Raw genomic sequence first — 70,078 nt, 5'->3', positions numbered from 1 at the left:
CAGAAGTCAGAATGCAGCATGGTATTCTGTCCTGGAGCTAGTTACAGGACAGTTATGAGCCAGCCAACATGGGTGCAGAAAACTGAATTCACGTGTCCTACAAAAGCAGTACACACTCTTAAATGCTGAATGGCATCTCGCCAGCCCCGACTACTGGATTCCTGCATGTGCTTCTGTATGTTTCTGCATTCCCTCCACTGTAGTGTGGTTGTTGTGCAAGACCTACATTCCACAAATATGTCACTGGAAAGAAGTCAATGGCCTTTCCAGATAAACGTGGATATTCTTCTTCGACAACGCACCAATACCGGACAAGCGGAGTAGAAGGGTTTGGGTTGTTTTGAGACAGGATCTCACTATGTAGCTCTGGCTGTCTAGAACTCACTATGTAGACCAGGCTGGCCTTCAACTCACAGACACTTGCTTGCCTCTGTCTCTCAAAGTGCTGGGATTTTTTTTTTTTTTTTTCCAAATGTGTGTGCCACTACGCCCAGACAAGTGGGTGTTTTTTCTTTCTTAAACTTCAAACATTTGAAAAGCATAATAGATGTATTTTAGAAGCAACTGCATTTAGAAAATTCTACATTGAGAGAAGATGTTTGGATACAACACACACACACACACACACACACACACACACACACACACACACACGGTGACATAGTATGGACATACTTGTTTGATTGCTCATGCACACTGGACAGAACTGCACTCTTTTATGATACCATCGCCACATGGTTAAACATGAGATTTAAGGCTTCAATTGACCGCACTTGGATGCATTCAATAGGAAACAAATCAAAGAATGAAAAACAGGGAAAAAGCAATTAAACTAGAAACTCTTCCTTAGTGGGAGGCTTTTAAAGGTCAGTTATAATGCAAACTCAAAAGCTAATCAACTTTTTGTGTTGTTATAATTCATTAGTTTATCTTGGACTCAGAATAGATTTCAGTCAGCATGATTCTGTAACACAACACTTCAGTCTGGAAGAGTATTAGCTAAGATGTCCTACAGAATTTCCATACATTGACACAGGGCATTCTAAAACCAACCAACCAACAATCCAACCAAACATGTTCCCCAGTTACCTGAGATGTTAGGTTTCTTTTTCACTGGTGAGTAAACAGAAAACATCCACTGCCCCGATGATTCCCAAATCTCTACATCTTTAACAATTCCTTCCCTGGAAAAAAGGAGAAAGAAAATGAAAATAAATATAAATGGAAGAATAACGGATATTTTCATTTGCTTGTTAAAATTTGTTATTTATGAAGTTGAATGATTAAAAATTAAAATTCTAGTAAATAAATATATACATTTACATATTTTTCATTCTATTTTCTACACCAGAAGCTCACAGAAATACAAATTACAACCTGAGTGTGGTGGACACAGCTGTAATTCCAGCACCTAGGTGGCTGAGTGTAGCAGGAATCTTAAATGGCCTTTTTAATAAAATCAAACCTGAGGCCAGGTATTAGGGTAAATGCTGGGAGATCAGAGAAGCAGAACAAGCCACGGTTTCCTCACCTCGCCAGTTCCTCAGCTGATCCTGTTTCCTCTGACTGAAAGCTTCTGAGTCCTTATCTGAATGAATCTCAGCTGAACTGTGCTGCTCCAAAGCCTAAAAGCTTAACAAGCCAAATGCTTCTAGTTTCTGCCTTCACGCCTTATATATCTTTCTGGTTTCTCCCATCACTCCCTGGGATTAAAGGCTCACTTTCTGGGATTAAAGGTGTGAGTCACCATGCCTGGCTGTTTCCAATGTGGCCTTGAACTCTCAGAGATCTGCCTGGCTCTGCCTCCCGAATGCTGGGATTAAAAGCCTGTGCTACCACTGCCTAACCTCTATGTTTAATATTGTGGCTGTTCTGTCTCTGACCCCAGATAAGTTTATTAGGGTGCACAATATTTCAGGGAACACAATACCACCACAGCTGAGGAGGATTTTGAGGCCAGGTAGGTAAGACAGTTTCTTTCCATCTACCATGTGACCATTAGCAAACCAATTAGGTATCACAAAGAATATGTTATTACACTTAGAATCACAATAAACAAAACTTTGCCTTCTTTACACATATATATGCGCACGTGAGCACACACACACAGACAGACAGACAGACACAGACACAGACACACACACACACACACACACACACTCTTGATGCTTGCCCAATACACTTAAAAATTTAAATTCAATCTTCATCACTTCAAAAACCAACAGCTAGGCACACACCTTTAATCCTAGCAGTCTGGAGGCACAGATAATGAGATCTCTGTGAGTTCCAAGCCATCGAAGGGAGACCCTGTCTTAAAATAAAACAACCCCTGCTCATCAAGAAAAGACCCTATAGAAATCCACTGGTTATGTTACTTCAAATAGGGTAACTGAAATTGAAGTTTTACAAAGAAAAATAAGCATTCTTACCAGTAATCTTCAGGACCACAGTTGTTCTGACCTTGTAAGCAGGACCAGCCTTTGAATATGCTAATCCAGGTTTGCTTACTCTGGTTTTCAGTATTATTCTTTTTCAAAGAAAACACTAAGTGCTTCTGGAAAAACCAAGCAATTGGATGGTGACTTTCTAGAAAACTTTAACTTACAGAAGTTTCTTTTCATCTTTCTGCTCATCAGAGACAGGTGACGCAAAAGGGTTTTGAGATGATTCCAAGCCTCTGCTGGTGGAAGCGCCAGAGTCAAAGGAGCCGAATACTGGTTTGTCTTGATCTCTGCTGCCACCCCATGGCATAGACTTGGAGAAGCTGGATGGCTGGATGACATTGGAGTACCTCTGGCTGGTGGCATTCCACCCGCGCCTGTTGCTTCCTAAAATAATCAAGATTGGTAACTTTTTCAAATCTTGGAAATCTCCATTACATTTTATCTTATTATTTCTAGAAATTATATAAACGCTAATAAAGTGCTATTTTCTACTATTTTTAAATGAGAATCCCTTTATGATTTACAGCTTTTTACATGTTATAACAAATCACATGTTCTAATTGCATTGAAAAAACGAGGTCAAGGCCAGGTGTGTTGGTGTGTATCTTTAATAACAGCACTGTGGAGGCAGAGACGGGCAGATCTCTGTGAGTTCTAGACCAGCCAGGACTACACAGTGAGGCCTTATCTCAAACAAACAAAACAAAAACCCCAAACCAAACCAACCAACCACCACCAACAACAACAAAAATGACATCAATGGGCTGGAGAGATGGCTCAGCAGTTAAGAACACTGGCTGCTTTTCCGGAGGACCTGGACTCATTTCCCAGCACCCACATGGCAGCTCACAGCTGGAACTCAAGTTCCAGGGGATCCAACATTCTCACAGAGATATACATGTAGGCAAAACACCAATGCACATAAAATAAAAATTTTAGAAGATGAGATCAAGAGGATTAGAAGTCCATAGGAAAATAAAGATACATTGCTGAGTTCAGCTTTTATAAGTCTATTAACCTGCCTATGAACAGAAGATACAAGTCCCAAGCTTCTTTAGTGAAGAGCCTTTGCCTAGGATGCTCAAGGTCCCTGGTTTGAACTAGTGCTGGGTGTATGTTCGGGAAAAGCTGTGTTTCCATTAATTTGCTTCTTCACAGACAATGGATGAAAGAGAACAATGAATACACTGGTCAGTAAAGAGGACTAAACTTTACCGTCTGTCCTTAACAGATATTTAAAGACCATTTGTCTGTTTTCCCTCTGTGGATGCAATATCTACATACTTACCTTTCATATGGAGGTTACAGAGCTCACTAGTAGGTGGATAAAGTACAGGGCAGATTTCTAACACTTCATACATATAAAAAAAAAAAGAATCGACTTCTTTCCGGTTTTCATATTATTTTTAATTTTATCACTAGTTGAGGCTAGGATGAAGATAATTATCTTATGATTGATTTGGAAAATATGTCATTTAACATATACTAAAAATGTAACAATAGGTGTACCTGTATTCTAAACTATTTCATAAATCCAAAGAGAAATAGAAAATGGAAGAGACAGCTGAAGTAGGAATTAATGGCATTTTGTTTTGAAGTTCCAAATCTTTTGTGTGTGTGTATGGGGGGGGGGGGATCACACAGCATAGAAATGAATTTCCTTTATGCTGCATTAGATGGCCCTAATTTTGGCCTTGAAACTCCAAAGCATTCTTTTTCTTTCTTTTCATCCTAAAGTTTTATTTGTATTTTTTCATCCAATTATCTATCTACCGAACGTTTACTTTCAAATTACTACACTTAAAGTAGGTTTCCAGACACGACACAATTAACATTACTCTCAGCAGTTCCTGGGAACACACCAGGATTTATCAGAACGTGAGTCCTAACTTTTGGAGTATTTCACTAATCAACTGTAGATGGACGGCACAATCTGTCTCCTCCACGAAGAGAATTGAACATGAAACCACCATGCAACACAGAGGATTAAAGCCTTAAAGACGAGAGGAAAGAGAAGCAGCCAGAGATGAACGTCAAAAACTAAGTTCCAAACTAAGAAAATAAAAAATATTAGTTTGACTTTTAAAACCTTGTTGTTGTACGGCAGGTTTAATGCCTGGCCCCTGAATACTCTTTCCTCAAAACCTGTAAGGTTCTTAGCCCAGCGTCCCACCCTACTAACTAAAGCCCAAATTTTAAGTAGGGCAGTAAGTCTGGACTGACCCACGCGAATTCTCCCAACCACTGCCATTCACCAACAAAGTGGTTTTGATCAAATATACTTCTAATTTAAAAACGCAGTGTTTGATACGAACACCCACGCCCAAAGCCCTGTCCTTGTCTGATCGTCCGAAACGACTACCCTAACTGGGGTGGGGTGAGCGTCCACATCTGGGGACCCTGGCTCGCGGCGCCGGCGCGTACCTGCGGGCGGCGGCTGCTGCTGTGGCGGCGGCTGCCGGGCCACGCCCGCGCCCCGGGTGCCAGGGTGCTCGTTCCAGCAGCGGTCTCCGAAGCGGCACCGGCCTTGAAGAAAAAACTGGCAAATGGTCATCGTAGCGCGGTCCCAGCTACGCGGTCTTGAAGTCAGCAGGGACAGCCAGCTTTCAACCGAAGCCCCGTCGCCGATGTGACGTCATCCCTCCGCGCCCAGAGGTTCTGTGACCCGTCCCCAGTGCGGTGAGAGGCGTGGGCTTTAGCCAATAGGATTTGAGAAGAGCAGACCTGCCCACTCACGTGTAAAGATGTCCTGAGAAAGCGGGGTGTTGAAGAGGTACTGGGGCATTGGACCTGAGGACCGGACCCGAATCTAGAGGGTACGTGATATAGCAGACAAACACCAAGGCTCTAGTTGGGTGTAGTTTGCGAGGCTCAGTCGTTCGTTACATTTATTTAGCAAAAAAAAAAAAAAAAAAAAAAAAAAAAAAAGTAAAAGAACGACTCAGAAAGCCGCTGTAACCAGAAAACGGACTCGCTGTAGGCGAAAAGTGTAACAGCTCCTTAGTTGATACTGTCTTCCTGCACACTGAGAAATCCTGTTCGTAAAATTTCACGTAAATATTGCCTTTTGAAATTTTATCAATAACGAAAATTGTCCGGAAAACTGACACAGAAGCAGCCTACTTTTTTTTTTTTCAGATGCACAGCTTCAAATAAGGGTTTCCTGAAAACATTCCATTTCTCCTCTTCTACTACTTCTCTTCCTCCTCCGCTTCCTCCTATTCTTCCTTTTCTTTTTCTTTCTTTCTTTCTTTCTTTCTTTCTTTCTCTCTCCCTCTCTCTCTCTCTCTCTCTTTTTTTTTTTTTTTGAGATATAATCATACTATATAGCCCTGGCTGGCTTTGAACCCACAGAGACCTACCTATCTGCTTCCCAAGTGCTAGGATCAAATACACCTGGATATTCCATATATTAACTTTGCAGTTCTCAAACAAGACCCTGTATCAGTATAACATAAGTATACTATATAAAAGCAAAATGAAAGTGCTCTTGGAAATCAAAATTGGATAATGGGAACAAACTAGGAGTTGAAGACAGTTCAGGGTCTCCTAAGACTTAAAGCACATCTTTAGTCTCATTTTACATCTTGGTTATGCCAGAGGATGGGAAGGTGTCAAGCAAAATTCTAGTTACTAAGTTGTGGGAGCCTGTTTTTGGGTTCCTTGTGGCTTTACCCAGCAGGTCTGCATAGAGGATGATTAGGGCCACCAGCCTGAGTGCAGGTGTCTGAAATGGTCTGCACTTGGCTGTGCTGGGGGAGGAGGTCTTTTGCTCTGCCCCTTGGCATCTCTATAAATACCCTGGGGCAGAGACAGTCGGAGCCCGTTGGGAAAGGTTCCAGGCCCTCTCAAGACTATCCTTTATTTTCTATCTGTTTATCTCTGCACTATAAATCCTTCTAATATTTCCTGCTGCTCACACTCAAGAAAACTCTGGGGAGCTGTGGCGTTCGTGAGTAAATGCCCCACACTAAGTATAACACCTGTGATGGTTAATATTGTCAAGCTGTATACATTTAGAATCATAGATACATATCTCTGCATTTTTAAAAAATTTATTTTAATATGTATACAGTGCTCTGTCTGCATGTGTCCCTACAGGCCAGATCTCATTCCAGGTGGTTGTGAGCCACCATGTGGTTGCTGGGAATTGAACTCAGGACCTCTGGAAGAGCAGTTGGTGTTCTTAACCACTGAGCCATCTCTCCAGCCCAATATCCCTGCATTTTGAGGTGTTAGATTTAGAATACCCATAGAGAAAATTTTTTTCTCTCTGAATGTCTTATTCCCCAGTTTTGAGTAATACAAGGCACAATTTAGGGTTTTGCTTTAAACATGCTGCTTTTAAATAACAGATTTGACAGTACATTACAAACAGGAAGGTGTTGTACAACAGCAATAGTAGGCTTTTGAACAAATGTTTTTTGTTTCCTTTAGAAGTAGCACACTGGGGGTTGAGGATTCAGCTCAGTGGTAGAGCGTTTGCCTAGCAAGCACAAGGCCCTGGCTTTGATCCTCAGCTCAAAAAAAAAAAAAAAAAAAAAGAATCCCCATAGATACACACCTCTGGACGTGTCTGTGAGGAGGCTTCCAGGAAGGTTTAACTGGAGAGAAGACCCCCTGAGTGTGGGCTGCACCATTTATGGAGAGGGGTCACACATCATATAAAAGGGCAAATTCGAGCTGAACATCATTGCTGCTTCCAGACCGCAATGCAATGTGACCAGCTGCCTCGTGTTCTTGAAGTCCCTTCCAGGCTACCATGGACTGTACCTTTCAACTGTGAGCCAGAAGCAACCCACTTCCTGAGGTTGCTTTTGCCAGGCTTTGTCTCAGTAATAGGAAGAGTATGAGCACATTCTACACAGCTCTCTATGCAGTTGTAACCCAGGCTGGTGGTCTCAAAGTTAGTCATCCTCCTGCTTCAGCCGACCAAGGTGTGAGCTACCACACTTGCTTCAAACTACTTTTTACCACCTCCCCCACCCTCGCCGACACACACACACACACACACACACACACACACACACACCAAATTAGTTTGTTATGTTATAAAAAGGAGGAAAACTAGGAAGATCAAAGTGAAATTTTAAAAACCTTAGGAGGAAACAAGATATTCAAAAGGATCAATCAAATGTTAAATTCTGCAACCAGTGAAATGCCCTTTCATATTACCAGTTTACTGAGGCTTAGTGAGAACTGGTTTGGTGTCATATTGGATGGAGTAAATTGGATTTTAAGTCTTTGGTATAGGTTAAGATTCTCAATCTTGGTTTTTTTTTTTTCCCCTAAATATCTCCTTTCCCTTGGTAAACTCAGTAAGCTTTTTCCCTTAATGCACACAAAGCAAAAACGAATATAGGATTAGTTGAATAACTGTTCATTAAGTGGCATATCTTATTTTGATATGGGCATATTAAAATAGTTAATGACTCAAAATTTTCATGACATGATAATGTCAAGTTTTAAAAACTAGACCACAAAGCCACAATTCCTGTTTATAGTATGTAATAATTTTTGGCTACTAAACATTCATTCTCAAATTGTGATTTTCAAAACTTAATCATGTATTATCAAAATAGGCGACTTCCAAGGACAGAACACCAAACCCAAGGTCTACTGAAATGAAGGCAGAGCACATTACAGGAAAGGAATTTTGTACACAACGTAATAAATTTTGAATCCAGTTTACTTGTACCCATTATCCTGGCTTTGAGAATTGTATAGAACAGTTCTGGTGGGGAGGCAATTCTTATTGGGATCATGATATAGACTACTAGGGGTAAAGCTATGGTGATATTTTGTATAAGCTCTAACAAATAAAGCTTGCCTAAAGATCAGAGGGCAGAACTAGCCACTAGTTAGCCATAGAGGCCAGGCGGGTGGCACACACTTTTAATCCCAGAACTCAGGAGGCAGAGGCAGAAGGATCTCTGTGAGTTCAAGGCCACCATGGGCTACACAAGATTGATCCTGACTAAAAGAGAAAGAGCCTGGCAGTGGTGACACACACCATTGATCCCAGCACTTGGGATCTCACGCCTTTAATCCCAGCACTAGGGAGGTGGAGACAGGAAGTAATGGGGCTGGGCGGAGAGAGGAATATAAGGCTGGAGGGACAGGAGCAGGGGGCTCCCTCAGTCTGAGGATTTGGCAGAGGTAAGAACTCTTGTGGCTGGCTGCTCTGCTTCTCTCATCTTTCAACTTTTACCCCCTAATATCTGACTCCAGGTTTTTATTAATAAGACCTATTAGGATTCATGTTATATCAAACTTGATACAATGTGTTCTAGTTAACACAGCCCAAAAAGAACAGCTAGTATATTTAAAATATTTTAAGCAGTGCTCCATATTCTATATGGGCTGTCGCTTGATTAGTATAACCACATTATAGTATGAAAATGAGTATTTTGTCACCAGAAAATTTAGCCACATTAAAAATGTTTTATTTGGGGGCTGGAGAGATGGCTCGGGGGTTAAGAGCACTGGCTGTTCTTACAGAGGTCCTGAGTTCAATTCCCAGTACCCATATGGTGGCTCCCAACTATCTGTAATGAGATCTGGTGCCCTCTTCTGGCCTGCAGCCATACATGCAGGCAGAACACTATATATAGTAAATAAAACTTTAAAAAAAGTTTTATTTCATGTTTGCCTGCACATATGTACTCATGTGCTTCACTGTATGTGCCTGGTACTTGAGGAGGCTAGAAAGAGGGCATCAGATCCCCTGGAACTAGAGTTGTAGATGGTTGTGGGCCTCTGAGTGGCTGCAGAGGACCACACCTGGGTCCTTCTGTAAGAGCATCAAGTGCCATCTCTCCAGTTCCAACTAGCCACATTTTTATATAGAGTGCAAAGTTAAAAATCCTACATATAAATGTTCCAACAGTCAAATCTGGAGGTGTAGGTGTAGGTTGCCCAAGGCTGGAGTTTCTAAGGGTGTACTGGGTGCTCCTCACAAAACTCATGTCTACCTAGAACTCCAGAATGTTTTCACTTTAGAAACAGAATCTTTGCAGATGCAATGGTTTAAGATAAAGTGCCAGAACCTTCTGATGTGCTGGTGCCTCTCCTTAGTCTCAGCAGTTGGGAAGCAGAGGCAGGTGGATATCTTGTTTCCAGGCCAGCTGGGGATGGCTCCAAGGTTAAGGGCATTAGCTGCTATTCTAGAGGACCTGCATTCAATTCTCAGTACCCACATGGTAGCTCACAACTGTCTATAATTCCAGGTCAGGGGACCTGACCCCCTTTTCTGACCTCTGTGGGCACTAGGCACACACATGGTGTACATATATACAGACAGACAAAACATTCATACACATAAGTAAAAAAAAGGAACAGAGCCCAACTGATTGCTGTATTTATAAAAGAACTATGTGAAGATACTTACACAAGAGGAAAAAATGGCCATGAGAAGTCCAAGGTAGAAGATTGTGCAATGCAGTTATAGGCTAACAAGTAAATGCCAGGGACTATTGGCAACCAGCAGCAGAGAGGAGAGGGTATGGTGGTTTTGCCCAATCCTCCAAAAGTCAGATTTGGAACACCTGGCCTCCTAAACAGTGAGAATACATTTGTTTTCAGCCATTAAGTATGTGGTAGTTTGTAGCAGTCTAGAAAGCTAGCATGTGGGAAACAAAGGGAGTGGTTACTAGTATGTACAGGGTTTCTTTTGGAGGGATGATGAAAACATTCTAAAACTCTGAGGATTACACAGATTGAATATAGTAAAAGCCACTAAAATGGTACAGTTTAAATGGATGAATTGTATGCCTATGGATTACATCTCAATAGAGCTGTCTGTACATAAAAACTCAACAGATAAATCTCATATTTTTCCAAGTTCATTTTTAATTTAAACATTTTAGTCTATTATAACCTCCATATAGAGAAAAATTAAAAATAGAAACACTTTCACAAATTTTAAAAACATTAATGAACACACTTAGAATGAATAAACAGAGCAAATCTATTTTAAGTTAAAAATATTTAATATCAGATAAAAACATTGATGATTGACAGTTTTACATGGCACATTTCATACACAGTCAAAGGGCAAAACACTGGGAAAAAATAAGTGGTTTGGTAATTTGTTGTCCACATAAAAGCAATAAACAGTGACATATATTTAATGCCAATTATAAAACTTTTAGAGAAAACTCAGTTATCTCTGGCATGTTTTGCTAGGAGAAAGAAAAAACAGTATCTTTTAAAATCCACACAATCCTGGGCTACAGTTTTCAATACTTGTCTAGTGATCTAGAATTTCTTAAACAGCTTTTCTTCTGTTGCAGGTTAACCATTCTTATTTTGATTGGCTCTCACAGTAAGGACAGAGGGTACAGAGCACTTTTTACATTGCTGAGTAAAACCATATAAGTTAATTATGCGTGCTAAGCTTAATATTTTACATGAAAATATGAAATATTTCATTTATTCCACTGAATATATTTCATGAATAATTGGGTATGGTGTTCAATCCCCAAATCTGTGAAGTTTTGTGAGAAAATATGTATGCCTTGAGCTGCTCTTGCTTACTTTAAAATGGAAGTTTGGCACTAAATGAGATAAATGAAGACAAGCAAAATACATAATACTAAATACAGTTACCTTCTCGGTAATTATAATCCACACTACCACTTAGTTCTTGACCAAACAAACAAACAGACCTAACTACACAGCACTTACACAATATGAAAATAGAGTCTAAAGCTAAGCGTGGGCTACTTCTCTGATGAGCATGCCCCACTCTGCCAGAATCAGTTATATATTTGAAATTCATATTTTCAAGAATGCTTATAACTTTTCAAGTTTTCTGGCTGATAGGTTCTTGGTTATATGGCCAGCTAAAATATGGTCTTTGAATTAAGTAAGGAAATCCAGATAAAATAAACTTATTTTATTGGAATCTTACTATCAAAATATCAGACCAGAACTTCATAACCAAACTACTGGAACAAACCATGGGTGGCCAGATTTCTCGGTCTCAGATGAGTGGGGAGTCTACTCATCATTCATGTTTCAAGGGTCTCTTCATTTGCTCCACAAGTATCAACAACACAAATTAGACAACTTGTGACTGGGAAAGCCCGGACTTTGGAATTGGCAATCCATTTGTCTGTCTCAGTATTATACTCCAGGATGTGTCCTAATCTACCTACACCTTGAAAACCAGCCAGCACATAGATGATAGAGCCAACTGCTGCACATTTCACTGTTACACCCCTCCATGGCATCGGTGACACCATCTTCCACTCATTTGTCTTAATATCATAATATTCCACATTGTCCAGACCACCTTCAAAAGAAAATAGCAGAACTCTTATCAATGATTCTTGGATCTCTTCATAGTTTTTTAAATTTTACATTTCATTTTCAAAATAAAATTGTAGAACACATAGGATATAAGAGCTTTATAATCATTATCCACATATCTACTACCTAAATACTTATTCTTAAAAGAAATTGATAATTTTTCAGAATCATTTTTTTCCTACAAAGTTAAAGGTTAAAAACAAAACAAAATAAAACAAAACAAAAAAACCCCAGCTGGGCGGTGGTGGCACACGCCTGTAATCCCAGCACTCGGAAGGCAGAGTCAGGTGGATCTCTGTGAGTTCGAGGCCAGCCTGGTCTACAGAGCTAGTCCAGGACAGGCACCAAAGCTACAGAGAGACCCTGTCTCAAACAAACAAACAAACAAAAATGTTCTATCCTGGAAAAGAAAACAAAAAAGTACCAGCAATTCACTTTCTCATTTACTTTGATTATAACTTATTTCAAATGTTCTTCTATCTTTTAGCAATTTATGGAGAGTACCAAAGAAATTATTTCTTTGTTTTACTTAACACGTAGATAAGCTAATAAAATGAAGAACCATCTTTAGATTTAGTTCACATCTCTTATTATTTAAAATCATTATTAGCATTACTTAAGAAAATAAAAAGGCCAAACAAAGAGTAAAGATACTCTCATGCAGGGTTTAGAATGTTGAAAAGCTAGTAAATATATTTTTAAACATTCACATTCTTCAACTGCTCAGTACTCCTTACGCAGATGTGAAAGCATCCCTGTGGGCATATAGAAAGGCACAAGCCTGTCTGAGGTAGTCACAATGACAGCTTGACATGTCATAACATATGCTAGTGCTAAGACATAGTGTTCTGTACTGCAAATGATTCAATTTTACGAAATGCTCCCATAATTTAAGAAATTATTAGTAAACCCAGAGGAGTCGAAGTTTAAGTTAACATCACATACCTAAACCATTCTGGCCACCGACAGCAAATATCTTGTCCTTTACAAACACCAGTCCATGATTCTTCCTGGGCTCAATCATTGAACACAGCTCAGTCCATCTGGCGGAAAAAGTTTTTAGTGTGCTTATTTACAAGAAATAAAGCGATTCTAATGGGACAGGCCTGTTATCCTAAACAAATGCTCATCAGCCGGGCGGTGGTGGCACACACCTTTAATCCCAGCACTCGGGAGGCAGAGCCAAGTGGATCTCTGTGAGTTCGAGGCCAGCCTGGGCTACCAAGTGAGTCCCAGGAAAGGCGCAAAGCTACAGAGAAACCCTGTCTCGACAAACCAAAAAACAAAAAAGCAAAAAAACAAAAAACCAGAAAACCAACTGCTCATCAACTACCATGTTTCATACATATATGCACCTAAGATGTCTAGAGGGCTAGAAAACACTTGTGTGGTTTGGATCATGGTTTTATGGGTGAAGTAAACCGGGGACTTTAAGCAGAAGGAAACAATTTATGTGTCTTTTGAAAAAAATCTATTTCCCAAGTTCCAATAATTTTTGAAATGGCAACAAGAATGAAGAGGAAGAGTATAAAGCTTCAATTATCCCACCTCCTTTTTTTCTTTGTGAGATAGGGCCTCTCTCTGTAGCCAGACAACGAGAACTTGCATGTAGGTAACGCTGGCTGAGTTTGTGATGACCTCCTACCTCTGCCTCTCAGGTGCCAGGATTATAGGCCTGAGCCACCATACTCAGCTACATGTGGTTCTAAATTAGTATTTATGCTTAACTAAAACTAAACCTCATAATAAACCTCATACAATGAATAAATTAGTATTTTGAGGGGTTTGAGATAGTTTTGCTGTCTAGCCCTGGGTGACCTGAAACTTGCTCATGTAGCCCAGGCTGGACTTGAACTCTTAGTAATCTCCCTGCTCCAGCTGCCCCCAATTCATATTACAGACTTGTGTGTTTATTATTTCCATGTCATTGTTGTTGTTATTTTACTATTTTATTTTAGAGACAAAGGCTCACTGTGCAGCTCAGGCTTGCCTCAAACTGAGATCTACCTACTTTATGCTCCCAGATTGCTGGATTATAGGTGTGTGTCACCACCATGCCTTCACATATAAATGTACAGTGAGAACTTTAGATAGTCTGGTACACATGCGCGCGCGCGCACACACACACACACACACAGGGAGAGAGAGAGAGCGCGAGAGAGCGAGTGAGCGCACACTTATAAGTGTCATTTGTTGGTCTGAGAAACTTACTACCATACAGCCACTACTCAGTGAAACTGAGAATACCAATGTAGACACTGTGTTGAAGTCTACTAACATGGTAGCATTAGTATACACATAACTAACACAGACCACTGAGGTGGTTACTTCTGACAGTTGTTTCTTCTGTGTATACTTGCATAGCTAACACTTGTGACTCTGAGGGTGCTAATGGTACATAGGCTTGTGGGTTTTGTTTTTTGTTTTTTTCCGAGACAGGGTTTCCTCTGTGTAGCTTTGCACCTTTCCTGGAACTCACTCTGTAGACCAGGCTGGCCTCGAACTCACAGAGATCCACCTGCCTCTGCCTCCTGAGTGCTGGGATTACAGGCGTGCACCACCACCGCCCGGCAGCTTGTGGTTTTTTAACGGCTAACACTATAAGACTTCAAACAACAGGAAAACTTGACATAAATACATTTTAAGATGGTTATTTTAACTTTAAAAAAAAACTGGATTAATCTTATGACATATTCAATATTAACAATTTTTCTGTTGTCTTGCATTTATGTTTTTGTTTTGCTTAAAAATGGTTTCTCGGGTTGGGGATTTAGCTCAGTGGTAGAGCACTTGCCTAGCAAGCACAAGGCCCTGGGTTTGAGACTCAGCTCAAAAAAAAAAAATGGTTTCTCAGCCATCAACCACTATGGAGGCCATAATGGCCCTGTTTTTCAAGAAACACATAAACACACACACACACACACACACACACACACACACACACACACACACACACACACAGTGTGTCTTGCCTGCATGTATGTCTGTACACCACATTTATGCCTAGTGTCCACGGTCAGAAAAGGGTATTGGATCCCTTGGACCTTGAGATACAGATGGCTGTGAGCTACCATGGGGTTGGGGGAGGCTGGGGACTGAACCCGGATCCTCTGGAAGAGCAGTGGGTGTTCCTAAACACTGAGCCATCTTTGTTCACTAAACAAACTCCGATAACATTTTATTTATGAAAATTAAAGAATACTGAACAGAATGTTGAGAATACGAATTTAAAACACAAGTCCAATATAACAAAAGAGATGCTAAATCGTCAAAGTTTTTACATATTCTCAAAACTGAATATTCAGCTAGTTTAAAAAAAATACTGAGATTACAGATTTCTTTTTCTTTGTATTTATTTTTAAAACTTGTGTCTGGGTAGAGCCTGTGTGCATGTAAATGCAGAGGCCAGAGCTATCTTCCTTTATAATTCTTTGCCTTATCTGTCTTAAAAGAGGGTCTCTCACTGTTCAGTCAATCAGCTCTTGGGATCAACCTGTGTGGTAGTTTGAAAGGAAATGGTTCCCCAAAGGGAGTGGCACTATTAGGAGTGTGGCCTTGTAGAGTAGATGTGGTCTTGTTGGAGGAAGTGTGTCACTGTGGAGGTGGACTTTGAGGTCTCATGTGTGCCTAAGATACTGTCCAGTGTCTCAGACCATTTCCTGTTACCTGCAAGATGTAGTACTCTCAGCTACTTCTCCAGCACCATGTCTGCCTGCATGCCTTCATGCTCTCCGTCATGATGATAACAGACTGAACCTCTGAACTGTAAGCCAGCCACTCTAATGAAATGTTTTCCTTTATCGGAGTAGCTGTGGTCATGGTGTCTCTTCAAAGCAATAGAAACCCTAACTAAGACAACCAGTCTCTGTAACCTCTACACTATTGGGTTACAGGTACAGGAAGACACACCTGGCTTTTTACCTGGATGCTGGGCCATTACCCCAGTCCCACAATTTTTTTTTTTTTTTTTTAGCTGAGGATCGAACCCAGGGCCTTGTGCTTGTTAGGCAAGAGCTCTGCCACTGAGCTAAATCCCCAACCCCCATAAATTCTTTCATAATTGTTTCCCTCCTGCTGTAAATAAGAGTATAGTGGCTTAGCACTGATCTTGCTTGAATAAGGACCTGGATAAAGATTTAGAGGTCTAGAATATATTCAGTGATGGTTGTGTTTTGTAGTGGTTTGAATGAAAATGGTCCCCACAGGCCCAGAGACTACTGGGCACTATTAGGAGGTGTGGCCTTGTTGGAGGAAGTATGTCACTGGCTTTGAGGTCTCAGATGCTCAAACCAAGCCCAGTGTCATTCTCTCTTTCTGTTGCCTGTTGATGCAAATGTAGAATCTCAGCTACCTTTCCAGCACCATGTCCACCTGCATGCTGCCATGCTTCCTGTCATGATAATGGTCTAAACCTCTAAACTGTAACCAGCTCCAATTAAATGTCTCTTTATAAGAGTTGCTATGCTCATGGTATCTCTTCACAGCAATAGAAACCCTAAGACACATTTTATACATTTTTTTTCTTTTTTGCAGCTGAGGGTCAGGGCTTTGTGCTTCCTAGGCAAGTGCTCTACCGCTGAGCTGAACCCCCACTACATGTTGTTTTTTGGAATTGAAAGCAATAGCACAAAAAGACCAGTTCCCAGTTAGAGTGCTATCACATATTTTGAGCACTGGATTTATGGGAGATAAGGTAGTAGACTCTAAAGGAGGAGGGCATCCCCTCGACTGTGGTTTAGGACAAAGTGGAGCAGATAGACAGCTCAAGTGGCAGATGAAAGGACAAGGACACGGGACCCCAGCATGGCCTTGAACAAGTACAGGCTTGAAAGCATCAGACTGCAATTCATTTGAGCCCAAGAGATTTCTTTAATAAAAAATAAATTTCAAGACAAGTGGCTTTGCTGCTAGCTCTTGGTGATGAGTTGAACAAAAAATGAGAATAAAAAACTGCAACTGGCCAGGTGGTGGTGGCGGCGGCGCACGCCTTTAATCCCAGCACTCGGGAGGCACAGGAAGGCAGATCTCTGCGAGTTCAAGGCCAGCCTGGTCTCCAAAGCGAGTTCCAGGAAAGGCGCAAAGCTACACAGAGAAACCCTGTCTTGGGAAAAAATAAAATAAAAAGCACAAAAAGATCAATTACATTTTATAATGAAAATTTTCCCTCCTCCCTCCCCCCCCAGACAAGGAATCTTCTTGTACTCCAGTCTGGCCTCAAACTCATGGCCATTCTCCTGCCTCAGTCTTCTTAGTGTTAGGAGTACAGACATGCACTACTAAACCCAGCTCAGCATTTTGCCTTTCAAAGAAGTTATTTGCTTCTTATATGATTTAATATTAATTTTATTAAGAAATACTAATTCAGATACACTTTGGGAGATATGAATCCCAAGACACACCTAGGAAAATGCTTAATGCCAGGAATCAATTTGTAATATTGCTACTTAAGGACAAAATTATTTAATTCTAAGCTTTCTGTCCTTCTCTCCTACATGTATGAGTCTAATGGACTAATCAGGTGTATCTCATTCATAGTTACTCAACAAGCAGGTCCAGAAAGAGAGGGGCTCCCATGTACAACAATGTCAAGTTATTTCCCAAGGTCTCAGGCTATTCAAGTGTATGTATATTCTTTTTTTTTTTTTTTTCAAGACAGGGTTTCTCTGTGTAGCCTTGCGCCTTTCCTGGAACTTGCTTTGGAGACCAGGTTGGTGTCGAACTCACAGAGATCCACCTTCCTCTGCCTCCCGAGTGCTGGGATTAAAGGCATGTGCCACCATGCCCAGCTTCAAGTGTATATATATATATTCTTAAAATGAGAATTAAATTTCTGTTGGGTTCCTTCTACCTTTTGGCATCTTCATCCAGAGAGCTTACGGAATATAGTAACACTGACAGACACATTTAAAATCGATACATACGTTTCTGTAGCGGGATCATATACTTCACAGGAACTGAGCACTCTCCCAGAAACATTGTTTCCTAAGCTTCCACCACAGACATAGATGAGGCCATTGGCCTCCACCATGCCATGGCTGCAGCGTTGAGTCAGCATGCTGGGCTTTGTGTGCCAACTTTCAGTTCTTGTATCATAGCACTCAAATAAATATAGAGCTGAGTTTCCTGGAAAAGAAAAGGACTCAGATGAAGAGGCTTAGGACTGTGACTGTGAGGCCAGCCCGGGGGATATCGTGGGACCCTGCTTTCAATACTGTCCCTGGAAAAGAAAGGGTCCTACCACCATCTAGTCATACTTGGCTTGGTGTGGGGGGCTTGCAGTGAAATAACTAACTATAGAGCTAAATGAAGAAAGGGAAGAATTAGGTGTGTAGAGATCATTTTTCTACTTGCTACAATAATTTAAGAAAACCTCGTGATAGTGTATAGACCTTGGAAAACATTAAAACAAAAGGATCTGTTGGACAGATTTATTAATTAAATTTTAGGAAAAGAAATTAATTTCAAAAGAACAAAAGAACCATTATATAGTCTTCAAAGCCGGTTGTACATGATAAGAATTACTAAGTTTCAAATGTAAAGTTTTTTTAATTAATTTATTTTTGTTTTTGTTCATTGATGTTTTGCCTTAATGTATATCTGTGTGAAGGTGTTGGATCCCCTGAAACTAGAGTTAGAGACAGCTGTGAGCAGCCATGTGGGTGCTGGGAATTGAACTCAGGTCCTCTGGAAGAGTAGCCAGTGCTCTTAACTGCTGAGGCATCTCTCCAGCCTTCAAATGTAAAGGTTTAAAACATAGCTACACTTCTCAAAATATGAACATCTGGCAAGCTAAGGTAAATCTAAACCTTAAAATATAAAAATTACTACATGACAATATTCTAGGACTTACTTAGTATTCTGTAATTGCTACTGCCCTATTAACAAAACTATATGAAGATGAGTACTGAAGTCATCCTGGTCCCTACTTGAGTACAGCATCAAGGTATCAAGGTGTATTTCTGTCTCGTACACTAATTATGCATTTTAAGAGCAAAACACATATTCACTGTTTTACAACCTTTGCATACTATAGCAGCTCAGTAAGAATTTTATAAATAACCCATTAAAGAATAAGTGCCTTTTGTCCTTTTTTTTTTGTTTTTTGAGCTGAGGATTGAACCCAGGGCCTTGTACTTGCTAGGCAAGTGCTCTACCACTGAGCTAAATCCCCAAACCCGCCTTTTGTCCTTTCTAATAAAAATAAAAAGGACCTTGGAACTTTATTTCTTTTCTTTTCTTTTCTTTTTTTTTTTTTTTCCAGAGCTGAGGACTGAACCCAGGGCCTTGCGCTTGCTAGGCAAGTGCTCTACCACTGAGCTAAATCCCCAACCCCTATTTCTTTTCTTTTTGAGACAGGGTCCCACTATGTAACCTTGGATGTCCTGGACCTTGATATGCAGGCCAGGCTGTCTCAAGTTCACAGAAATATGCCTGCCTCTGCCTCAGTGCTATGACTAAAGGTGTGAAGGAGGTAAAAACTTAGAACAAAAAGACAAAAACCAAAAAATTTTACAACAGATAAGATGGTAACCCAAAGTAAAATATTTTCTGAGCTAAAACAAAGGTCATCAAAGAAAAATAAAGAGCCTCTTAAAATGTACACCTTAGGGGCTGGAGAGATGGCTCAGTGGTTAAGAGCTCTAACTGTTCTTCCGGAGATCCTGAGTTCAGTTCCCAGCACCCACATGGTGCTCACAACCATCCGTAACAAGATCTGGTGCCCTCTTCTGGCCTGCAAGGACACATGCAGGCAGAACACTGCATACATAAATAATTTTTAAAAATGTACACCTTAGGTTTACTTGTCTTCCTAGTTTTCTTTAGAAGTCCACTATGTAAGTAATTACTTGAAAAGAGAAAAGCATAAGAAATCTATTATATTCTAGTGTATTAATCTATAAAATCTATTAATCTTAGGCTATACATAGAATATTCACTTAGAAAAATACTGACCCTAAAAATGATCAATTAGACAGGTACTTATACTTATATCCATACCTTACTCTGATCCATAAACACAAACATTTACAGCATGTCTTGGGGATGTAACTTAGTTGGTAGAGTATTGTCCTACTAAGCACAAAGTTCTAGGTTTGAGATTCTGCACTACATACCAGTGGTCATGGTGGCACAAGCTTGTCATCACAGTACTTGGGAGGTGGAGTTGGAAGATCAGAAGTTCAAGATCATACACAGCTATATAGTAAGTGGGAAGGTAGCCTGGGTACATGAGACCCAATCTCCAAACCAACCAACCAACCAACCAACCAACCAACCTTAGGGTTTGTTTTTTTTTTTTTTTAAAGCAAATGAAAACAATTATTCTTGAGCTGAGGGTATAGTGGTTCATATATGTGATCCCAGCTGAGGCTGAGGCAGGCAGATGATGAGTTCAAGACCACCTGTGGCTATGAAGACTCTAACTCAAAAAGTAGAAAGAAGAAAAAAGAGCATTTGTTCTTATGATACAAAGGAAACAAAGATAATACAGATTACAAGTAACATATTCTTACTGGATCAGTGATTAAGTCAAACTCTCAAACCTTCAAAAGAAATAACATTACCTATCCCCAAATAACTAATCTACAAGTAAAATTAAAATACTGTCAACTAGCATTTCATCATAATTAAAAGAGGGCAATTTATCTAGAAAGATGGCATTATAATTTTTTTTAGTTTTAATTATGTGTATGTGTGTCTGTGAATATGAATGCAGGTGCCTCCAGAGACCAAAGGTATTGGATGCCCTTCAGAGCTGGAGTTGCAGGTGGTTGTAAGCCCAACTGATGTGGCTACTGGGCATTGAACTCAGGTCCTCTGGAGCAGCAGTATGTGCCTTTAATTACTGCACCATCTCTCAAGCCCCAGAAGGCTGGTGCTCCTATCAATAATTTGAAGGATTAAGGTAAGCATACAAGGAAATAGGCTCTAAAATGTTAATAAACATGTATTTAAATTACCAAAGTATCTGGACAAATCTTCCTAATTTTTGAAGAATACAAATGACAAGATACTTGGATTAAAATACTTGTTAAATAAAAATATCAACAGGGTCTTACCTACTTCTGAACCTCCAGATGTATAAATTTTGCCCTCTGCAGCACAGGCAGCAAGGCTGTCTCGAGGTGTTGGAGGGCCCAGTTTGGAATACCAGCTATCCTTCACAACATTGTAGCAATCCATTCTCTTTATGGGGAAAAGCTGAGAACCACCCAAAATGTATACAACATTGTCCCAAAACACACATGCTGCATCTCTTCGTTTTTCAAAGGGGCAGCGAATGTCTGTCCAGCTGTAATCCTGAAACAAGACAGGACAGGAAGCTTTCAGAAACAGAAACTGGAAATGACAAAGCACAGATAAAGATAACACAAAGTGCATGGGTGTGTTTACCTACTAGACTGCACATATACAATGTCTGCCTTGAGACTATCACCCAGCTTAAACTGAGTGATTTCTTTAAAATGTTGATTAGCTGAGGCAGAGGGCAAGAGGAACAGACATAACTGGATGTTCCATGGCTTTGAAATAAACATATCTGGATAGATCACTGCTAACCTGTCTCCTATTCCGTCATTAAAGTTTGAAGATTATAATGCTAAAATATGAAAAAAATCATTGTTATTTTTAAAGAATACTTATTTTTATTCTTTTTAATCATGTGTGTGTCTATACTTGGGTATGTGCATACTGAGTGCAGACTCTTTAGACAATTATGGGCTTCAGGTAGCTGTTCTCTGCATGATTACAAGCACAAATCAGTTCCTTAAAGTCTGAGCACAGTGCCAACCTGCTTCCCATGTGCCTTTCTTTCTTCTTCCTTCCTTCCTTCCCCTCTTTCCCTTTTCCCTTCCTTTCTTTTCTTTCTTTCTTTCGTTTTTTTTTTTTGAGACAGGGTTTCTCTGTGCAGCCCGGACTGTCCTGGAATTTGGCCTCGAACTCAAAGAAATCCGGAAGTCTCTGCCTCCTGCGTGCTGGTATTAAAGACTACATGACCACCACCAGGTGAAAGATGTCTTTTTGTTTTGTTTTTTTTGTTTGTTTGTTTGGTTTTTGTATATGCTTTTTCTTTTAGTTTATTATTATTACTCTGGCTATAACAGAATAATCATCTTGAAATTTATTCAATTATTATGTATAAAACAAACTTACCCACCAAGAAGTAGATTTCAGATATGAGTAATAATTGTATGAAAATTTAACTTACACTCAAGTTTCATGATTTCAAGAAACAACAGTGATGCGAATGATAACATCAGAGAGACAGAAGAACAAAAGTGGGAGATGCTGACACGCCACTTAGTACGAAGTGTACAGTGACCACTTCGGCAGACACAGCAGAAGGGTAAACATGCACTCTAGTTTCCATTCACATCAAAACTGTTTTTTCCCCCAAGACAGGGTTTCTCTCTGTAGATTTGGAGCCTGTCCTGGAACTCACTTTGTAGACCAGGCTGACCTCGAACTCACAGAGTTCCACCCGCTTCTGCCTCCTGAGTGCTGGCATCAAAGGTGTGAGTTAAAGGCATGCGCCATCACTACCTGGCCAAAACTATGTTGTTGTTGTTTTTTTTAATTTTCATTTTTTTCGAGACAGGGTTTCCTTGTGTAGCTTTGCACCTGTCCTGGAACTCACTCTGTAGCCCAGGCTGGCCTTGAACTCAGAGATCCACCTGGCTCTGCCTCCCGAGTGCTGGGATTAAAGGTGTGAGCCACCACCGCCCAGCCAAAACTATGTTTTTAAAGTGAAAGGAGATTGAAGGTGGTATCCTGAATAAAATTTTGGTATTTTTGACTCTAGATTCTCAATTTAACTGTAATAAAGTCTTACTGGAAGATGGCAACATGTCCCAGTGTGTACTGTCCACATCTGCTTTCATTCAACTGGCAGCTGCTATAACAGAAACTATATGGCCCACAATACCTGAAGTATCTACTGTTTGTCCCTTTACTAGCTCTTTTCCTGGTCCAGGTAACTATCTCTAGTCAATATTCACCCCTTTCCTACCTAATGTTAACTTATAGGAATTTTTATTTTTCCTTTTTAGCATATATTAAATGTATTGTGCTATTTTCACACGTGCTTATAATGTTCTTGATTATATTTATGTCCTCATTACTCTGTCTTCTTTTCCCACATCCTTTGGGTCCTTCTTTTCTTCTAATTTTATATCATTAAAAAAAAGTCTACATATGAGAAAACACACAATACTTATCCAAGCCTGGTTTATCAATTTCTATTTTGTGGCATCCAGGGACGCTTCTACCCACCTATCATGTATGTGCATGGGGAATGTCCCCAAAGGTATATCATATGCCACTTTGTTTCTGCTGCTTTCTAAAACATCTGAAAATGATCAAGATCAGGCACAAATCCATACAATTCCTAATGTCACTGAGCAAAGCACTGTGTGTGAATGTTACTGTTGAGGTCCCTATAAGAACATCAAACTGATACTTATATCTTGTTAGCATCTGTTGTGTCAAATGTTCATTAGATTAGAACATATCCTAAGAATAGAAGTGTAGTGGGTAGCCATCCCAGCATTGGCCTGGAAGTTCCAACCCCCATTGAGGCTTTGGTAATGGTCACACCCACAAGGCAGGGCGGAGGAGGAAGCGGAAGACCGAGGATGGAGAGGAGGTCTCTCTCTTGGTTCCGGGACCATGGACGCTGGAGGTAGACCGAGCAGAGTTCTCCAGAGAACACCGCTGGACTGCGCTATACCTTTGCCAGACCCTGCAACCTACCCCTTCATTTGTAAGTTACCCCACAAAATAAACCTCCCTTTTAACTACATGGAGTGGCCTTAATAATTTCACCAATATAGAAGGGCTGATCTCCTAGGAAAGACTTTTAACTTTTAACTCTTAGTGATAAACATTGTTTTTTAAATAAGGAAAACAGAGCATTAATTACTCAGGTTTTTAGCCTTAAATTAGGATCTTTGTCTCCTTGGGTTACTCGGTGGCATACCTATTGGTAGGCAAACATAACTACAAGATAAACATAACACCATTTTGAAGCTTTAGTCTTATCCAATGGACACAGAAAGCCTAGGGATAAATACTTTTACTTATTCATTAGAGAAATCTGTATACTACAGAAGGAAAGTAATTACCATATATTCTATAGGGAGGAGTTCTCTATAATATAACTACATTAACTCAATTTCAGGTCTCACCATGACTCCACACAATTTACTGAAAGCTGTGTGGGAAATTCTCTGTAATTTATCTTTCTTTACCTTACTTTATCTTTCTATGATCTTCAATTAAATTTAGGCTGAAAAGACTGGCCAACTTATTCTTTTAAATGATCTCCAACACCTGGTGTTCTTCAAATTAAAATTAATTGTCCATGGACTAGGGAGATTGGCCTAGTGGTTAAGAGCACATACTTCTCTTGCAAAGGACCTAGGTTAGTTTCCCAGCACTGATGTTTCACAGCTGCTTATAACTTCAGCTCCAGGGGATCTGTGATGACTATTCTTGGTTGTCAACTTGACCACATTTGGAATTAACTAAAAACCAAGTGGCTAGATATACCTGTGAGAAGTTTTCCTTTTTGTTTAAGGCAGGGTTCTCTGCAACAGTCCTGGCTGTACTGGCACTCACTTGATAGACCAGGCTGGCCTCGAACTGAGGTCTGCCTGGCTCTGCCTCCCAAATGCTGGGATTAAAGGCATGTGCCACCACCATCCAGCTGAGGAATTCTTCTTAAATGGGAAGACCCACTTCTTTTTTTTTTTTTTCTTCGAGACAGGGTTTCTCTGTGTAGCTTTGCGTCTTTCCTGGAACTTGCTTTGGAGACCAGGCTGGCCTTGAATTCACAGAGATCCACCTGCCTCTGCCTCCCTAGTGCTGGGATTTACAGGCGTGTGCCACCACTGCCTGGCAGGAAGACCCACTTTTAATCCAAGTCTTTTGAGGTTGGAAGACCCACCTTTTATCTAGGCCACACCTTCTGTTGGTAGACTATATAACAGACATGGACCAAGGAAACTTGCTCTTTGCTCACTCTAGCTAGTTTGTCCCTTCACTGGCATTAGAGCCTACTTCTTCAGGACTCTGACATATATTGAAGACTAGCTGAGACACCCAGCCTCATGGACTGAGCAATTACTGGATTCTTGTTGGACTAGGTGGACTACAGCTTGAAACCCATTCTAATAAATCTCCCCCCCCCCCCCCCCCCCCCCACTCTTTCTCAGTTCTGTGCCTCTAGAGCAGTGGTTTTCAACCTGTAGGTTGCGACTTCTTTGGGAGCTCAACAACCCTTTCACAGGGGTCTCCTAAGACCACCAGAAAACACAAATATTTACATTACAATTCATAACAGTAGCAAAATTAGTTATGAAGTAGCAACAAAAATAGTTTGAGTTGGAGGTCACTCACCACCACATGAGGAAATGTATATTAAAGGGTCGCAGCATTAGGAAGGTTGAGAACCACTGCTCTAGAGAACCCTAACACAGGAGTTTTTGTACCAGGAGTGGGATAACCCTAATACAGTATCTGACACCCTCTTTTGACCTCCATGGGGAACTAGACTCATGTGAACCCGTATGCCCACCCACACACATGCTCATACTCCTAATTAAAACTAAATCTTAACATGTGTCTCAGGGTCTTCCTACATTCCAAATTTAAGAATGAAAACAACTTCAGAGGTAACAAGTAATTCAGAGGGTAAAGATGCCTGTCAAAGTTGAATTCAATTCAATTGAACCTGAGTTCAATTCTGGAGACCTATAATTTATGCTGTTTCATAAAAAACTTCCAAGTTTTCTTAGTTTTGAATCAAGACCTTGCTATGTTGTAGAGTCACATCTTAAACTCTTGGTCTCAAGTAGGACTACAGGCACGTAACACCTTGTCTGGCTCTTGTTCTTTTTTAACATACTTAATGATAGTTAATTTTAAACTCAGTTATTATTGTATATGCCAGACATTATGTTTAATAACCATTAGCTATATACAATATTGTAATGGTTACCATCTTTTAGGAAGGTAGCCAAAATGTCCTTTGTAAACATTTCTACTAAGAATGCAAAATCCTCATTTCAGCTACCATTTAGTGCCTGACAATTCAGCTTATTTAAAAAGACCTATTTGAAGCCTGTGGTGATGGAGGTGGTGCATTCCTTTAATATAGGGAAAAGGGGCCAGCTAAAGAAGCCCACCCTGACCCTGGAGCCCACAACCAGTGAAAGAAACACTCTATCCCTAAACCCAGAACCAAAGAAACATTCCTTCACTCTGAAACCAGTGCCAAAGAAACACTCTTTGTCTCTAGAATCAGAGCCTGTGAAGAAATATGCCCTGGCCTTAGAATTTAAGCCAAAAAGCTAAGAAAGGCCAGTGAAAGAAACAGAGTTTGGCTCTGAAATCAGGGCCATCTCTGCTCCTAACCATTTCTGAAACTAACCAATCTTTAAGCAGAAAAAAATAACCAATCCCTGGACAGAAAAATCTTCCCCTGGAAAAACTCCGCCCCTAAGAAATCCTTTATAAACCACCTGCCTGTTCAGTTGTTAGCTGTTCTTTCCTACCCGGGAGAGGCAGCTACTCTCCTGGACTCCTCCTTGTGGTGATATTGTGTTCCCCCAAAATATTTTGCACCCTAATAAACTTATCTGGGGTCCGAGAGCAGAACAGCCACTAGATACAGAGGCCAGAAAATGGTGGCACTCACACCTTTAATCCTAGCATTCCGAAGGCAGAGATCATCCGGATCTCTGAGTTCAAAGCCACACTGGAAACAGCCAGACATGGTGACTTATGCCTTTAATCCCAGGAAGTGATGGCAGGAAGCAGAAAGGTATATAAGGCATGAAAACCAGGAACTAGAGCTGGTTAGGCTTTCAGGCTTTTGAGAAGCAGTTCAGCTGAGATTCATTTGGATAAGGACTGAGAGGCTTCCAGTCTGAGGAAACAGGATCATCTGAGGAATTGGCGAGGTGAGATGGCTGTGGCTTGTTCTGCTTCTCTGATCTTCCAACGTTCAACCCAATACCTGGCACCAGGTTTGATTTTATTAATAAGACCTTCTAACAATTCATGCTACACCTCCTTCCCAAATAAATCTTTCTCAAAAGAGTCTTGGGTGTAAAGATCTTCATTCACCAGTGCAGAGATGAAGACCCTTGCTCAGATGTCACTGATTCCCTTCTTCTGGATCCTGACCATGTAGAAGACCAGATGGAGAGCTAAGCACTCCATTCCCACTCCCTCCAGCCACTTCCAGATGGCTACAGCCCCATAATGTACCACCACACAGATCCATTCTTATTTTTCTTTAGTTCTTCCCACTTACAGCCTTTATCACATTCCTGAAGCTGTTTTGACTTTCTCCAACTCTGTATAATTAATGTTGGTCATGACAGACAATGGATCTGTATCCTAATTTTGTCACTGGACATAGCCCTGAGGGAATACTCAGATCAGGCTTGTCTATGAGGAATGTCTTGATGGAGGCTGACCCAGCCTCCTGTGGGTGTCGTCATTCCCTGGGCAAGTGTCCCAGGCTGAATGAAGAGCTGGAATACAAGCCAGCAGTTTTCTTCCATGGTTTCTCGTTCCTGCTTGAGTGCCGGCCTTGACTTTCCTCACTGACAGACTAATCTGTAAGCAGAAATACATACTTTTCTTCCTTAAATTGTTCTTGGTCATAGTCTCTTACCACAGCAACAGAAAGGAAACTAGGTTAGTCACATTTTCACTGACAAGTTTCTTAAAGGTGCAGTTACAACACAAAGCAATTCATTTCTGAAGGAAAGAATTTTAGGTACTAGACTAAGGTGGGGTGGAGGATATGAGCTAAAGTCCATGATGCTACAATCAGTGTGTTAGGAAGATAACTAAAGGAAGCAGGAGGACTGGCAAGATGGCTTAGCTGGTTAAGGTGCTTGTTGCTGAGTTTAATGACCTGAATTTAGTCCCTGGGTAAACTCACATGAGTTTATGTGAGTTCATCATGTTGGAACATACATAATGGAAAGAGAACCAAATCCCATAAATTGTTCTCTAATCTCCACATGCGCATTATGGCATGTTCATGATCCCACCCCCACATCACAAAATAAAGACTCAAACTAATATAGCTAATTTTGTAAGGTCTTTAAGGCAGAGTGTCCCAATCTCTTCTATGAACATAAAGGTAATGAGTTTACTGAAAAGACTCAGGGAGAACACGTACTGTGAACAAGCCAAAGAGAACAATAGCTCATGACTGTGAGCTTCATATTGACAGCCGAGGAAGCTCACAGGTGCCTTGATGATTCCTGTCACATTCCAGCAATGTCAGCTGTTGGGGCTCATAGCAAGAGCCCGATCTATGTGGTTTTATGAAAGTCAGTTGTGGTGATATACTGTGTACCCTAATAAAATTTGCCTGAAGATCAGAGAACAGAACAAGCCACTAGATTAAACATAGAATCCAGGCAGTGGTGGCACACACCTTTAATCCCAGTGCTTGGGAATCACACACCTTTAATCCCAGCACTTGAAATCTCATGCCTCTGCTACCAGTATTTGGAAAGTACATGTCTTTGATCCCAGCACTAGGAAGAAGTAATGTGGCTGGGTGGAGAAAGGTATATAAGGCGTGGGGAGACAGGAATTAAAGCCTTTTTGGCTAGAGGCCCTTTTTGGCTGGAGCCTTTCGGCTGAGAACTCAGAGCATTCATTTGGTCAGAGGACTTGTGGAGAGAGGATTCGTGGAGTTGAGATGTGGCTGTGGCTTTTCCTTTGTCCCTCTGATCCTTCAGCATTTACGCCAATATCTGGCTCAGGGATTTTTATTAAAAGACCATCTGCTATTTGAGCAACAATCAGACTGTCTCTCATTTTGAGACACAATTTCACTGTGTACCCTGGCTGGCCTGAAACTCAGAGTCCCACCTGCCTCTGCCTCTGCCTCTACCTCCAGAGTGCTGGGATGAAAGGCCTGTACCACCATACCTGGCTCAAAAGTCTTAGTTTTTAAAAGGCAATGCCACTTTCCTTGAAGGTCTATTCTCTAGCTTTTTTATACATGTTATTTCAAAATCATACACAATATATAACTCTCAGATTCCACTCTCACCAGAGGGTAGAACTGTCTCCTTGCCTTCTTTAAGAGAGAAGGTGGCTATCATACTGTGAGATAAAAGTAGTGTGATAATCTTTAGTAAACAGTATTTCTAATGAGAAAATGTGCTCTGGGTTGAAGATGAAACTTTTTTTAAAGGGGATGGGGGTGAGTTCATATTTAGATCCTACCTCATAAAACCAAGTACTAAAAGTCCCTGTGAAATGTCATCCAATGTTGTATTTGTTCATTCTTCCTCATAGACTTGAGTCCTTACAACACACCAGATATGCACCTCATACTTGGTTTGAGTGAGAAATGCACTCAGACTTTGTAATTCCAGCTCTTGGGAAGTGGAGGCAGCAGGATCAAGGAGTTCGGGTCAGTCTAATCTATACAAGGTGCAGGGAGGGAAGGCTGAGACGGACCTCTGCATCCCACATGGCAGATGATTCATACGGTTTCTACCTTTATGACATATGAGCACAGGTCCTCTGCTGGATTTACCAGTTAGTTGTTTTCCTGCCAGAGAATATGCTAGATCTCTTCTTCTCTATGGTAGGTCTCCCTTTCCTTCAGCCCATGAAAGTGGTTAAATGAAGATCTTCATAGAGTTTTAAGCCTTCAGCCCATCCTTTCATTAGGAATCCAAAGAAAATGGTCAATTAAGTCAACTTTTATTTAGGTATCAGTATCATAACACATGACCATGCTACAGTTGAGTACACACACACACACACAGAACACTGAATACAACGAGCTCTTCAGCAATCACTAAGCACTTGAAAGCTGAAAAGTAGGTACCAGCTGGGAAAGGGAGGTGCTTTACAATTTTTACTCTGTTTGCCATCAGACAATACAAACATTTGCCTTCTCACCAGTACTATCTACGGAACATCAAAGGGGCTTATGGGGAGCTGATGGATAACTCAAGTAACAAGCATGCTTAAAAATTTCCTCTTAAAAAAATTGTTCTCTTCATTACTTTTTATTAAACAGTTTATTATTTGACTAATGATATAATGTTCACTTGGGGCATCCCAAATAAGTAATCAAAGTAATCACCTTATCATATTTAATATTAGAAATAATTAGGACTAATCAATTTAAATACTAAAATATTTTAACAATACCAACTGGCCAAAGTTTTTCAACATGAGTTTTTACAACATAAAAGACAGGAGCTAGCTCTTTTTTCTTTTTCTTTGCTCGCTCTCTCTCTCTCTCTCTCTTTTACAGAGTTTCTCTCTGTAGTTTTGGAGCCTGTCCTGGAACTCACTCTGTAGCCCAGACTGGCCTCGAACTCACAGAGATCTACCTGCCTCTGCTTTCCGAGTGCTGGTATTAAAGGCATGCACTACTTCCACCTGGCTTGAGCTAGCTCTTTTAAGAGACATTATAAATACTGTAATAAGTAGATTCCAATAGTGCTTAGTTTCAGGAAATAAGTAACAAATGGGATGACAATTTTTAAGTAAGTAGGTAATTCCTCCATTATTTGAATTTTCAACACTGGTTATCTAAAAATTTTGGTTGAGTACAAAAGAAGGCATTAAGAATGGGCCATTTTAAAGAACAAAGCAAGGCATCAAGGGAGAATTCTGGAGTTACAGTCTCAGTACCAGGGCCTTGCAGAATATCCATCTTTTGTCAACTGTCCAATAAAAAAACAACACCAAGGAAAGTGTTAGGTTAACAGGGTAAAGTGTCAGAGTTCTCCTCATTCATCTCATGCTAGCAATGATGCTCCTTGCCTCCCAAATGAATTCAAGATTCTTCTGGCCCATTAAATACACCAGAATAGTTCTTTATTTATTTATGTTTTAAAATGTTTTGTACCAGATTTTGGTTTGATTATTCATTTTTTCCTTTTCTTTATTTTATGTATGTATGTATGTATGTATGTATGTATGTATGTATTTATTTTTGAGACAGGGTTTCTCTGTCTTTGCTGTCCTGAACCTTGCTTTGTAGACCAGGATGGCCTTGAACTCACTGAGCTCTGCCACTGCTGCCTCCCAAGTGCTGGGATTAAAGGTGTGTACCATCACCACCTGGCTTGATAATTTTTGTACTGCCTAAATAAACACTATAGCTAGGCTTTAAGGGTACAACTATGATTATCACCTGAAAGCTGTAGTTTGTAAAAAGTATAATTCAAACTGCTGGGTTTTCAGTTTATACTTGGGAGGTGTATTATTTCTCCTTTCGTCATGCAAAGGCTCCTAAAATTTTAAAAAACAAACTATCACTTAAATGTCAACAGGCTTACCCTCCCCTGGTATGAAAAAGGTATGCAGATGTGATTAACCTTTTAAAAACACTAAGGACACTGTGTTTATTGGCATGTACTCTTCATATACAGGCCACGGATCTCACAGCAGCTGTCTTCTATTGTGGAAGAAGCCATATGCAAGCCTGTATTTTGAGGTTGGAGGGATAGTTGAGAAGTAATTTCTGGGTGAGAGCAGCCCAGCAGAGACTAACAAATACAGTGGATGTGACCCTTTCCTTGGGGAGGTGGTTTTGGTATCTGGCACTTACTTTCTGGGTTATGACATTAAATGTTCTCAGGAGAAGCCCTGGAGAATTTCTCTACAAAACAGAGGAGGAACCAGCAATAATGGTAACTCCAATTATCACTGAAGCAGGGCCAGGTATGGTCTTCTTAACTGGACCAGATTGATATAAGCTGTAAATCTGGCATATAGCTAACATGCTGGCTAAGGCTAGCTACCTACTACAGGGAATTTCCAGTCAACTGCTAGAGAAAATGATGTCATGACTTGACCTCCAGATTCTTTTGACTCTAACTCCACACCACAATATAAGCTGCAGGGAACATGGACCAGCTCATCTTCACAAAGGTCATCACAGACAATGTTCTTGATGCCCATGATGCTGAGCAGTTCTGGAGACCAAGACAGCAAAGAACCCTCCGTTTCTTAGTAAAGACAGAAGATGAGCTAACTCATTTGGTTACTTTAATGGCCCTACTTGTCTGTTGTCTCTATGGGTCTAGAACAGAGGTTGGAAAACAATGGCCCAAAGGCCAAATCCAGTTCATCATTTGTTTTTGTAAATAAAATTTTATGGAATAAAACTATGCCCATTTGTGTTTATATACTGTTTATGGCTATTTATCTTCTATAGCAACATAACTGAGGAGCTGTGGCAAAGGAAATATGGTCTGCAAAGGTGGCAATATTTTCTCTGGTCATTTTACAGAAGTCTGCCAACCCCCTGGTCTATAGTATGTTGGTATATGCAGGACAGATTAATGCCCTAGCTCCTCCTACATATTAGACAGGAGAGATCTGACTCTTCCTTTTAAACTCCAGAGGAGAAAGCCCTCTAATAAGTGGAACAAGCTATGGTAGTGTGGCCCAGAAGCTCAGGTCCCCCTGTGATTCTGGGGCAACAGATACTTCCTTTATATGGCTTCAGGAATGTCCCAATAAGAGCACAGTGCACACCTGGGATTATGGAGCAAATAAAGCAACTTTAAGTAGGTATGGTTCTTCTAAGTACATATATCCTGGTTCACCAGTTTGTTCTAACAGACACAAATGTCTGACACAGGCCACCAACACATCATTAACCCATACCCAATAGTTGAAATTGATCTAACCACAAAACTAAAATTAGGTTGTATATAAACACAAGACTGGATTTATGGAGGTTTCAAATGAGGATTGTAGGTCTTAAGTGCTTTCAAGGCCAACAACACTTTAGTGACTGAGCTAGCTGTTCATTTTAGGTATGGGGGGTGCCAAAGGTCACTTAAAAAATCATTTTGGGGACATTGTTAATGGTTTACTAAAGTAGACACAAACAGACAGAAAGAATCAAGACTGCTGATAAAGATAGGGGCCCAAACAGCTGCACACACAGTATCTTGTGTACAAACTGCATCATGCCTTCCTGCTCCAGTCAGCCCGATGCATGCCCGGGGAGTGTGTATGAATGCCCACAGTGCTCCTGAGAGGCTGCCGAAGCCAGTAGTCACAGAAGTTACAGTTGCCCAGGGCCAGTATAGCTGGCTGCTGCTGACACCTCAGCACCAGTGACCAATTCTAAATCCTGATTTGTTACCATCATCTGAGGGGACCAGCATTTGTAAGGAGACAATGTTTGCCTTCTCAGGAATTGATACTTAATACAGATTCGAACTTGACATTCCTATGCTTCTATAAATAAATAACTTGTAGATCAGCACTACATTATTACATGGATGTCTTGAAGGACCCACTTTACATAGAAAAAGGTATCAGACAAGTATCCTAATGCCAATAGGATGCTCTGGTTTCAAGTACTAACCATCAACAGACAAGGGGAGAGGACTTATAAAAGAAAGGTATCATGTTATGCTTGGATTCAGCATGGGTTATGGATACCTTATTGCAAATTCTGGGAGTTATCATTTAGGACTTTGGTACTTGCTCTGCTCCAGCAATGCATACAATATCAGAAAAATATTTTATTTCCCCATATCCAAACACACAGGACTAAGACACAAGGAGAAATATGATTGGACCGTCTCAAGGACATAACAAAATATCTACATATTTTTAAAACTTGTGTCCCTAGACCTGTGACTCACAATCTGCTTCTCTAATTGGTATTAAATGTAATGGAAAACAGATTGAGTGTTGTTTCTAGATAGTTGGATAAAGGTATCTATCTTATTTCTTTGTGACTACATTTTTCCAAATTGTCTAGAATGACAATGCATTATAATTACTAGAGAAAGAAAACACATCTAGCCTAAGAAGCTGATTTCCACTGAAGACAATCATCTAATGAAGGCAAGGACATTGGAATCAGTGCATGGACTTGCTGACAGAGATTGAACTTCATTTTTTCTGTAGAGGTTCCTTTTAAAACATTCCAGAGCAGTTATAGGGGACATTTGAAATCTAATTCTCAATTTCCTTACCCTATAAAACAACAATAACTAGGCAATCGATTACTACTTACCATGAGATATATTAGTCTCTAAATGTGCTCAGTTCCTTCAAAATAAAAATCAGAAAAAATTAGTTACCTTTGGGTTAAAATATCTACAAGACTGTGGTTGGGAGCCTCCAAACAGAGCTATGCGATAATCATGCTTCTTTCTTCTCGGCCGTGTGCCACCTGCCAGTTCTTCTCGATCCTCAGGAGACAGCAGATGGTACCTCATTCCACCTGCACAGAATACATGGGAACGCTTCAAGAGCTTCAGGTACTGCTAAGTCAATGCTTTGAAAAGTAAAGTAGGGGCTGGAGAGATGGCTCAGAGGTTAAGAGCACTGACTGTTCTTCCAGAGGTCTGAATTCAATTTCCAGCAACCACACGGTGGCTCACAACCTTCCATAATAAGTTCTGATGCCCTCTTTTGGTGTGCAGGCAAACACACAGACAGAACATTGTATAAATAATAAATCTTTGAAAAAAAAAAAAAGTAAAGTAGTCCTTTTTTTTTTTTTAATCCCCCTGTAACTTAAAATTACTTTTCGACCCCTCTAAGCGTTCTAGGAAGAAAGAAGACAGAGGCAGGATAAATGTCTAAGAATCCTCATCTTAATTAATTTACAATCCTCAGCAATCAATATTACTAAGACTAGGTCACCCACTTACTACATGCCAATGAATTATCAGGTTACTCAAAAGTAGTTGTCAAAATAATAATCACTGAACTCAAGATCTCCTGAACCCAGTAATCTCAATCTTCTTTTTCCTCAGGAAATAAGGTTTCACTATGTAACACAGGAAGCTGTCTTCTAACTAGTAAGCCTCTTGCCTCAGTTCTTAATGCAGAGATAACAAATGTGTACCACTACCATCAGCTCTGTTTCAACTGCATGTTAGAGTCACATAGGAATCTCTATTTCTACCTGCTTCATATCACAGACCAATTACAATCTCTTCTGTAGGCACCAGGGAGTTGGTGTTAAAGGGCCTATTACTTGTCATGCAAACGTGGTTCACAGTAGCAGTTTCCTGAGAAATGCTGAATCCCATTACCTAAAAGCTACCATACCATCACCTGTGCACTTAACAATCCCAAGTTAACTCAGATGCACATAAAACTTTGAGAAGAACTATCTTAGATCACGTGCAATGAGGATTCAAAACTATTATGGATCTTCTTTAATTTGGCTGAGTCACATAATCAAAAACTGTTTAAGATGTCATTTTAAATTAGTGTGGGGAAAAAGGATTGTCTATTAATGTTAGATAATACAGGAAAAAATTGTATTTCCCACCTCATATTTTCTTCTCAACAAAAATTGAAATTTGAAAAAAAAAATCTCATAAATGTTGGAAAGGGAAAGTGGTAAAATAGGAAAATACTTACTACATAAAATAAAATTACAAAGCTATCCTCTCAGTAAGATGAAGTCCAGCAACTTCATAAAGGAGATACAGAACCTAGATACAGTTCACAAACACAAACAATTCTTCAACATGTAACACATGCTTGACTAGTTACTACACTTCTTCATTCAGATTTGCTGAGATGGGACACTATTTAATTAAATAAAAAGGAAGCACTATGAAAAAGTACATGAAAGCTATTGTGAACAAATGAGAAAAGGCCCAAGGGGGAAAAAACTTCACTTTTTCACTATAAAATAATGGCGGAGGCTAATCCTTTTCAGGGGCTGATAACCCACACTAAGAAGACGTCTTCAATGTTTTTCCCTGACTAGTGAGTCTGATCCACTGAATGGGTTTTTAGTCCATGGGAGATGGCCACATGATCCATATATAAATGGGTATGAAGGCAACTTACTTATCACCATTTTAAGGCATTCCGGATTGTCTTGAATAAGTGGTTCAGCTTGTACTGTTTTACTTAGGAAATTCTTCGATATAAGAGGAAATCTGACTTTAGCCAGGATATCAACCATAAATGGCTGGCGATTAGGCTCATCATACTTCAGCCACCTCACTGCAGCATCATAAACCTAAAGGGGAAAACAGAACAGTAAAGGTCTGAGGTGGCAGCACAATTCCAAACATGTTTTCATTCTCACACTGAAAAGGGGACAATTATTCTCAGTATTTTGTCCAAATACTCATCTGTATTCAACACCTGATTATACCTCAAACACTTTACATACTGTGTTAGTGAGCCTCATAGGCAGTATGTTTGCTATAACTAACTAATACACATAGTAATGGGAAGGATGTTAAAGTTGTGATTTAAAAAAAAAAAAAAAGATTTATAGGGTTGGAGAGATGGTTCAGTTGTTAAGAGCACATACTGCTCTTCTAGAGGGCCTTGAGTTTGGTTCCTAGCACCCATGTCAGGCAAGTCACAATGGTCTCTAACTCCAGCTCCAGCGGGTCCAATGCCTCTGGCTTTTAAGGGCCCTTGCACACAAGTGCATATATCCACACATATATACATGTAATTAAAAATAATAAAAATAAAATTCTGTAGAAAGACTTATTTTTACTTATGTCTATGAATGTATGTGTCCCCACATGTGGGTTGGTACTTGTAGAGGCCAGAAGAGGTTATCATATTCTTTGCAGCTGGAGTTTTAGGCAGTTGTGAATAGGCAGTTGTATTCTAGGCAGATGTGGTGCTGGGAACTGAACTCCATGGGCAGAGCAGCAAGTGCTGTTAACCCCTGAGCCATCTCTCCAATCCCAAAATTTATGATGTGTTTTCTAAAACAGCAAACCACAGCTTCCTCTTCAGAAGCAGTCATATGATACCAAAAGAAGTCTATTAGTCAGTGATAGCCCTAATATATGCTCAGGACCAGGAACACAGGTTTCCTAAGAGAGCTTCTATTGCAAGAGATAAAAGAGTTATTTATTTTAACCTTGTATTTCTACATTGTGAACCAACAGACTTACCGCTTCTAAAAAAATTTAAGATATACAATTTTATATTTAATAAAATATAGGATATTTATGAGAATTGCTTTAAAAATAATACTGTAGCATTCATTTAACTGCACTGAACAAGTTTAAGTTCGTTAATATACTTTTAACTTATAAATCATTAAATATCACCAACAACTTATCTCATATACATACTCATCTACTACACATATGTTTGAGCTAGTTAATAAACTATGGAAACTGGAATTTTAAAGACAAGCTTTTTAGTTTACAACATGTTTAGATTGCTTTTTGGTCTTTTGCTAAGGTCAAGTACATAACAGATTAGATTTAGTATTCTCTGCATCCAGTCACTACAGTATAAAACATCTGTCATAACCAATGAGTTAATACTCCTATATTAATACCATAAAATTTTTATATTTCTCTAGTGTTTATCTAGTATGATTTTCCTTCCTATTACCCCATAAAGGAGACCTACATTATATTCAGTCAATAACTCACCTAAGGATTTTTAGACAGACTGTGGGAGCTTCTGACTTTCCTTTTTTCTGAATTCTGGTCAGGTAAACTGTCCTCAGTTTCATTTTGTTGGATTCTTGTGCATTAGCCTAGTATGCTTTGGGGAAGGGTGACCACAATGATTATCTTAGGTTTCTGTTGCTGTGATAAAACACCATGACCAAAGCAACTTGAGGAAGAAAGGATTTATTTTAGCTTTATCTCTCAGGTCACACTCCATCACTAAGGGAAGTCAGGGTAGGAATTCAAGGCAGGAATCTGGAAGCCAGGGACTGAAGCAGAGGCCATGGGGAGCTTTGCTTATTGGCTTGTTCCTCCTGGCTTGCTGGACTCTCCCATATCAATCATTAATCAAGAAAATGTCCCACAGACTTGCCTACAGGCCAGTCTTATAATGACATTTTCTCAAAATTTAAAATTCCCTCTTTCTAGATGTGTCTAGGTTTGTGTCAAGTTGACAAAACCCAACCAAACCAGTGACAATTAGCTTTTTTATGACATCAAGTGAGCATGTACTCAATATGACATCACTGACGACCACCAGGTTTTCCAGTATAAAGTCATGTTTTCTTCACCTGCATACAAGCCAGTTAATTTTGATGAGAACTGATGTTTTTTTTTCCCCTTAAAATAATTTAGTTATATTTTATGTGCACTGGTGTTTTGTCTGCATGTATGTTTGTGGTGTTAAGGGTGTCAGATCCCCTGGAACAGGAGTTACAAACAGTTGTGAGCTGTCAGGAGGGTGCTGGGAATCGAATCCAGGTCCTCTGGAAGAGCAGCCAGTGTGCTTAACCCCTGAGGCATCTCTCCAGTCCTGAGAACTGCTATCTTTATCTTCCTTTTGTTTCTTTTTGTTTTTATCTACATTTGTTAGAAGGTAAGGTCACACTACATTCTAACTGGTTCATCTTGGGCTCCAGCTGTTCTTCTACTTCACCTCCTGGGTAACGGAACATTGGCACACTGCTGTGCCTGACACACAGAACTGTGAGGCTATTAAAGTCACACAACCTGCTCCTAACTACCTTTGGCGAATTCACACACCTGACACTTACACTGATGGTTCTAGAAAACAGAATGTAAATCAAGTCACACTGGGCTAAAATCAAGGCCAGAAGGGCTACACCTGGAGGGCCCATATGACAAATTATTTCTTGACCACTTCTAGTCTCTTATCAACCATATATGTACTGTGGACCTCCTCCACCTCCAAAGCAGCAATGACTGGTCAAATCTTTTGTACAATGTACCCTCTTGCACAATTAAGGACACTTATTATCACAGTTATAAACATAGTTATAATTATAACCTACCCATCCTCTCATCCTCATCTTGGACCATGCTCTAAGTTCCCTACTACATGGAAGGTAACGTAAGTTCAGGAAATCTTTTGGGGGAGGCATTGCTGTGTCTAACAAGGTACCCAATAGTTTTATCTCTACCATGCAGTCTGTAGTTCAAATAGTCTTGACTTTTCCAATGAAAAAGACTTTGTGATAATGTATTTATTATAAAGAACACATTTTCTCCTAATACAAGAATTTTTGTTGTCACATATTAAACATCATAGAAGGAATTGATAAAGATTTTCTATCAAGAAATACCTAAGAAGACAATATAGTTAGTCACCTGATCCTCTGCTCTCACAGTCAGAGTATCCTGGCTGAGAAGCTGAGTTACTCGCTTGACATCAAGTTGAAGAAATTCATCAGTTTTGTAAACTTCAGTAAAATGCTGATGAATAAAGTCATCTGCTGTTGCTTTCAGTTCAGGACAGTCCAGACACTCAGCAAGCACACTTATACCTAAACACAGAGAAAAAAGAAAAAGAGAAGACACTGCTTAAAAAAAAACAAAAAACCCAAACATATATTACCCCAGAACTTGAGAAGATAATGCCAGAAAATCTCAAATTATAAGCTAGGTTAGACTACAGAGTGATACTTTGAGTTAAAAAAAGTGCTATGTGTTTTAGGAGGTGCAGAGGAGGAGATAAAGCAAGGCTTGAGGAAAATTTAAGTAGATCTCATGAATCTAGGTCTTGTTCCAAATAATTTGTCTATTTTTGTGGCAATATGAGATTGTCTTATGCTTGACATAATAAGACAGTACCAATTTTTCCAAGCTTCTCTTAAGCATTGTTAAACACTTCCTTTTACAAATAAACTTAAAACTAAATATCACATCTTACTTGAAAAATGAGATGATTTTTGTTAGGATTGAACTGAACTTTTGGATTGTTTTGGGGACAGCTGCAACATAGAGGAAGAGGTCCATGTAAGAACTAGATATTGGGCGAGGAGACGGTTCATAGATAAAGGGACTTGCCACCAAGCCTGATATCCCTGGGACCCATTTGCAGGAAAGGAGTCAACTCCCACAAGTTGTCTCCTGATACTGGGCACATTAATCCACAATACATCCAACTGAAAAAACAACTTGACATTTCAATTTATTCCACTCTAAATTATTTATGACATTAAGCTTTTCTTATATCCTTTTGCTATATGTTACCAATAAAAATATATATTTTCCTCTCATACGTTTTGTATATTTTCCAGAGGCTGGAAAAATGGCTCAGTGGTTAAGAACACTGGCTGCCCTTCCAGAGGTCCTGAGTTCAATTCCCCGTACCCACATGGCAGCTCACAACTGTCTGTAATGGGGATCTGATTCCCTCTTCTGGTGTGTGTGAAGACAGGTCATTCATATAGATAAAATAAATAAATATTAAAAACGTAAGTTTTGCATATTTTCCATTCAGCCTTTTCCCAATTATTCTACTTTGTTTTGGAGGGAATTTCTTATGTTCTCTATAAGGAGACAAAGTACTGTCTGTCCACAGGCCAAATCTAGTCAGTGCTTGATCTGTTTGTGTGCTACCTTGCTAGGGTTACTATTTTTATGTTTCATGTCTAGATGCTTAAAAGAGGAGGACGACCGAGTAGGAGGAGGAGGAGGAGGAGGGGGAGGAGGGGGAGGAGGGGGAGGAAGGTAGTAGTAGTAGTGGGCAGGGGAGGCAGGGAAAAAGAGAAGGGAGAAGTGGGGAAAGACAAATGCTAACTAAGCCTAAAATATTTACTATCTATTCCTTCACAGAAAGAGTTTGGCAAGCTCTCTTGGATTTTGGTGTTTGAATTTGCAAATAAATGCCTTTCTAAATATTAACTGAGTACTCCTCCCCCAGTTCCAATTTCATGTCACTTATTACCATGTTTTGGGATGACTTCTGTTGTTTTGTTTTTATAGGCCTGGGAGCTTGGAATTTGCCAGGCTGGTCTTAACTCACAGAGATCTGCCTTCCTCTGCCTCCCAAGCACCAGGATTAAAGGCTTGCACTACCATGTCTGGCCAATAGAGTTTTGATGCTTTCATATTTATACCATAACTCATCACTACCAACCAATTTGTCAGGGTAGTTGGTATCTTTCATCTCCTTTGTAAAAATGCACTGACTTGATGCCACAGCATTCTGAACACTCATGGCAAAAAGCATGCTACTTTTATATAGATTTGCTTGCACCAGTGACATGACTAGATTTGGCCTGTGGTTTATTTGGCCTGTGGTTTAGGATTTATGTTTTTACTGATTTGCAAATGAGGTCTCAATATGTTATCCAGATTTGCCTTCAACTCACAATCCTTTTGCCTCAGTCTCTTGAGTGCTAGAATTACAGGCACATGCCAGCATAACCAGTTAAAACTCTTTCATTTTCTTAAACATCACAAATAGATACTGAACACACAGAAGTGCCTTCATCACCTATTGTTATGTTTAGATTTTAGCTTGTTAGTAATCTTTGAGAATTCTAGACAGTGAAAGAGAAGGATGGAATTTTTGAGTATATCCTCTATTACTAATAAACTTCAGAGGGTAGTTTTAGATTTACACTAAAACTGAAAAGAGTTCCCCTTAAATTCCCTGTCATCACAAACATTAATCTTCACCAGCATTATCATCATTGTTTTAAAAAATAACTTTATGTGTGTGTTTTGTCTGCATTATGTCTGTGCACTATGTGCATGCAGTGTCCACAAAAGCCAAAAGAGGGTGTTAGACCTTTGGAACTAAAGAGTGTTGTACGCTAATAAAATTTGCCTGAAGATGAGAGACAGAGCCAGCCACTAGATCAAAATAGAGGTCAGGCAGTGGTGGCACATACCTTTAATCCTAGCACTCGGAGGCAGAGGCAGAGATCTGGATTTCTGTGAGTTCAAGGCCACACTAGGCTACACAAGATTAATCCACTCTAAAAAAGAACCAGAGCCAGGCAGTGGTGGTACACATCTTTAATCCCAGCACTCGGGATCACACATCTTTAATCCCAACACTAGGAAGGTTGAGACAGGAAGTGATATGGCTGGGCAGAGAAAGGAATATAAGGCAGGAGGAGACAGGAACTTGCTCTCTTTCACGCTGAGGAGTTGATGGGGGTAAGAGGTGGTGGCTGGCTGCTCTGCTTCTCTCATCTTTCAGCTTTCACCCTGATATCTGGCTCTGGGTTTTTATTATAAGACCATTTAGGATTTGTGCTTAAAGAGTTACAGACAGTTGTGAGCCTTCATGTGGGTGCTGGGAACTGAAGCTGGGTCTTTTGCAAGAGCAGAAAGTACCTTTAACCACTGAGCCATCTCTCCAGCCCCCAAGATTATCATCTTCAATTGGAGAGGGGAAGAATTCTTTAGAAAAATACATTCACTGCTGGATTGAAGTGGTTTTAGCATTGAGAACAATACTGGTTCTAAGTGAAGCTAAAGTTAGATGCACATTTGTAATGCACATCTGCATATGCACATGTACTTGTTCTTTGTTCAGGGTTGGCATTATGGGAATCCTATTTCTGGGATGCTTCTACTCTTTTTATTGGTCTGAAATTTAAATAATAAAGATGAATCTCGACTTTCTGTGTGTACTAGCACTAACTCATAAAGACATCACACCCAGGACCTTCCCAGCCATCTGAGGTGACTGGTTTCAGCTCTCTGCTCCTGTATTTAGAAAAATACATTTTTCTAAAAAGTGCTTTGGTTATATTCCAAAGATTCTGATTTATTGTGTTATCATTTTTAATAGCCTATAATTTAGTTTTTAATACTTCTTTAAAATTTTCTTTTCAATTTCAATGCTGAAGGAAACAGGCCCTCCCAGAGCTAATTTCTTGCCATACTGCGCTGTTGTTGGGGGTTAGGTTAGGCCCTGTGCTTCTTTCCTTTCAGGAGCTCTGGATTTTCTGTTGCTGGTCACCAGTACGTGTAAACACTCGAGGGAATAAACTTGTACTCATTCTCTGATCACAGAATCTAGATCTATTTAAACAAGTTTGTTACTCAAATTCTACTTCTAAGCCTGACATTTGAGGTATGGGCAATTTCATGAGTTATGTATCATAGCCTCTCAAATTCCCTTTCTGTTTAAAACAACAAAAGTCACCTTATTTTTCTGGGCATGGTAGCCCATGCCTTCCAGCCCTCAGAGGCAGAGGCAGGTGAATTTCTGTAAGTTTGAGACCAGCTCTGGTGTACACATCGAGTTCCCAGGCCAGTCTTACAAAACAAAACAGCTCATTTGCCACCACTAAAAATTCTAACCAGGATATTCTTAGTGATGAAACTGGTACTCTCCTGATCCAATGTTCTCAAGAGTTGGAGACTACGTTTTCAAACACAGAAATCATTTTATGGGACATTTCATACCCAACCATGATATGATAGAAATAGTTTGTTTTGGTAACCTATCACTTATCTTTAAAAATGTATATATTTGATGTTAACTTTTGGGTGGTAAATTCATATAACAAAATCAACCATCAGTCACGTTTAGTATACTCATGTCATCCGGCACAATTATTATCTAGCCCCAGAGCATTTTCATCACCTCAAATCTAAGCTCTTGATTTTTAAAGATAAAAAAATATCACTAGGCTATATCTAAGGAATATCTTAGTTCATGAGCCTTTGTACTCAGCCTGAAATTGTCTTTAAAGTCCAAATGATTTTTCCTTTGCAGTTCGCTGACTTTTATGCTTCTTTTATCTGCTCCTGGAGCTCTTGCTTCATATTAGTGCCCTGTTTCTTCCTCTATGGGCTCTTTCATCTTTCAGTAATGGCTTCCTTTTATTTGTAGTATTGTAAAATGGATAGTTTCCCAATTGATCTTTAGTGTGAATTTTACGGGGCATCATCTACTTTACAATTTGATTAAATGTCAAGATTGGAAAACCATGGGGCTTTTGCCCCTTCAAACATCTTTTCTGTATTTTTTTCCCCCCCGAGACAGGATTTCTCTGTGTAGCCCTGGCTGTTCTGGAACACTCTGTAGACCAGGCTGGCCTTGAACTCACTGAGATCCACCTGCCTCTCCCTCCCAAGTGCTAGGATTAAAGGAGTACACCACCACCACCCGCCTTATCTACTTTTAATTTTCTATTTCTTGCATTAAATTTGCTCCCAGGAGCTATTCATTTTGGCTGTTTAGTGTGATTTTCCTGTCTCTCAAACTACTAGGTTTCCTTGAACTTTGTATGATTTTGTTTTGTTTTGTTATTTTGAGACCAGGTCTCACTATAAAAAGCCCTGGCTAGCCTGGACTAGCTATATACACCAAGCTGGTTTTGAACCTGCCTCTGCTCTCTCAGTATTGGACTGTAGGTGTGCATCATCAGGTCTGGTTGTGTTTTGCCCAATTCAACCAGTTACCATGGGTTCCCTCAGTACCTGTATAAGTTAAGAGTGGCAGCCGGGTGGTGGTGACACACACCTTTAATCCCAAGCAGAGGCAGGCAGATTTTTGTGAGTTCGAGGCCAGCTTGGTCTACCAATCGAGAGCCAGGAAAGGCTCAAAGCTACACAGAGAAACCCTGTCTCGAAAAACAAACAAACAAACAAGGAGTGGCAAGATATTTTTTGAGCAGAAGAGAAGCAAAGGAAATCTTGGGCAGGAGTTCCCTAATGGGCTGGCACTGAGTTACGCTCAGCCCCACACAGAAAGCAGGCAGAAGCGGGTCCTCTCATCCTACCTTCACCAAGTTACTGAGGGACTGTAAACGGCTCAGAGCCACTGTCCCCTTTTTTGAGACAAGGTCTCATTCTGTAGCCCAGGCTGGCCTTGAAATAGGAGCAATCCTTCCACTTCAGCTGAAGTCACAGTCTTTGTCCCAGGCTTAGGCGCAAAGTCAGGCTCTTTTCTAAGCCACTGGGGTATCCTTTCTCTCTTAAGCTTTGTTAACCTCCACCCCAAAAGAAGTAAAAAGCTAGATAGATAGAGCTATTAACTATAGTCCAGAGGATGCCTGGTACTCAGGTGGATAACAGGCAGTATTATTTCCTAATATAGGGTCTTACCATGTTGACCTATGGCTAACAAAGAAATTCCATCATTATGTTTACTCCATAGCTTCTTGTCCCACTCCGTCAAATGTAGTTCCTTTTCTGGATACCAGACCAGTCTCATCTTTACCCCTTTGTCTGACCTTTATTCTCTTCTGCACTTATCCTGTTTCCTTTTTGACAGCCTTCCAAGTTTTTTCCTCCCTAGGCTCTCAGTATGTGTGCTGGAAGGAGTACGAAGTGCCCTAGGGAGGAAGCATAGGAAAAACTGGGACCGAAGTGGTCCCAGCATACCCAGAAACCCTCTGCCCAGCCTTCATTTCCTGTCCTTGGCATCCCTCCATCCTTCCTTCCAGTCAGAGATCTGAGTGTTGGCTAGGTTCCAGGCCCTTCGATTTCCTTGATTCTACTTTTTCTCCATGGTGCCCTGGATCTCCAGCCTTCTCTTTCCTTAAAGCCTATGAATTACAGTATGGGTAGGAAAATGTAACTACAAAGAGCTGAGTACTTGTTCACTTCCAGTAAGGATCATCTCACGAATTTATGATTTCTCTGTTTCCAACTGCATGGTGTACTAAACAAGCATCAGCTTACTCAAACTCCATTTCCAGTTCACTCACCGACTGACTATATGACTTCAAGGAAATTAAAAATATGACCTCAGTTTTCTTAGCACATTCTGAGACTTATAAGAAAAAATGTTCATATTTTTCATATAAAGCTACCATGAATAAATAGCATCCCTGTTGCTTGTCTTTCATGAATGAGAGTCATTATAAAAGTCATGTTACTACTAGACGTGGTGCACAGCTTTGATCTCGGCACCCACGAGGCAGAAGCAGGTGGATCTCTGAGTTTGAGACCAGCCTAGTCTGCAAAGCGAACTCCAGGACATTCAGAGCTGTTACACAGAGAAACCCTGTCTTGAAAAACAAAACAAAAGGACAAACAAACAGCCATGTTACATTTTAGAAAATAGTGACACAGTATTTATTGAGCTTATTGCTACCCAGGCTAGTATGTGCTTCTTTATAAGTTCCTTTAAAATTTTATTACTAACAATGTTTCAATGGGGGCTGGAGAGATGGCTCAGCAGGTAAGAGCACTGGCTGCTCTTCTGAAGGACTGGGGGGGGGGGGAGGTCAATTCCCGACACTCACATGGCAGCTTATAGCTGTCTGTAACTCCAGTTCCAGAGTACCCGACACCCTCATGCAGGCAAAACACCAATGCACATAAATTTAAAAAAAATGTTTCAATGGATGGTACCTTTAAGGCTAAATGAAGATTCTTACCAATATGTGTTTTTTTTTCCTTTATTTAAATACACAATGAGGATTTTTTTGAAAAAAAAAAAAAATCCAGGAATCTGGTATTTCTTACCAAGACAATTTGAAGCATCAACTTGTTCCTTCAAAAAATCAACACACATTTTCTTCACTGGTTCAATTTGGTACTGATTTGCTGCATCTAACAGAGACTGGACATTGTTGCTATTCACAGAAATTCTGTAAGTTAAAAGGAATATTAATTTCACACAATTTTATTACTTAAATATTACTGTAGAATATACTCTCCTGTGACACATGATCCCTCCAACTCCACCATTACAGTTTTTTGTTCTAAGGAATCAGGAGCAAACTATTTCGTTACAACAATGCTTTTCTGTGGCAGACCCCAAGTTTACTTCCCCAGACAGAACGATTCTTCTTAACTCACCTGGCAGTGTAAGCAAATTCTACCAGCTGTTCAATAATATCAGGTTCAGCATCTTTGAGCTCTACTTCAAAGGACTTGGATTCAAGCATGTTAGCTGAAAGATGAGCAGAAAGCAGCGCCACCACAGGTTAACTGAGGGACTGACCCGTTTCAGGTTCTGTGACTACAGAAGGCCCTGGGACAGACATCTCTGGAGGGAAGCACACTCAAAGGAACCCTCCGTGTTAGCAGCACCCCTTGAATTCACCTAAGAGCTTCCTCAAGTGCAAAGAGAAAGACATCCTTTAGGGTCACTCTCCCCTGTTTCCCTCCAAATCCTCAGAGGTAGGGAGGACACCAAAGACAAACCTGAGGCAGATAGGTTATTTCACTTGACTAAGATCACAGGACAAGAGACAGGTGCCACGATGGACGCCTGTAATCTCAGCACTTGGCAGGCAGAGAGAGGAGATCACTCAAAGTTCCAGAGCCACCCTGGCTACATGGCAAGCTGCTGTCTCAAAATCAATAAACAAGCCTCAGAAACCAATACTAAGTAGTGTAATCAGGTCTTGGTTTCAGGATCTTTCCACTACAGTGTGCCACATTCTCTCTCCTTCTTCCTCCTTCCCCTCCAGCTCTTTCGAGGCATAAACTTGCTAGATATAATGCCAAGAGATGTATCTGTTAGCCTGTCTTTCTACCTCAGGTGAAGAAAACAAACTCTGGACATTCAGGCAGAAACTACCTTGACCATCAAAGACACTGGACCCTTAGGCTACCAAAAGAGCACCCACCCTTTCATCTCCACCACATCCGACCACTTTCATTCTCCTTATTGTTCTGGAGCCTTAAGTTCGAAAGAGCTTTACAAACTAGAAAAAATATTTTTATTTAGACTCTACCTAATTCTCATAGGAAAGAAAACCCCCGCACAACAGGTTTTATCTGAAAATACTCACTTGTGAACATTAAGTTAAAGAAATGACTTGCTGCAGCAAGGACCACACGGTGTGCAGGTATCTTCCTCTCCTGGACCATGAGGATCACATCACACAATGTTCTCTAGTGAGAAGGAGAAAAGCACAGAGAAAGGAACTCACTGGCTTGCTCAGCAATATTAAGTCTAACAAAGCAGGAACCAACCAAATGCTGTAATGTCTCTATCTATTTTCTACTAAAATCCTTCTTTCCACACACACTTCTAGAACATATTTAGCAAAGACTCACAGAGTTGCTGTCAGATAGTATCAAAATTTGGTACTATACCCCGAACAGTCAAGAGGAAAATAAATTAGTGTCTCTATCATTAAAGACAATTCCCCTGAGCTATGGCTACAGCTGTTGAGAGGCTGAACCTAACAACTTTGAGGCCAGTCTGGGCTGCATAGGGGGATCCTATCTAGCCTTCACCCTCAAAAGAAAATAGTCTACCAATCCTTCAGGGAAGCCACAGCTTTTTCCTGGTATGAATTCTAAGGCCTTATTGTGAGCTTTCTTCGGGGAGGAGGATTGAATGACACAATGGCACACTCAAATCTCAAACACTGTAGTCTACATTGATTTCACCAACGCCTGTAAAATCCAGAGGTATGGCACATTAACCATAAAAGTTGCTGTCACAGATCTGATGGCAAACAGAAAAGTGGATGAACTGACTACTCTGAAGTAATCGTTCCTTAAACAGCTCTTCTCCCAGCACCCTGCTGGCAGAAGCTGGAGAGCAGCCATTTCTAAACACTAGTGTGCTGGAAGCGGGCCTACAATGACTTAAATTGCCGGAAAGAAAAAGAAAGGAATACTGAAAAAATGTCAAGGGTTGTCATCTTATAGATGACTTTTAAAGAAAAAGTATCTTGGGGGAGCATCAAATAATATATTCACAATGAAGCTAAAGATATTATATAGGGAGCTCACAGAAAATGTGGTACCTACCATTTGCAGCCAGTGTCCTAACCACTGGGAGTATGAGGCAAGCAATGCATTCTGAGTTGTTGTTGTTTTTAAGTTTTAAACTTTATGTGTATTGGTGTTTACTTGCAAGTATGTCTATGTACCACATGACACCTGAGAGGTTCAGATGAGGGGGTCAATTCCCTGGGATTGGGATGATTTTGAGATGCCATGTGGGTACTGGGAATTGAACCTGGGTCTTCTGCTGAGCCATCTTTCCAGCCTGATATTGAATGGCTTTTAAATCTTGTTACAGATCTAGAATAGTTTAGTAGCTTAGCAGATGTAGTTTTTGCAAATTTTAAATATTTTCCTAATGACAAATATTTTACTACTATAGTTTTGGAGGACTTGACATTTCCTACTATGTATTTAGTTTGTTAGTATTTTGTGTGTGCATATATATATATATACAAACACACATACATGCAGGCATGTGGGTCAATGCCTGTGCAGACAGAGGCCAGAGAAAGGTGTCTTTCTTCTTTACTTTCCACCTAATTTTTTGAGAAAAGTCTCTCAGTGAACCTAAAGCTTTCTGTTTTCCTCAGGCTGGCTAACCAGTGAGCTCTCAGGACTGACTTTCTCTACCCTCTGCTAGGGTGACAGACACATTTGGCCATGCCTGGCTTTTCTGTGGGTGCTAGAAATTTGAAATCAGGAAAAATGGCAGAGGTAGTTCCACAGAGGGCATGGACTGTGGTGCTGTTGTGCAGGGAACAGCTGCCCAAGAAGGATATTATCTGCAGGACCACAACTCAGATTCATTTCTTGCAGAGCATAAACTATTAGGAAACACTGAAAATGTAATTAAGATGGCTAAGAGGACCACTTGGTACAGTTTATAGCCATCTTTTTATAGTAAGCATCTCAAAGATACTGAAATATAAGCAAAGTGTCAGTGCAAATGAAAGCTGTGGAGCCTAATGATGATAAAAGGGCAGTGCTGCTCACTGCTAGTTTATAGGAGCACTAACTACAGGATGGGGCTAGATGATATTAATACTCAACAAATTCAAAGAAGAAAAATGCCAAGCCTGTAAGTTTCCAAGATGGAATAAAAAAGACTATTAGAGGAAGGCATGAAGCACTGCTGACTATGGGGAGGGAAGAAAAGCTCAGAAGGAGACCAAGACAGGATGGAATCATGGAGAGAAAGAAAGGGCAGCCAGATGCCAAAATTCCACCAAATGCAAACCTTGTTTTTTGAAATGGAATTAGACACTAAGCAGTGCTTCATATTGTTGTAGATTATTATTTGAAGATGTGTTACATTTGTTTATCCTGTGGAACATTTGCTTGATGGTACAAAGATCTGTTGCATTTTTTTATGTTGCATTTGTTTAACACTGTGAAGCTGTGTTACTTTGCCTGTCTAAAACACCTAATGGTCTAATAAAGAGCTGAATGGCCAATAGTGAGGCAGGAGAAAGAATAGGCAGGGCTGGCAGGCAGAGAGTATTTATAGAGGAAGAAATCTGGGAGGCAATGAAGAGAAAGAGCAAGAGAACAAGGAGAGGAAGACTTCAGAGGCCAGCCACTCAGCTACACAGCAAGACACAGAGTAAGAAGGAAAGAAAAGGCATACAGGAATAGAGAAAGACAAAAGCCCTAAAGCCAAAGGTAGACAGGATAATTTAAATTAAGAAAACCTGTCGAGAAATAAGCCAAGCTAAGGCCAGGCATTTATAATTAAGAATAAGCCTCTGTGTGGGTTATTTTAAAGCTGGGTGGTAGGCCCTCCAAAAGAACAAAAACAACCAACAATATCATATCTAATGACATCAGCAACAATAAAAACTTGGTCTTCAAACTAAAATTACAGATCCTGTTAGTGTTAGAAGGTGTGGCGGTTTCAATGAGGATGCTCACCATAGCTTATATACTTGAATGTTTGTTTCCCAGTTGGAGTGTTTAGGAAGGATTAGGAGGTGTGTCCTTGTTGGAGAAGGTGTGTCACTGGGGTGGGCTTTGGTCCCCTCTTCTCTGCCCCCTGACTGTGGAAGAGGACTGTAAGCTCTCAGCTACTGCTCCAGTACTACGCCTGCCTGTCACCATGTTCCCCGACATGACAATCATCGACTAATCCTCTGAAACTGCAAGCAAGCCCCTAATCATTGCTTTCTTTATAAGCTGCCTTGGCTATGATGTCTGTTCACAGACACAAAACAGTGGCTAAGACATAAGGGAAAGTAAAAACTGAAGGAGTTAAAACTTGTTTACTTGATCTCAAGTTCTGAGAAATATAATCCCATAAATCTCTAGAAATCTCAAATGTTTTATTAGAATGTAGAATACTAAAAATTGTTTGGGGTTCTGTTGTTTTGTTTCTTTCTACCTTGTATTGTAAACTAAAAGGCTTTAAAAGTTTGACTTGGGAGCTGGAGATGTCTCAGTGGTTAAGAACACCTGCTGCTCCCACAGAGAACTCAAGTTGCTAGCATTTAACTCTGGACGCTCACAACCTCTTGTAACCTTGTAAGCAAAGAAACTTCCATTTTATGAATCACAGCGTTTGTGGTAGTGTGTTACCATGACAGAAAGCAGACTAAAAATAGTGACTTAGATTAAATTCTCACAATTTCTATAAGGCTTATTCTTTCAGTTATTCTAACATTTCATCTGGCCTAGTCTATCTTCAGCTGTGACGTGGGTTACGTTTGTCAAAATAAACTGCTGCCTTAGTTACTGTTCTAATGCTGTGAGGAGACACCATGACCAAGGCAACTTAAAGAAGAAAGCATTTATTGGGAGCTTGCTTACAGTTTCAGAGGATTACTCTTTTAGTTCTTTATTAACAAGACAGCAGACAGGCACGGGATTGAGAGTTTACATCCTGATCCACAGAGGCAGACAGACATACAGAGAGATGGGGCCTGGAGTGGGCTTTTAAACCTTCAAAGCCCACCCCCATTGACACATCTCCTCCAACAAGGTCATACCCATTCCAACAAAGCCATACTTCTTAATCCTTTCCAAATACTTCCAGTAGCTGGGGACCCCAGCATTCAAACATATGAGTCTATGGGGACCTCTTTCAAACATTACACTACCTGGCCCCAACAGGCTTGTAGCGATATCATATTGCAAAATGCATTTAGTCAAACTTCAAAAGTCCTCATAGTCTTTCAGTCTTAACACTGCTTAAAAGTCCAAAATCTCTTCTGAGTCTCAAGGCAAACTCTTAATTGTAACCCCCAGTAAAATGAAAAAGCAGAACACACACTTCCAACATATAGAACATATATCACAATTCCAAAGGGAAGAAAGGGGCACAGGAAGAAATACTGGATCAAAGCAAGATGGAGACCAGAGGGCAAACTTCCAATTCTGTGTCTCCATGTCTAATGCCGAAGGGTGTAGTAGACGCCTTTGCCTTTCCAACTTTGCTGACTGTAGCACACTTCTCTCTTTGGGCTCGTTCCACATGCTGCCTCAGCTCTACTTAGCATGTATCCCAAGCCTCTGGCATCTTCAACAGCTTGCTAGGGGTCTCCACCATTGGGTTTCATCTTCAAGGTTTCATACAACAGCCTCTCTGGGTCTCCATGCAGGGGCTCTCCTGCCACCTGCCCAGCCTCAGCAGCGGTCTTTAACTGCTGAGGAAGAAGGTTCCACAACCCTACCCTGTAGGGTCCTTGAAAATCCAGAACCAGGTGGCCAGAGCTGCTAAGTTCTTTTGCTTGCTAGGGCCAGCACTAGCCCCCTCCTTGACTTATATTTGTGTAATAGTTAACTTGTTGATGGCTTCTAGGCTGAGGAAATCCCTCAGGCTTGTTCCAGTCACAGGTTGCAGGGTTAACTGGGGTGGGGGAGGCTCGCTCTCAGGGGACCACTCCCTTCATTTCATTTTGAATCCAGCCTTTCTTTAAACTTCAAGTCTGGAGCACAAGACTTGGTTCCAATATTATACTTGCTGGTGCTCTTTTTCTCCTCAAACTGTTCACGTTGTATTTTTCTTGCCCAGTTTGCTCCTCTCATTTTAGATCTGAATAAGACTGATTACTTGTAACTATGTGACAGTCAATACTAATCTTCCTTGAAATGTCCTCTGCAATGACATCAATCCAAAACTCTTCAATTTGGGCTCTGGCAAATTTTAAGGACAATAACAACAACAACAACAACAACAACAACAACAAAAAAAAAACAAACAAACAACAAAAAAAAAACAACCAGTCATGTTCTTTGCCAAAATATCACAAGAATGGTCTCTAGGCCATTTGCTAATATTCATCTCCCCTGAAACATTTTGAGCAGGGCCTGCATAGTCCACATTGCCCTCAGTATTACTGTTGTCCATGCTCTTACTAAGATGGCCTATTAAGTCCTGCTTAAATCAGTCAATCATTTTTCTAGTCCAAAGTACCAGTCTTGCATTTCCTCCAAACAACAGCATGGTCAGGCCTGTCACAGCAATACACCACTCCGTGGTACCAATTTCTGTCTTAGATAGGGTTCTGTTGCTGTGAAGAGACACTATGACCAAAGAAACTCATACAAGAAAATATTTAACTGGGGGCTTGCTTACAGCTTCAGAGGGTTAGTCCATTATCATCATGGTGGGGGTGAGTGGAAGCAGGCAGACAAGGATTGTGCTGGAGAAGTAGCTGAGAGCTATATTCTGATCCATAGACAGCATGCATGAGAGAGAAGGGGGGGGGTCCTGATGTTCCTTTGTTCATAAAGCCTAGAAAATCCAAACATTCAGGAAAGATAAAGCTTTAGGGGCTAAAGGTGACCCTTATCCCCATGGAACCACAGGCCTTAAAGGCATCTGTTACATTCTCAACTAATACAACTGAAGTAAAAAGAGGGAAGACTCCCTCAAGAGAGAGAGATTTACAGGTGGAACTCCACAGGCTCCTAAGAGACACACTCGAGGTGCAGACCAGTCAGGAGGAGCAGAGCTGTAGAAATGCAAGACCACAACCTGCCTCACACAAAAGCTGGCTGCAAATGTGGGTGACTTCTCCTAAGAGGGAGGGAAGCTCTGTCACTAGAGAGAACTTGGACATTCAGCCAGGGACACAAAGTTCAAAAACAACCACTAAGCCTGCAATATACAGGGTGAATAACAGGCAAAGGAGGAAAGAAAGCCAGGGACCCTGGGGGCTGATCCTTTCCATCTGGGACATTTCTAACATTTTGCACAAGAAAAAAGAACGTATCATATACTAGAGAAGCAGCAGTGTACAGGGACAAAAGTCTCTTCTTTAGGAGGTAAATTTCCCTGTTGGCCTCTTGAGGGATAATGCCCCCAGCTGGGTTTAGTCTGACAATCTAAAGACCAGAGATGGAAGAGCGTAGGGGTAGATGTGCACAACCCATTAAAAACCAAAGCTGAGATTTTCTTTTCTCATCTTTGAAAATGATCTGTTCTGAGGTGTGGTGGGGCACACTTTTAATCCCAGGGGCAGAGACAGTCAGGTCTCTGAGCTGGAGGCCTCATTTTTTTTTTTTTTTAACTATATGAAGGAAAAATAAAGAAAAGAAACTAAAAAAAACAAAAAAACAAAAAAACAAAAACCCAAAAACTACCACCACCACTGCAAAACAAAACAAAAGAAAACAAACCAACAACAATAAAGTCACGAAACCCCAGAAGAGCTACTTTTAGCTAGGTGCTGAGCCTGGCCATCAGGAGAAAAACTGTTGGTCTATCCCATGGGGTGAGACATAGCTAGAACTCAAGTGATGCTCCTGAGTGGCTATGGTTGCTGGATGAGAGTCCTTTATGGACATTTTGGTCCTCCACATATCTTCTTGTGAATGACAAGAAAGCAAGGTGTTCCTAATTTTGCAGTATAGACCACCATTTCTCAGAATTGTGTTGGTAGAATAATGGTACTTCTACAGAGCTAACAGCTAGGTAGTAAAGACACTAAACTAGGGCTGGAGAGATGGCTCAGAGGTTAAGAACACCGTCTGCTCTTCCAGAGGTCCTGAGTTCAATTCTCAGCAACCACATGGTGGCTCACAACCATCTACAATGAGATCTGGTGCCCTCTTCTGTATATATAATAATAACAATATTAAATAAATCTTTTTTTAAAAAAGACACTAAACCAAAAGTGACTACAATATTTACAGAAAAATGGCAAGTACACAAAGCAACAGAATCCTGTAAGAATAACTAAGAGGGCCTTGATGCAATCTAGGGCGCCCAAGGAGCAAGTGGCATTTAAGGGAAGAAAAGAAACATGAGGGAGAAAGTAGGTAAAGTATGTTCATGTCCTGGAATGTGTTAGGTTCTGAACACAGGTACCTTATCTTAGTCAGAGTTTCTATTGTTGTGATGAAACACCATGACCAATAAGCAAGTTGGGGAGGAAAGGGTTTATTTGGCTTACACTTCCATATCACTGTTCATTATGGAAGGAAGTCGGGACAGGAACTCAAACAGGGCAGGAACCTGGAGGCAGGAGCTGATGTAGAGGCCATGGAGGGGTGCTGCTTACTGTCTTTTCAATCTGCTTTCTTTCTTCCCATCTGGCCCAGGGATGGAACCAGCCAGAGTGGACTGAGCCCTCCCCCATCATTAATTAAGAAAATGCCCTGCAGGCCTGCCTACAACCCGATCTTAGAGAAACTTTTTTTTAATTGAGGTCCCCACCTTCAGATGACTTTTGCTTGTGTAAAAGTGGACATAAAGCTATCGCACATACCTGAAGTACAAAAGCTAAAAGAACTTTTGTATGTATGACTGGAAAAGAAGGGTGAGACCAGACAAAAACCAGGCTTTGAGGCCAGTTAAAGGTAAATATCCAGTAGTCATGAATACGTGTCCAAAGACCCTTCAGAAACACTGCTAACCACCATACAGTTTACTTTACCCTTCAGCTCCACTTTCCTCCTCTGCCATTTAGCAGAAGATCTCCCTGCTTCTTTTTCGGAAGACAAGACAGGGTACCGCCCTGATTCTTCTGATTCCAAACACAGCTATCTGCCAGTCGTTCACTCTTCCTCACTAGGAAGAAGAGTTGCCAGACCTTTGAGACTAACCACATTTACTCTGTAATCCTATCTGGAATTACCAATTCCTGATTCCGTCTCTCATACAGTCAACTCTTATTTTTATTAGTATCATTTACTTTGGTTTGCTTTTTGTTTCATCACAAGGGGGTTTCAATGAGTTATGCAGCTCAGGCTAGCCCTGAATTTATGAGCATCCTGAATGTTGGGATCACAGGCATGAGCCACCATATACAGTTTGCAATTGTTTTTAAACAGATTGACTTTCCTCCCATTTAAACAAAGCCAAGCATGTTGTCTCTGGTCCATGAGAGGTTCTCTCCTTGTACTTTCTTCAGGATTTCTCAAGACCTGTTGTTTTAATTTTTCTCATATCTTACTCACGACAGCTTACACTAATCTGATTCCCATCTGTCTCTCCATCAAAATAACTTCATCGAAATATTGAGTCAACGAACTTGTGTGGCTGTATCCAATCTACTTTAATTCTGCTCATCTTCTCACTTTCCACTGGCTTTAAAACTCGAGGTCCTCCTTTTGAAACAATTTAATCTCTGGTTTTTCAAAATTCTTTTTTTTTTCCCTCTCTTCTCTTCTGGACACTGCTTTTTCATGTTCTTAATGGCTCATTCCCTAACCTTCATCCTAGATTTTTAAGTTGCCAAAGCATCAATGAAGAAGTTATCTTCTATAGTAGATAACTGATATAAATTCACACTTCAAGCTACAACTAACCATCAGTTGAAGGCAACTGATCATCCTACTGACAAACCAAATGGAATATATCTGAAGATACAAATTATAATCCTTGCTCCAATATTTTGACTCTCATCTAGTTACACTCCAGAATGTTAAAAGTCAGACTTCGGATTGAACCCCCCTAAGCTTCCAATCAACTACCAACAGCAACAAAACAACTAACATTTACTTAGATGTTTGGTCCTATTTTAAGTTATCTTAATGTGGTTATCATAACCACACATGGAAGTCATCACACCTAGGTTTTGTGGATTTTACCTTGTATCTCTTTTAAAAATACGGTCTTCACTGATACTACTGCTGCTGTGGCTAGCAGTTCAGTCCAAAGAATCATCAGAGCTCACTGGATACAACTTCCTATTCAGTCTAACAGTAACCACTCTGAGATCTCTTTTAATTCACATCTTCTAATATCATTCACATAAAGAAAAAGATTGTAGGCTGCTGCTGGTGGTGCACACCTTAATCCCAGAACCCAGGAGGCAGAGGCAGGTGAATCCCTGTAAGTTCCAGGCCAGCCTGGTCTACAGAGTGACTTCCAGGATAGCCAAGGCTGTTACACAGAGAAACCTAGTCTCAAAAAACCATAATAAATATATCAACAAATGAAAAACCTTTTCAAAAGAAAAAGGTTTTAAATAAGAGTGAATTCTAACTTAGGAAGCAGCACACAAGAAGCCAGCCCCTGGCTGCTTCCTCCATTTCATCCTGCACCATGTCCGCTCCTTCTGTTTGTGTCCAGTCAAACTGAATTTCACCAACGCCCTGCACTTGCAGTTTTAAAGTAAAGTAGGTCTCCAGCATGAGCATGTTGTCTCTGGTCCATGAGAGGTTCTCTCCTCTGCCTGGGAAACACTTATGTTAGGTCTCCATTGCCACTTGCTTAGAGAAACTTTCCATTGGTGATATAGTGATGGTCAATACACTATATTCTTCTTCTTCATAATACCTCCCACTATTGCAATTTTACATTCATCTGTATAGCTCTTAACTAATGAATGTCTCACTCTCCTAACTGGACTGTAAACTGCACAGGAAATGGGCTGTCAGGCTTTGCTTACTACTGTAATCCTAGCAGTATTTCTGCACACAGTAGGCTCTCAGGAAATAGCCATTGAGATGAACGAGTTAGGGAGTCACACTGCAACAGGACAACATGAATTGAGAAAAAAGGGCAGTGAACTCACTCCACTTTGGGTTCAACAATAAAAAGAGAGGTATCTAGAGGGGAATGTTGAAGCTGAGATGGGTAAATGTTTGCTGTGTGATTAAAAAATGAGATGTCAAAACACGTTTAAATGCTGACAGCAAGAAGCCAACAGAATAAGAGGAGTTCAAGACACTGAACAAAGACAGACTAAGATCCTAGCTCTTCAGAAGTCAAAGCCTCAAGTGTAATACCGACCTTACATGGTATTATAGCTTAGACAGCAAGTTTACCTCCAAAAGGCCCACGCATGCAAGGCCTGATAAAGGGCACCACTATTTCAGGAGATCAGCTGAAAATTTGAGAAATAAGGTAGAAGTAGGTCACTGGAGGCAGGTCCTCTTTTGGGGTAGGGTGTGGGGTATAACCTTGCCCTTGGTCCCTTGGTCTGTGTCCTGTCTATAGTAAGGTGAGACGCCACAACCAACCATGGACTGAACCCTCTCAAGGCCAGATCCCAAGCAAATCTTTCCGTCGTGAAGTTGCTCTGTTTAGGTGTTGTCACAGCTATGAAAACAACAAAGCCAGCACACTGAACACTACTACAAGTGGAGTAAGTGCATAACCAAGCTGACCATATAGGATCCAGAAACCTTTGGAACTAGTATGTAAAGATCCAGAAGAGACTGGAGATGTGGGCTAGAGAAGCCTAGAGTGTTACAATTTTCACAGAAGCTCAAAGGGGCAGAATGCCGATAGAAATGCAGAGGCTGGCTGGGTAGCGGTAGTGCAGGCCTGTAATCTCAGCACTCGGGAGGCAGAGGCAGGTGGATATCTGTGAGTTCGAGGCCAGCCTGGTCTAGAGAGCAAGTTCCAGGAAAGGCTCCTGTCTCGACAACCCCCCCCCCCAAAAACCCCCCAAAAATGCAGAGGCTAAGGATGAGAACAAAGATTCTGTGTTACCACATGACAAAGATGCTGTCTATATGCTGTTCATGCCTTGAATCCTTCTAGAAACCTGAATTTAATTTAGCAGATGAAGTTTCAAAGTAGCCCAGCATTCAGAATGTGGGGCTGGGAGGCAGGCTACTTTAACCAGCTTTATTGTAAAAATGAAGCAGAAAAACATGTAATTTGGTCAGAAAAGCCTGTATAAAGTTGAGGCCAAGGAGGCATGGTTTCTGCAAAGTTAGAGCTATTAAGAGGCCTTACCCTCTCTGAGGAGTGGATGGGAGAGGGGTGAGGAGAGCAGGAGGAGCTGAGGGAGGGAGAACTGTGGTTGGTATGTAAAATGAAAAAAAAAACAAAAACAAAAACAAAAACAAAAAACCAAAACAAAACAAAAACTAAAATAAAAAAAATAAGCAACTAAGGACTGCATCAGGACAACAGAAAAGATGCCTTGAGAGTTTAAGGATTGGCCAGACTCCAGCCATTTCAGGCTCAAAGGTATGAATTTATTAAATTCATTTTAACGATGTTCTCTTAAGAAAAGTGCACCTCCAAGACACCCTTCCCACAGGCTGCCTAGAAAGTTGTTCTGCCCAGATTCATTTCAATGTGCTTAGTCACCCAGGTAGTCATGGCAGCTATGGTCTACGGGTGCCTGGTAGCTCCAGCTGGTGGCAGAACCTAGTGCTGTTATGCTGCTGGCTTTACAGGCAAGATGCGACAGATCTGTGGAACCCATGAGGATACAACCTATGAGGATAAAGGTGCCATGACTCAGGTTCAGTTGATAAGTCTGGTAGGCTCCCTCTCCTTGTCCCCCATGCTGCTTTTACCAGGACTTAGTCCCTGCCTGAGAGTCACTTGATGGCTCTGTTATTAAATCCCCATAGACAGACCCTCTCTCCACCCACTGTGCAACCTGAACTCAGTCCCAGTACCAACCCTACCCATGGTGCTGGCAGTAAGTCCCCATGATTCTGCCCACCCCTACCTATGGCACCTGCACCAGTACCTTCCCCAAGCAACTACTCACATGAGCAAGGCTATCTAATTCTCACTCAGGCTTTGTATTTCTCTCACAGAACTCAACAAGAGGTTAACATAAGCTTTTAAATGTTAACTGTTCTTGAATTCATTTCATAGGGGAAAAAATGAAAACTATAGTGATACTCAGGACATGCACCTCAAAATATTAAGAAACAAACGTTACTAACATCCATCTGTTCCTAACAGAGAAGTTGCAGCAACTACATATGAATAACAGCTATTATGATCCAGGCTTGTAGAGCCTTCTCATTCTACCAGTTAATAAAATTAATCCAAACAAAATGTCAGAGAAATCAATCAGGTGGTAACCTAATGAAATAGATGCCACTGTCACTCAGTAGAAGAGCTAAAATAAACACCACCACCACCAAGTGTCAGAAATAGAAATTTGGTGCAATCATGTTGGAGATCTGAGATATGTTATGCTCTCTGTTACTCAGTAACTCCCTCCTTGGCATTTCCCAATACAAACACAGACATATAGACACCATATAAGACAAAAATGTTCAAAGCAGTATTCTTTTTTAAAAATGTTTTTACTTATTCTTGAGATTATTATACAATGTTTTTGATGTTACTCTTCCCTCTAACTCCTCCCAGATCCTCCCATCCTTCCTTCCTCCCTCCCTCCTTCCCTTCCTCCCTCCCTCCCCAGCTTCAGGTTCTTTCTGTAAAAGTTTTAGAACAAAAATTTTCCTTATCTTTCTTATTTTTTTTTGTAACAGGGCCTCACTTCATAGCCTTTGCCGGCCTAGGGTTTACTATGTAGATCAGGATGACCCAAAATTCATATAGATCTGCTTGCCTCTGTCTCTGCCTCCTGAGTGCTAGGATTAAAGATGTGGGCTGCCATGTTCCACCAGCAGCATTATTCCTAAAAATACCAAAGCAGAAATAACTCAAGAGTGCAGAATAACACACCAGATAGATCATGATACATTTGATAAGAAATACCATATTCCAAAACAAATGAGCTAGTAGTAAATACTAAAACACAGATAAACCCACTAATGTTGGTTCTAAGAACCTGAAGCATGGTGCTGGGTGCTCAGTGAGGTACAGTGCTTGCTCAGCATGTACAAGGCCCTGAGTTTAATCCCCAGCAATGCAGAAAAAAAAGGGGAAACAAAATAAACCCAAGTATACATTATGTAATGTTTATTTATAAAAATTCCATAATTTTATAAAAAATAATTTTTATTTATAAAAAATTGGTAGGAAAATGGCAGTTATCATGGGGGAAAATGATTGAGAAGACACAAGAAACCTTTCTTTATACTGGTCACATTTCAGTTCTATTAATAGCAATCTATTCACTTTATAATTACAAAGTTTCAGATTTATAAATCTTACACTTTATCACAAAATTTACCTTAAAAACCTGAAGCTACAGGCATTTGTGAGCTAAGAACCAAACTCAAGTCCTCTCAAGAGCAATATGTGCTCCTAACTACTGAGCCATCTCTCTAGCCCCTAAGTCACTCATCAGAACCACATTGTTTTCATGAGGATGGTAAGAAATGACCAGATAATGGAGGAAAGGCACAAAAAACTAAGACTGTTGGCTCTGCATAGTGCTACTGTGGTGATACATTGTGTACCCTAATAAACTTGCCTGAGGATCAGAGGACAGAGCCAGCCACTAGATTAGACATAGAGGTCAGGCGTGGGTGGCACACACCTTTAATCCCAGGAAGTAATATGGCAGGACAGAGAAAGGCGTGAGGAAACAGGAACTCACTTTCTTTAGACTGAGGATTTCATAGAGTTCCTCAGGCAAGTTTATGAGGGTACACAATATTATCACCACATGCTACTTCTATGGTTTGTCTGTAGTAAAACTAATGTTAAAACTTCCATACACTGGCAATTAAAAATGTGACTAAGGTGGGGCCTTTCAGAAGTAACTTGATAATAAGGGCTCCATCCTCATGAAAACAATGTGGTTCTGATGAGTGACTTAGGGGCTAGAGAGATGGCTCAGTAGTTAGGAGCACATATTGCTCTTGCAGAGGACTTGAGTTTGGTTCTTAGCTCACAAATGCCTGTAGCTTCAGGTCCAGGATGTCTGATACCTACCTCTGAAGGCACTTGCACTCATGTGCACTGTCTGTGCACACAACACCCTTCAAAGTCAATCTTTCACAAAAGGGTAACTTAATTCTACAGATGGCTTGTTATGAAGTATGCCTGCCACTTCCCCTCACTCTCGGTTGTTCTTTCATAGCACGCTTGTTTCTGCACACAGCTGATTCGTTTCTGATCTTCATGGGACAGTGTGTGCTCCCCATCAGAAACTGAACAGATATAGGTAATGTCTTGGACCTCCAGAACTGGAAACTAAATAATCGCGTCTTCTTCATAAATTACTACTCTTTGGTATTTTGTTATAGCAAGAAAATGGACTCATACAGCATTACATAAAAGAAATTACCTAAAGTGTGCTACCTAAATCTACATAGAACAAATTAGTAGTAGAGTAAGGACTGGGATTGAGATATACTAATCTCATAGTGTTCTGAAATCCTTGAAAGAATGTTTCTGGGTGAATGACAAGAGGGTCCTTGTCATTCAAGCACTCATAATCCTCATCTGCAATGTAATGAGGTTTAAAAGGAAACAAAATATAACACAAACTTGAGATTTAACATATTTACCAAAGAACAGTAATACTTATAAAACTGGTCCTCAAGCAAATGTTCCTTTTCTGGCTTCTGCTTCAGCCTATCCCCATCAAATGTCCTTGTCAGTCATTCTTAGTTAAATCTTCCTGTGCTATGAGCAATACTATATTTAACCAACTATAAAATGAAAATATGTATCTTAAAAAATTGTGGTGGTTTGAAAGAAAATGGCCCCGAAGTCCCATAGGAGCGGCACTGTTAGGAGGTGTGGCCTTGTTGGAGGAAGTGTGTCACGGGGGTGGGCTTTCAGCTTTCAAGTGCTCAAGCCAGGCCCAGTGTCTCTCTTCCTGCTGTCTGTAGATCCAGATGTAGAACTCTCAGCTCCTTCTCCAGCACAATGTCTGCCTGTATGGTGTCATGCTTCCTGAATGACTGTAATGGGTTAAACCTCTGAAACTGTAAGTCAGCCCCAATTAAATGTTTTGCTTTATAAGAGTTGCTGTGGTCATGGTGTCTCATCACAGCAATAAATCCCTAAAACAAAAGTCGGTACCAGGGACTAGGGTATTGCTGTAATAGAGCTGACTGTGCTTTTGTTTGGAGGAATGTGGACTTTGGGACTTGGGATTAGGAAAGCAGTTGAATGGTTTAAGCTGGGCTTATGAGCCATACTGGTAGGAGCATGGAAGACAGTGGTGCTGAGGGTGATTACAACTATGGAGGCCCAATTCAAGAGGTTTCAGAGACCATTAGTATCTGGCCTAGGGACCATTGTGACATTTTGTAGAAGAATGCGGCTGCTTTCCGCCCTTGTCCAAAAAGTCTGCCTGAGACTTAACTGAAAAGTTATTAACAGCTTTGGCAGAGATTTCAAAACAGCCTACCATTGACTGTGTTGTGTGGTTATTAGTGGCCAGTTTTATGCAGATTTATAATGAAAAGGAGGAAGCTGAGCAAGTTAAACTACAAAATGCACAGTTTGAGGAGAAAAGGGACTCCAAGAATTGTAATGGTCCTTGTGCTTCAAGGAGATAAAAAGTTAAAAGAAAAGCAAGGTCCTAAATGGAATAAAGAAGGTAGTGGTGACCTCGGGGCAAATCTCCACCCAACTAAGCTTCCAACCTGTGAAAAGGAATCAGACAAAAGTGAAAAGGAATTGGTGGTATATACCTTTAATCCCAGCACTCAGGAGGCAGATGCAGGCAGATCTCTGAGTTCAAGGCCAGCCTGGTCTACAGAGAGAATTCCAGGGCAGCCTGGTCTACAGCGAGTTCCAGGGCAGCCTGGTCTACAGAGCGAGTTCCAGGGCAGCCAGGCTTAGGCAGTGAAGGAAACCATGGAAAACAGAAAGCTGGTGAAGATGTGTTTGAACAGGGGGCCATGTTACAGCCCCAGCAAGTATTAGAACTTGGCATAGAACCCCAAATAAGACAAAGATACAGAAATCCATTAAGGTGATTAAAATGCTACAGAGGAGTCTATAATAGCTCAACAAAACTAAACAATATAAAATCAATACAAAATGATACTAGACATCTTTTAAAAATGCAGGAATCCACCAAGTTGATAAAAATGCTAGAGGAGTCTGAAATACACCCAAGTCAACGATAAAGAAATATCAGGCAGATTAAATGAGCCACAGTAGAAGGGTCAGATCTCTGGGTGCTCAATCAAGTATCCATAGTACTCTTTGTATTCAGTAGCATAACCTTGATTTTTCAGCAACTCTAATTTAGTAACTGTATTTCTATATTTTCACAATAAAATAAACAGACGTTAGCAGTCTAAAGCTAAGTCTAAAAATATATGAACCAATTTTAAAATCAAAGAGCTAAACATACAGGCTCAAACAATCTCCTCAAGTTTAACCTCTAATGTTGCAGCCTATCTATTTAAGGAATGGGGTAATGCTTTACAAAGCTGCAGTCCATGGACTACAAGGCTTGGGGGAGAGGGAGTATAGAGAGTGAGTTCAAACAAGTTTAGCCACTGAGCTGGATTTAACTACCACTACAAGCACACGTCAAAGACACCTGCAATCTCAGATCATCAATACTGTAAGCCACAAGGCGGCTCCAAGAAAAGAAGACGAATGTGAGGAGATACACGTTAAACAGTGAATTCAGCCATTTGCAGCTATTTCAGCAAAGGCCGGGAATGATGGACGCAATCGAGAACATAGTATCTACCGCACCAGAGCACTGCGCCAGCTGGTGAACAAAGACAAGATTGCAGCGCCCAGCGTCGGCTTAAAGAAATCAGGAGTTGGTATCTTCCTAAATAGATCTTAAATTCTTCTGCTCTGCACACTCTCAGCAAACGCGCCAGAAAGGCGAGTTAGGTTTTTCAGTCACTCAAGCTTACGTTGTGCCTTGTCCTCCTGAAAAACAGAATCGGAGTCAACAAACTGAAACCTCCCTACCAGCCTCCTTCCATGTGTGTCCTCCACCAAGTAAAGCTCACGGAACCAAAAAGCAGCCACATAAGCGGCGTTCCCATGCTTACCGGTCTATTAGAGGTCATAATCTAAGGAATAAATAAAAATCTGCCCACCGTCTCCGCCGTTAAAACGTGCTTTTCATAAGGCACCTTTCGACGACGCGCTGCAGTTCCACGAACACGCCACTTATCAAAGACAGAACAAAGAGATACTCTCGGTAACAGCGGCGCCTAGGGCCCTTAGAAAACGGTTATTTGCCGGGATCTGTTTTTTTTTTACCCTAAATTAGCAGGGATGGGAGGATTTTGTCGAGTAGTGCCACCTGGTTGACAACGGAGGCGGGGCGGGAAGCCTCCCTCTGCGGGCGGGCTCGGGATCTTACCGCACCGTAACCGCCCGCACTCCGAATGCTGGGGCTTCACAGAGAACTGGAGCAGACCGGTTACACAACGGCCCCGGGAGGCCCACCGCCCGCTCGCCAGGAATCCCCGCTGAGTGGGCCTCGGAAGCCCCGTGGCAGAGCAGGCCTGCAGCCAAGGCGACGGGCCCGGCCGCGCCGCCCCGCCCGCGGCCCCGCGCAGCCCGCACCTGCTTTCTCATGTTGTTCATGACGCCCATGAAACCCGCGAGCAGCTTGGCTTCTTCCCGAGCTGCAAGTTTCTTCTCGGTCTTCTTCTTGCTCTTCTCCACGCCAGAGGTGGCCATCCTCCTCTTGCCCTCCGCGGCTTCGCGGCGAGGGTGTGCCCGCCAGACGCGTCGGCCGGGAGCACGGCGTTGGCTGCGGATCGCCGGGGACTGCGGGACCGCCGAGGGAGGACGAGGCTCCTCGGAGAATCGCTGACCAGCTGAAGACAACTCCGCCACGGTTGCAAGTCAAGGGAATCAGGGAATCGCAAGCATGCGCATTGGGCACGGGGGCGGGGCGGGGAGGGGCGGGGCGAGACTGGACGCGGAGACGCGGAGTCGGGGTGGAGAGGGGGGCATGTGCGTCACAGCCGCGCTAGGCTCCCAGCAACCGGCTGTGTCGTGCAGAGTGGTGGGTGTCGCCGCTTTTTCCTCGGGCCACTGAGTGGCGGTTGCATCGGCCTGATCCAAGGTCACATGTACCTTTCTTCTGCCAGAGGCAGAGTCCCCAGATTTGGATGTCGTGATGATCTATTTTGGATGATTGTGTGATAGAACATGCTAAAAATGTCTGCCCATGGTGTAAGCTCCTCGAAAACAAGTCAGTTCTTCACTGCAGCGTCGAGTGTGGCTGTGGCGTATTGTAACACTGCTAAATGATTAAAGAAATCATTTTGCAAGACAAAAGCTCATTTATCCCGAGCACAAGAATTGCCTGTTTGGGATTCAGAAGCAAGAACCCAGTCCTGTTGCATGTCTCCTTAACATGATATGCCTGCCTGTTTAGTAGGCTGTTTTACTCTCATTAAAACAGAAATCAGGCAGGACGGTGGTGGTACATGCCCTTAATCCCAGCACTTGGGAGGCCAAGGCAGGTGGATCTCTGTGAGAAACCCTGTCTCTTAAACAAACAAAAAAACCCAGAGATCAAGTGTCGGTTTCAGAAGGCTTCAGTTAGGCTTCCTAGGAAGTTCTACTAGAACAGAGTTCAATCCTCGAATTCATGGAAGCGTGTTTCATAACTAGAGTTTTTATTTTGCTGTTTAAGAATATACAGGATTGTCTGAAATAGCTATTTCTAATCATGGAAACGTTCTACATAACCTCTCAGTTTTCTACCTAGATGTATAAGGGACTAGATGTAAGTGTTGGAGCTCAGATGGAAAGGTATCCAGGCAGTAAGGAGCCAAGGAATACCACAGTCACTGTAAGCTTAATAATTTACAGCTCTGCTCCAGGAAAATGTTTCCCCAGTATAAGTGTAACAGTTCTGCTCCGGCAGGGGAGGGATTCCCCAGAGAAATTGTTACACTGCTGTTCTGGAGAAGTATTACAGCTCTGCTTGGTTCCCGGAGTGTAACAGCCCTGCCCAGCTGGGGGAAAGTTTCCCCAGCTGAAGTGTTACATTTCTGCTGCAGTCCAGCTTCTGTGAAAAATTTTAACATCTGGGCTCTGGTCCGTGAAACCTCACAAAAAACCTCACTCAAGAGATTTATTGGGAAGGAAAAATCCAGGAGGGTGACTGACTCTAGGGTGAGCAACACACTGGCCAGGGTACAGAGCTTCTATATAAGGTTTGGGGGCAGTTTTCCTGGTGACTTGGGACTGGTAGATTTTTGTAGTCTGAATCTGGGGCAAGCTCAGGTATTTGTGGGATTTCAAGCCCCAGTCCTAGGGTCAAGTCAGGGTCATGGTGCTTTTCCTCCACCCAGGTCGCAGGTCTAGCCAGGGGCAGGGTGTTTTTTCCTTGCCCCTTTTCACCCTACCATAGACAGAGAAGTTTTATGTAAAATGAACTAGACTGTTGTTCAGTCATGAACAATAACTGCTTAAAAGAAAAATAAATTATTCTAAGCTGTATAAGGACAGTTATGACCTAAAAACAGGGAGTTCAACTTATCCTGGATAACATGTCCCACTGTAAAAGAGCTTATATAAATGAACAAAGGAAAGTAAAAAAATCAAGGCATTTACCAAACGCACTGTTGGGAGCATCAGGTAGGTGGACTACAGCACAGTGGGAAAACCCTTGTGTAGGTTTTAGACTTCCTTTTTTAAAGGAGCTCCCTGGCACACATTTTATGTGTAGGAGTGTTTGTTTGAGTCTGTTTGCCATTTGAGTGCATTGCCCATTCTGGCTAGAAGAGAGCATCTGATCCTCCAGGACTGAAGTTACCGAGGGTTGTGAGCCTCTGCTTAGGTGCTGGCATTTGAATCCAAGTCCTCTAGAAGAGCAGCCAGTTCTCTTAAGCATCAAGCCATCTCTCTAGCCCCATTTCACCATTAATTTTAAAGAATTTTTTTATTATTTAAGATAATTTTTGGCTGGGCGGTGGTGGCGCACGTCTTTAATCCCAGCACTCGGGAGGCAGAGGCAGGTAGATCTTTGTGAGTTCGAGGCCAGCCTGGTCTACTGAGTGAGATCGAGGAAAGGTGCAAAGCCACACAGAGAAACCCTGTCTCGAAAACCAAAAAAAAACCCAAAAAACAAAAAAAAACCAACCCCCCCAAAAAAGATAATGTTTAAATTTAAATTTACTCACCCAACTTTAAGTTCTTTCTCAAAAAACAAAACAAAAAAATCCAATACCATAACAACAAAAACACCAAAACCAAGAAAACCAAATAAATCAACACCCCAAAAGAAAAACAAACAAACAGACAACGAATGTAACCAAATAAAAGCATGCACACAAAACTTCAGAGTCCATTGTATGTTGGTCAACTACTCTTGAACATGAGGCCTGCATTGGAGTGACTGATATACCTAGAGTCACTCCACTGGAAAAATAATAACTTTTCCTCTCCCAGCAAGTATAAATGACAGTTCAGTTCTTAACCTTTACCCTACTGGCTCAATTTCTATTCATTCATTCATTCATTTTAAAAATATATATAACAAAATAAAATATAATAAGATAAAAAAGACTATCACATCAAAGTTGGACAGGATAAACCGAGAGAAGGAAAGAGCCCATGATAAGGCACAAGAATCAGAGACCCACTTGTTGGCACACTGAGGGATCCCATAAAAACTCTAAACTGGAAGCCATAATATGTACACTGAGAACCTGGTGCAGACTCAGGCAGGTCCTGTGCATGGTACTTCATCCAGTCTCTGAATTCGTATGAGCTTTGCTCAGATTGATTTAGAGGGCTTTGTTTTCTTGGTGTCCTCCATTCCCTCTGGCTTTACTTTCTCTCTCTCTTTTTTTTTTCTTTTTTCCTACTTCCTCCTTTACAGAGTTCTCTGAGCTCTGAGGAAAAAGGATTTCATTTAGGGCTGAGTGTTCCAAGTCTCTCACTCTCTGTGTGGTGTCTGGCTGTGGGTCTCTATATTTGTTCCCAGATGCTGCAGGAGGAAGCTTCTCTGCTGATGGCTGAACAAGGCACTGATCTATGAGTATAGCAGAATGTCATCAGGGGTCATTTGATCCCTACACTTTTTTCTTTCTCTTTTAAGACTAGTATTATTTGGTTGGTGACTCCCACAAGCTTTGAGCCGCCATTGCCCTAGCATGTCTTGCAGGCAGGACACCACTGTAGATAAAGGGTTTGTGGCTGGCTTGCTGTTTATGCTTCTCTTTTGGTAGCATGTAGAGCGCCTTCCTGTACCAAAGACAATAGAATATAGGGATGAGGGCTTTACGTAGGCACCAGCTAGACATCTCCATGTTCAATGAGTTGTGTGGGTGTTGTCTTCAGCAATGGGACCTTGCTGTCAGTTTGTGGAGAGCAGCCTACAGTCTTGGCAACAGCCTGGGTTAATTGGGGATTCCAATGGGGCCCCTTTCACCAAGAGATCACTTAGATATAATCCAATCCTGGTCCTGGAAACTTAATTTGGTGACAAGAGATGACCAGCTGGAACTGTCTCCCCCACTATCTGGTGGTTTCTTTGAGATCACCTTTATATATGTATATATTTTCAGAAATATCAGCTTTCCTAACCTTCAGAAGGTGGAAGTCAGAGGTCTGCTAAGCTTCCGTTCTGAGAAGTGTACCTATCTACTAGTTATGAGAAGGTTAGATCAGAAACAAACATTGAGGTAAATGGTGACTCAAGGACCTGAACAAGCCCAAGATGACTTTGCCCCCCTTTACATCATTCCATCTCTCCACTTTCACATCATTTAAGTGAGCCAAGCAGTCTGCAGCATCTTTAATGTCCATGCTGCTTCTTCAAAGAAGCTTGGCGAGCACTGTGAAGCATTATGCTTCCTCTGGATTAGTACAAACCATAGGGTAATAGAGAACACAACAGGTAAGGGTGTCTTCACATACCACAAAGATGTGCGTTTTTGTTTACATAATTTTTAAATTCAGAGGTTCTGTGATAACTGTATATTTTAACACTTGATAATTTGAGGATGTAAGAGTGGGCTTTTACTAAGCTGCCTGCATGTGGGTGATAGTTGGTCTGTTTGTGGCCCCTAGCACTGGGACCAAAATCTGTCCCTGGCACATGAGCTGGCTTTTTGAAACCTATTCCCTATGATGATCTAGATGCCTCCCTCAGCCTTGATGCAGCAGGGAGGAGCTTGGTCCCGACTAAACTTGGTAAGTCATGCTTTGTTGAGGAGTGGATGGGGGTGGGGTGGGAGTACGAAAGGAGGAAGGGGGAAGAAATGGGATGAGAGGAGAGAGGTGGTTAGTATGTAAAATAAAAAATTAATAAGTAAAAAGGGTGGGGTTTTAGCAGTAGGAATTCCTTAATAAATTGAGATGAGAAAAAATCATGTATTTTATTAGATGAAACAGAATGCTGGAGAATGAAAACCTAATTAATTCTAAGGCTTTGGAAACATCAAGGATCCATGATTCCAGTCAGAAGTAAAGGTGATATAATAGAGTGCTATTTTTAACAAGGCAGAAAGAAACAAGAAATATAGCACACATTAATCCCTTCTCCCATCAAGACCTGATTCTCAGAAGATGCTCTTTACTTCTGTCTGTTCTGTAAAATCTACTTTTGGGGTCAGTGGTTAGGGATGCTGACCACCAAGACAGATGATCTGAGTTTGATCCCTGAAACCTACTTGGTAGAAAAGAAACAACACAGGCATGTACACTAATTGTAGCATCTGTCTGTCTGTCTGTCTGTCTATTAAAAATCAACTCACATCAACATTGGAAACACCTAAAACCTTCTTTCCTAAAAGTGATACCTGAAAGGATGTTTGCCAAAAATACTGATCATAAAAAATTTGAATACAAGTTACTTTAATCAACACAGAAACTTTGGTCTATGTCTCTTTTAGGTCCTCTGAGTTTCAGCTCTGGCCTACCCAAGGTCAATAAGATGTTCACAGCCTGCATACCAGTAG

General features: G+C 41.0%; 2 protein-coding genes across 3 annotated transcripts in view; both read right to left on the bottom strand.

Moving 5' to 3' along the window:
- Nup42 (nucleoporin 42) overlaps positions 1-5,188 on the bottom strand; it is a 13,253-nt gene extending 8,065 nt beyond the window's left edge. The window contains exons 1-3 of the mRNA XM_036182837.1: positions 4,869-5,188; positions 2,606-2,828; positions 1,090-1,184 (exon numbers count right to left, since the gene is read on the bottom strand). Of these exons, the coding sequence (XP_036038730.1) occupies positions 1,090-1,184; positions 2,606-2,828; positions 4,869-4,998 (448 nt within the window). The 5' untranslated portion in view covers positions 4,999-5,188. The remainder of the gene's footprint in view (positions 1-1,089; positions 1,185-2,605; positions 2,829-4,868) is intronic.
- Positions 5,189-10,414: 5,226 nt separating this feature from the next.
- On the bottom strand, positions 10,415-65,045 carry Klhl7 (kelch like family member 7). Of its 2 annotated transcripts, XM_036182836.1 has the most exons (12): positions 64,716-64,777; positions 59,869-59,937; positions 47,194-47,296; positions 46,253-46,346; positions 45,917-46,041; positions 38,837-39,012; positions 35,616-35,790; positions 33,881-34,023; positions 20,819-21,059; positions 17,681-17,882; positions 12,705-12,802; positions 10,415-11,742 (listed from the first exon to the last, which is right to left on the bottom strand). In XM_036182836.1, the coding sequence occupies exons 2-12, from the start codon at positions 59,914-59,916 to the stop codon at positions 11,459-11,461; spliced, it is 1,689 nt and encodes a 562-aa protein (XP_036038729.1). In that variant the 5' UTR covers positions 59,917-59,937; positions 64,716-64,777; the 3' UTR covers positions 10,415-11,458. The 2 variants fall into 2 exon arrangements, with proteins under 2 accessions (XP_036038729.1, XP_036038728.1); XM_036182835.1 differs by lacking the exon at positions 59,869-59,937 and having other exon boundaries at positions 64,716-65,045.
- Positions 65,046-70,078: the final 5,033 nt, after the last annotated feature.

The sequence above is a fragment of the Onychomys torridus genome, chromosome 3 (genome assembly GCF_903995425.1).
Source record: "Onychomys torridus chromosome 3, mOncTor1.1, whole genome shotgun sequence".
Lineage (NCBI taxonomy): Eukaryota > Metazoa > Chordata > Mammalia > Rodentia > Cricetidae > Onychomys > Onychomys torridus.
Note: the sequence above shows the minus strand (reverse complement) of the source record. Positions and strands in the feature narration are given on the sequence as shown.

What these genes read in the sequence shown, in the direction of transcription:
- Klhl7 (XM_036182835.1), bottom strand. Translation starts at nt 64,832, where the DNA reads ATGGCCACCTCTGGCGTGGAGAAGAGCAAGAAGAAGACCGAGAAGAAA. An exon ending in TGAACAACATGAGAAAGCAG is followed by an intron (nt 47,297 to 64,715) that starts GTGCGGGCTGCG and finishes CCTTCTCACTAG; the next exon opens with AGAACATTGTGTGATGTGAT. An exon ending in GTAGATATTTTAACCCAAAG is followed by an intron (nt 21,060 to 33,880) that starts GTAACTAATTTT and finishes GTCTTGTTTCAG; the next exon opens with GATTACAGCTGGACAGACAT.